At 39.3% G+C, this 72,089-nt stretch overlaps 2 protein-coding genes across 7 annotated transcripts; one reads left to right on the top strand and one right to left on the bottom strand.

Annotated features, from left to right (window-relative positions):
* Nucleotides 1-31,047: 31,047 nt before the first annotated feature.
* Nucleotides 31,048-32,297, bottom strand: LOC121994493 (VQ motif-containing protein 4-like). Its single transcript, XM_042548504.1, has one exon. The coding sequence runs from the start codon at nucleotides 31,801-31,803 to the stop codon at nucleotides 31,126-31,128; it is 678 nt and encodes a 225-aa protein (XP_042404438.1). The 5' UTR covers nucleotides 31,804-32,297; the 3' UTR covers nucleotides 31,048-31,125.
* Nucleotides 32,298-68,410: 36,113 nt separating this feature from the next.
* Nucleotides 68,411-70,027, top strand: LOC121998335 (high mobility group B protein 6-like). Of its 6 annotated transcripts, none has more exons than XM_042553225.1 (6): nucleotides 68,411-68,855; nucleotides 69,038-69,142; nucleotides 69,224-69,299; nucleotides 69,378-69,443; nucleotides 69,517-69,621; nucleotides 69,815-70,027. In XM_042553225.1, exons 1-4 carry the CDS (start codon nucleotides 68,679-68,681, stop codon nucleotides 69,383-69,385), a joined length of 366 nt encoding a protein of 121 aa, XP_042409159.1. In that variant the 5' UTR covers nucleotides 68,411-68,678; the 3' UTR covers nucleotides 69,386-69,443; nucleotides 69,517-69,621; nucleotides 69,815-70,027. The 6 variants fall into 6 exon arrangements, 5 of the variants coding, with proteins under 5 accessions (XP_042409159.1, XP_042409158.1, XP_042409156.1 ...); XM_042553224.1 differs by having other exon boundaries at nucleotides 68,412-68,855; nucleotides 69,224-69,309; XM_042553226.1 differs by adding an exon at nucleotides 68,941-68,969 and having other exon boundaries at nucleotides 68,422-68,855; nucleotides 69,224-69,443.
* The last annotated feature ends 2,062 nt before the right edge of the window (nucleotides 70,028-72,089 follow it).

Genomic DNA, 72,089 nt, shown 5'->3' with positions numbered 1-72,089 from the left:
TTCCTTATTTGTAGATTGGTGAGATATTTTATTTTCTCTTTAAAATTATCCACATGTTGATAAAATTAAAATTATAGAAATTTCCTTTTATCAACCATGAAGAGATTTTTAAAGAGAAATTTTATTTTTAAAATTTCCGGAAACAAATTAGGAAGTTTTAATTTGTTGATTAAAACTTGTCTAATTTATTTCCTCTTGATGTGGCCGGCCATTAGAGATTAATTGGGGAAATATTATTTTATTTTTCTCAATTAAATCATGTCAAGGGAATTAAGAAAATTTTATTGTAATTAAATTTCCTAATTTGCCTAGGCCAAGGAATATAAAAGAAGGGGTGAGGGTGCCTTCACAAGATACAACCTCTATTATTCTCCCTCTCCTATTCTTTGGTGTGGTCGGCCAACATCTTCTCCCTTTCTTCCTCTTTGTGGTGGCCGAAATTCTCTATTGCTTGGAGCTCTTGTGGAGGCCGGATACTACTTGGAGAAGAAGAAGAAGAAGAAGAAGGAGAGAAAGCTTGCATCTCTTGGAGCTTGGTTGGTGTTTTTCTTCTTCCTTGGTGAAGCTTTATTTTTTTGTGGCCGAACCTAGCTAGGAGGAGAAGAAGGTGGTTGGTGGTTTCTCATCTCGGAAGATCGTTGCCCACACAACGTCCGAGGTTAGAAGAGGAATACGGTAGAAGATCAAGAGGTTTTTCTACAAGGTATAACTAGTAATTTTTCTTTCCGCATCATACTAGTTATTTATGGAAATAATACCAAATACAAGAGGCTTACGTTCTAGTATTTCGAATATGTTTTTCGAAGTTGTGTCCTTTTGTTTTTTTTTTCTTTTCCTTGTGATTTGATTGTTCTTTTCGGTTAACCTAAAGTTATTTTAGGAAATTAAATATTAGATTTCTATAAAAGGTTTTGTCTAGTCGGTGGTGGTTGCTCCCATATCCAAGAAGGTCGTGTGCCTCTTCACGTCAGTACTGGGAACCAATTATGGAAATTAATATTTAATGGAATTAATAACTTAAGGTGATTTGGGTCGAACGTGTTAAGTTCCGCAGGAGATCCAAGTCAAAACCTAAAAGAACAAATAGATTAAGTTTTGGATCAAACGTGTTAAGTTCCGCAGGCGATCCAAAATTTAATTTAAAAGAACACATGGTAGCTAGGAAAAGGTTCAGACCTTTGTACAAAATTTTTGTACAGTGGAACCTTTAGGTTTTTCCGAGTAGCAACCAACAATTGGTATCAGAGTTAGGGTTTTACCTCTGTGTATTTGGTATTAGGTTAATTATGCACATGTCATACATAATTTAGGCATGTTAATAGTAGGATATGCTAACTTTGTGGATGCAGGATCCAACTATTATGGCTTTTAGTTATTATGTGTGTGATTGGACCCTTGGACATGTCAAGGGCATTTATATGTGAGTGCATGATTGTATTAAAATACAGCAGGAGCTGTATTTAGTTTTATTAGGATTTTCTTTTTGATTTAGATACATGTACATTCCTTTTATGGAATATAGGATCAAAAATGTAAAATTCTATTTATGTCGCGGATCGAATCTTGCAAAGCGTGGAACCTTCTAAGGACCAGAGGCGCAGCTGAACTAGGAGCAAGATGGATGCGACAACTAGATCCAGTGGCGGTAGCCAAATATGGCAGCAGCTTGGGATGACAACACACGGAGAACAACTAGATATAAAAGCCATAATAGTTGAAAATTAGATTTTCTATTTATTGCTTTTATATTGTGCTGTGTGTACATGTTAGTTTACAAGTTTAGTAGGCTAGCATAGTTAAAATTCCTCATTTATAAATAACTAAGTGGGAGAGGGATTTTTAAATAAATCCCATGGTCTCCATTACTGGTTTGTAAGTGATGCAAACAAGCTTGCGCGTTGGCTCTGAGTGCCTTCCTCCATAACGGATGAGCTTGTTTGCGGATCACTAGAACAAACTTCTATTTTTGGATGACTATAGGAAGTTAATTAAGAGCGTGTGATCTTCCCCAACGGAAGGGGCATAATCTTATTAATGGACTTAGTGTCAAGTAATGGTATACACTTAGACACATCTAATAGTATCCTCCCCATCGGAGTCACTGCTATTATTTGTGTGACCAAATGATACCAACTATTAATTTTATTTGTCAAAAGTTAGGTTGACAAGATAATAAAATTAATGGGTTAAAACCCTTCTTTTACAAATGTTGAATTTGTATACGTCCACACTAACGTGGCATACAAAATTCACGGTGTTATGAGGTGTTGGTTAATTTAAAATAGTATTGTTTGAGGAATCAATATTATTCTAAATTTAGAGTTCTGACCAAAAGTTATTTGTGATTCTTAGGATGACTTTCAACCCACTGTCCATCATACTTCAACAGAATAGACTTACTGGACCTAATTACATAGATTGGAAAAGGAACCTGGACATTGTCCTTACTGCTGAAAGCTATAAATTTGTATTGACTGAACCTTGTCCTGATGCACCCACTGGTGAATCTACCCAAGAGGAGATTGAATATCATAAGAGATGGGTAAAGGCAGATGAGATGGCGCGGTGTTACATTTGCTTCAATGGCAAATGTATTGCAACATCAGCATCAAGATTTACCAACAGCTTATGATATTATGAACAATCTCAAGGAACTCTTTGGTCATCAGGATAGGGCTTCTAGACAAGAAGCTATGAGAAAGATAATGACAGCCACCATGCAAGAAGGTACTCCTGTAAGGGATCATATCCTAAAGATGATGGCTTATCTGAACGAGATACAGATCCTTGGAGGAGAAATTGATGGGGAAACCCAGATCGATATGATCCTCCAAACGCTACCTAGAAGTTTTGAGCAGTTCCCGAACTATAATATGAATAAGAGGATTTATTCATTGACAGAACTTCAAGCAGCAGAAGGATTATTTCGTCATAATTCTCAAATTCACTTTGCTGAAAATGGTTCTACTTCTAAACCGAGAGGAAAGAAGAAGAAGAAACAAGCTGGCTCAGCAAAGAAAGTGAATAAATCTCAGAGTACGGGATTTAAAGCTGGAGTGAAGAAGCCGAAGGGCAAGTGCTTCATCTGCAAGCAGGCAGGACATTGGAAGGCGGACTGTCCTCGTAGGAACCAAAACAAAGGTATATCTCATGCTCTAGTTGTTGAAACATGTTTAGCGGTGTTATCTACCAGCACCTGGTGTGTAGATACGGGAGCCACTGATCATGTCTGCAATTCCCTGCAGGGGTTCCAGGAAGCCCGACGACTATCTGAAGGAGAGATTACCGTCTACATGGGCAATGCTACTAAAGTGGCAGCTGTTGCAGTGGGAGACGTCTACTTATCTTTTAGTAGAAATAGAAATTTGATTTTAAGAAATTGTCTTTATGTACCCAGTTTTAGAAAGAATTTAATTTCAGTTTCTAAACTGTTTTTAGATGGATATTCAGTTTCCTTTAGTAACGATGTAGTTATTAAAAGAAATAAAGTGATTATCTGTTCTGGTGCTTTGTGTATTCGGGGCGAACACGGGATGCTTAATTTTATCGGGAGACCAAAACCAATTCATCCTCTCGGTCCCTATCGTAGCCTCTTATTTATAGAGTTCTATACTCACCTATACCCACCTTTTATACCCACCAATAAGGGGCCGACCAAGCTAGCTTGGGAACCAAGCTAGGGCCGGCCTAGGTATAAAATTGGGTGGTCGGCCCTAGCTTGAACCCAAGCTAGTGGGGGCCAGCCAAATTAAATTAAAAAGGGATTTTAATTTTAATTTTTATTATGTGGAAGAAATAATTTATTAATGAGAATTAAAATTAAAATATCTCTCTTGTAAAAGATCTACAAAAGATTAAAGAAAGAGATTAAATCTCTTTCCTTATTTGTAGATTGGTGAGATATTTTATTTTCTCTTTAAAATTATCCACATGTTGATAAAATTAAAATTATAGAAATTTCCTTTTATCAACCATGAAGAGATTTTTAAAGAGAAATTTTATTTTTAAAATTTCCGGAAACAAATTAGGAAGTTTTAATTTGTTGATTAAAACTTGTCTAATTTATTTCCTCTTGATGTGGCCGGCCATTAGAGATTAATTGGGGAAATATTATTTTATTTTTCTCAATTAAATCATGTCAAGGGAATTAAGAAAATTTTATTGTAATTAAATTTCCTAATTTGCCTAGGCCAAGGAATATAAAAGAAGGGGTGAGGGTGCCTTCACAAGATACAACCTCTATTATTCTCCCTCTCCTATTCTTTGGTGTGGTCGGCCAACATCTTCTCCCTTTCTTCCTCTTTGTGGTGGCCGAAATTCTCTATTGCTTGGAGCTCTTGTGGAGGCCGGATACTACTTGGAGAAGAAGAAGAAGAAGAAGAAGAAGAAGGAGAGAAAGCTTACATCTCTTGGAGCTTGGTTGGTGTTTTTCTTCTTCCTTGGTGAAGCTTTATTTTTTTGTGGCCGAACCTAGCTAGGAGGAGAAGAAGGTGGTTGGTGGTTTCTCATCTCGGAAGATCGTTGCCTACACAACGTCCGAGGTTAGAAGAGGAATACGATAGAAGATCAAGAGGTTTTTCTACAAGGTATAACTAGTAATTTTTCTTTCCGCATCATACTAGTTATTTATGGAAATAATACCAAATACAAGAGGCTTACGTTCTAGTATTTCGAATATGTTTTTCGAAGTTGTGTTCTTTTGTTTTTTTTTCTTTTCCTTATGATTTGATTGTTCTTTTCGGTTAACCTAAAGTTATTTTAGGAAATTAAATATTAGATTTCTATAAAAGGTTTTGTCTAGTCGGTGGTGGTTGCTCCCATATCCAAGAAGGCCGTGTGCCTCGCCACGTCAGTACTGGGAACCAATTATAGAAATTAATATTTAATGGAATTAATAACTTAAGGTGATTTGGGTCGAACGTGTTAAGTTCCGCAGGAGATCCAAGTCAAAACCTAAAAGAACAAATAGATTAAGTTTTGGATCAAACGTGTTAAGTTCCGCAGGCGATCCAAAATTTAATTTAAAAGAACACATGGTAGCTAAGAAAAGGTTCAGACCTTTGTACAAAATTTTTGTACAGTGGAACCTCTAGGTTTTTCCGAGTAGCAACCAACAGGAGCCACCTACTAGACGCTAATGAATAGGGTGTTTCGATGACAAATCAACCGAAATATTGAGGTATATGTTGATGACATACTGATTAAATCCCTCCGAGCTGCTGACCTATGCACATATATTGACGAGACTTACCGGATGCTAAGGACATACAAAATAAAGCTGAACCCAAGCAAGTGTCTGCTCGGCGTGAAGAGCGGGCGCTTCCTGGGCTACATCATAATCGAGTGGGGCATCGAAGCCAATCCGAGCAAGGTCCAAGCTTTGCAGAACATGCCTCCACCTCAGAATTTGAAGGAAGCTGAGAGGCTGACCGGTCGGAGCACGGCGCTATCCAGGTTCATATCCAAGTCATTCGATTGAAGCCTACCATTCTTCAAGATATTGTGCCGGACTACAAAATTCCAATGGGACGCTGAGTGCGACCAAGCACTGGAGGAGCTGAAGGAGTATTTGAACTCACTACCTATGTTAGCCAAGCCAGTTGTGGGTGAGCCACTTGGATTTACTTGTCATCTAATGAGCATGCGGTCAGGTCAGCTCTAGTTAGGCAGAACGATAGAGCAGCAACCTGTGTATTTTTTGAGCCACATATTAAAATATACTAAGTCTTGATACACTGGTCTCGAAAAGTTTACTTATACATTAGTACTCACGCGCGGAGGCTTCGCCCGTACTTCCTAGCGCACTCAATAATAGTGATGACTAATAGTGCTTTGGGAAGAGTCCTCCTCAATCCGGAGGCGTCCGGACAGCTGATTAAGTGGACGACAGAGTTCAGTGAGTTTGATATTCAGTATCAACCCCCATCGACGATCAAGACTCAGGCCTTGGCGGATTTTATCACAGAAGTCCAGAGTGACGAGCCGGCAGCAACATGGAAGATATATATGAATTGCTCGTCCACTTGGCAGGGCATCGGAATCAGCATATTGCTTATCTCACCATGGGAGGACCGGATGCAGCTATCCGTTCGATTGGACTGTCGAGCCACTAACAATGAAGCAGAATATAAGGCGCTGATAGCCGACCTACAAACAGCTCGGCATGTGGGAGCAGTTAAAGTCCTCATCCACTCAGACTCCCAGCTCGCCGCCCAACAGCTATCCAGAACCTTCAAGATAAGCAACATATGGTTGAGGCTCTATGTAGAGGCTTTCCAAAAGTTGAAGGCTAACTTCCAGGAGTCGTTATACAAAAGATCCCTCGATCGGATAACCAAGCGGTGGATGAGTTGGCAAAGCTAGCCAGTTTGTTAACGCCGATCATCATAGGTCAGTCAATCGAGCAAGTCTCACTTGTGGCGCACATCGACCAAATGGAGGGAATAACCTGTTGGAGGATCTTGTGGCCGGCTTGAAGGGGGGTTGGATAGACGGCGCCCCCAAATCCTTGCTTCCGCTAACACGTTCGTTTACGTGGTTCGGAGATAACTTGCTCCTACTCCATGGCGTGTCCGTAAGGTGGACGATCCATCAATCCGTCGGTGGATTAGTCCCCGGCAAACTCCGGCTAGCTCAATCTCCTTGTGGGTGGAGAAACCTCACCACAACACTCACCAAAAACACTTGGACACAAGAGAACCTTTGAGCACTTAGTGACTACTAATTAGACTTTAACCAAGTCTAATTTCGTCAGCTTGGTCCGCCATCCCAAGCTCCTTCTTATAGAGCTTGGATCAAATCAGTAAGCTGATTTGCCCGTTACCAGTCGACTGGTCCTTGCACCAGTCGACTGGTGCTAGCCCAACGGCTCTCTCAATGGCTATCTACCAATCGACTGGTCACAGGACCAGTCGACTGATCCCAGCCATTTCGGGCACAGAGAGCTTCTGTGCTCACCACCAGTCGACTGATCCCAGTACCAGTCGACTGGTACAACCCTATACCTAGGGTTCCCATCCCGAGTACATTTCTCTCAGCACTCGGACCCTCATGACTCACTTGACTCTTCTTTGCAGCTTTGACCTCTTACCTTCAAGCTTACTTCCTTTGGCTCTCGTCCCTCGGATGCATCCAAGCCCGTGGCTCGTCCCCAATGTCATCCTTCGCGTATGCCTCGAAGTTGCTTCCCTCGGCCCTTGTCCTCGCTGCCTTGTCCACGGTCCCTCGGATGCTCCATCCTTCACCGGACCCGAAGCCGTCAACCTGAGTCACATGTGTCACATGCAGTCCTGCACAACTCAAGTACACATATCAAATAACGAGGGTAAACCTAACTTAAACCCTTTGCCCAAACACCAAAACACATGGTCCCGCGGATCATTGGGATTGCTCCAACAATCTCCCCCTTTTTGGTATTTGGCAATACGTTTAAATTAGGGAAAACATATAGCAAATAAACATGCTAATAACAAATGGACTTACGTCGCCAAGGCAACACACTTGGACTTACACCGCCGAATGGACTTACGTTGCCAAGGCTACACACTTTGACTTACACCGCCGAATGGACTTACGTTGCCAAGGCTACACACTTGGCAACCGCCGAATGAATACATCATGCATTTGAACCTATCCCAAGGCTCCCCCTACACCTAAGCTCCCCAATGAGCTAGGATTTTCCCATAGGGATTTTTAAGAACCTATCACAAGACTCCCCCTACGCAAAGACACTTAAGGTTTTCTCAACTAAACCTTACTTCTCCCCCTTTGCCTAACATCCAAAAAGTTCTCCAACAATATCCCAATTGTTGAAAACTTATCATCCAAACTGACCATAAACTCATGTATTTATCCCCCATGGATCTCATACATCTAAACGAGTTGACATGGTCAAGATCAGCGCTGAAAAACACTTTCAGGCTGGTATCAGTCGACTGCCGCAAGTGCTAGTCGATTGCCTCCTTCGACACAACCTTACAGAAGCATTCTATGGTCGAAATCTACTGTTACCAGTAGATTGACACCCTATTTCTGCAAAAATCAACCTTTTCAGACCAACTTCAGAAATGCACCAGAAATTCGCTAGACCTCCAAAAATCCCCAAATTTTGTGGAGAGGTATATTGTACCCTTGTCAACTTGGGAAAAATACATTACAAAATGTATCTATCACCAATCCCAAGATTGACACAAAATCTAAAACTAGCTAAATAGTTCAATTGAACCTTGACCTAAAGTCCTAGTTTTGACTTCCTCTTGATATATTTGCCCATACCAACCCACAATGCATCCCTAGCATTGGTTTATATGGCATCTATACATCCAAAACCAATTATCATGCTATATGACCCCAATGTCATATTTCCAAGCATGAAACACAACCCATGTATGTCAATTCCCTAAGTTTGAGACTCAAGTCCGTCTCCAAATCAATTGGCACATTTCATGACCTAACCTAGACTCCCAAGTAAAACTCACTTGAGATCCATTGGCCATGGGTCCCAACTTGACTCTTAGAGTTCCCCCTAGAGCTCTTAACCTTAGCCACCTCCCTAGGTGGCTCATCCACAATGACTAGGCCACATCGGTGCACCTCCGGTGACACTTGGCCTACAAATCTAACCTTCTTAACATTGGACACTTTGTCCTTGGTTAATTTTTTTTTACCTTTAAATGACTTTCCCTTGTCATTTATTGGTTTCTCCTTGCTATAATCATATGCGACCCTAGCATATGACTTTCCCTTAGCCTTAGAGACATTAGATCGGTATCCCAACCCCGATCTATTGTTGTTGGGTCTTTGGCTACCCAACACCATATTTAATCCCTTAGATCCAATAGTGAATCTCTTAAGGAATTGTTCTAACTTATCAAGCTTTCCCTTCAAGGCTTGATTTTCCCTTTCTATGTTCCTAAACCTAGAATCAACATGTCCACCATGGACATTCCTAGACCTACCCATTTTTCTAGGCATGTGTCTCCCCTTCTTGGGATTAATGCCTAAGTTCTCCTTAGGTCTACCATTACTAGATTTATCATGAATGTGTCTCCTAGAGTTATGATCTACATTTACCCTATTTCTATCATGATATTTAAAACCAAAATTTTGCATGGGTAAATAATGAAAATTATTTCTATCATGCATGGGAGTATAAGAACTTAAATTTGAATTGCACTTCAAACTAGGGTATACCTCCCTTACCCTTGAAGCTCCCCCTTGATTTGAGCTCCTTTTCTTCTCCCATTTCTTTAGATGCACAAGCTTCTTGATTTCCCCCTTCTTGGGGCATTTGGTGTGGTAATGACCCCGCTCACCACACGTGAAGTACATTATGTGCTTTTTCTCCTTCTTCTTCCTACAACTCAAATTAGATTCAAAATAAATTGAATTGAGTTTAGGAGATACCTTCTTCTTACCCATAGGACATCTACTTTTGTAGTGTCCCTTTTCATTGCACCCGAAGCAAATTATGTGGTCCTTTGACTTCACTTCGGTGGAGGTGCTTGCTAGATTGACCACTTCCAAGATCTCTTCTTCTTCTTCACTTGCCTTGGAATTTTCTTCAATTCTTAAGGATGTAGATAATGCCTCATCTTCATTTTCCTCCTCGGATGTTGAGCATGGCTCAACTTCCATTTGCTCCTCCTCAACTTGAGCAATTAAACCCATCTCCTTGGGTTCTTCTTCTTTTGATGTTGAATTGGTCTCCACATCCGATTGGTCCTTCTTCTCCTCTTGGACCACTTCATCTTTTTCTTCGGATTTTTCTTCTTCATGTGTAGGCATGGGTTCTTCCCATGGGACCTTATTTATCTTGCTCCACAAATTGTGGGCGTTCTCATAGTCACCTACATGACTCATCAAGTTATTAGGCAAAATATCAATTAAAATCGATATTACCTTTGAATTTACCTTTGACCGTGAGGTCTGCTCTTCTTTCCAATATTGCGGTCGGAGTTTCTTCCCTTTCTTATCCTTCGGGACTTCGAACGGTTCATTTACCACCATCATGGTGTCCCAATCCGTGTTGAAGAAGATCTCCATCTTCATCATCCAATAGGTGATGCCCCCAAGGCTTCCTCCTTCAAACTTTGGATGTTTAATCAAGCCAGTCATCTTCTTGTATTTGCTCTTCTCGGCGATTAGTCCGGTGAAGTATGACCTTCGCTCTGATACCACTTGTTGGAGGATCTTACGGCCAGCTTGAAGGGGGGTTGGATAGACGGCGCCCCCAAATCCTTACTTCCGCTAACACGTTCGTTTACGTGGTTCGGAGATAACTTGCTCCTACTCCACGGCATGTCCGTAAGGTAGACGATCGCTCAATCCGTCGGTGGATTAGTCCCCGGCAAACTTTGGCTAGCTCAATCTCTTTGTGGGTGGAGAAACCTCACCACAACACTTACCAAAAACACTTGGACACAAGGGAACCTTTGAGCACTTAGTGACTACTAATTAGGCTTTAACCAAGTCTAATTTCGTCAGCTTGGCCGACCATCCCAAGCTCCTTCTTATAGAGCTTGGAGCAAATCAGTAAGTTGATTTGCCCGTTACCAGTCGACTGGTCCTTGCACTAGTCGACTGGTGCCAGCCCAACGGCTCTCTTAACGGCTATCTACCAGTCGACTGGTCACAGGACCAGTCGACTGATCCCAGCCATTTCGGGCAAGAGAGCTTCTGTGCTCACCACCAGTCGACTGATCCCAGTACCAGTCGACTGGTACAACCCTATACCTAGGGTTCCCATCCCGAGTACATTTCTCTCAGCACTCGGACCCTCATGACTCATTTGACTCTTCTTTGCAGCTTTGACCTCTTACCTTCAAGCTTACTTCCTTTGGCTCTCGTCTCTCGGATGCATCCAAGCCCGCGGCTCATCCCCATTGACATCCTTCACGTATGCCTCGAAGTTGCTTCCCTCAGCCCTTGTCCTCGCTGCCTTGTCCATGGTCCCTCGGATGCTCCATCCTTCACCGGACCCGAAGTCGTCAACCTGAGTCACATGTGTCACATGCAGTCCTGCACAACTCAAGTACACATATCAAATAACGAGGGTAAACCTAACTTAAACTCTTTGCCTAAATACCAAAACACATGGTCCCGCGGATCATTGGGATTGCTCCAACATAACCTTCCCGGACGACTAGAGGACGACCCTGACAGAGTTCATGTCATCGGGAGCTACACCTGCTGATATGGAAGAAGCTCGCTTGCTGAAGAAGAGTGTCGGACGGTTCACCTTGATCGGGGATCGACTCTACAAGAAAGTCTTCTCCATACCCCTCTTCAAGTGCGTTGGATCGGAAGACGTCATGTACATCCTGAAGGAGGTGCACCAAGGCTCTTGCGAAGGTCACCCGGGCGGCCAAGCGCTAGCCTGTAAGATACTCCTGGTCGGATATTTCTGGCCAACCCTCTAGGACGATGCCACTCGGGCGGTGGTCACCTGCTTGTCCTGCCAAAAGTATCACAACATGCCGCACCGGCCGACCGAGGAAATGAAAGCGTCCACTGTATCATGCCCGTTCAACCAATGGGACATGGACATCGTCGAGCTTTTTCCCATGGCGATCGGTCAGCGGAAGTTTCTACTCGTTGCGGTGGACTACTTCTCGAAGTGGGTAGAAGACGAGCTTCTTGCAAGAATCACCGAGTAGATGGTCACCAAATTTATTTGGCGGAACATTATTTGTCGGTTAGGAATCCCACGCCAACTCGTGTCTGATAATGGAAGGCAATTCACCGGTCGAGAGCTTATAGAATGGTGTGAAGGTTATGACATTCAGCAAGCCTTCATCTCGGTGGCCTACCGTCAGGGTAACGGGCAAGCTGAAATCGCCAATCAGGAGATCCTCAGAGTCTTGCGCGCTCAGCTCGACTACATGAGAGGCAGCTGGGTCAACGAGCTCCTCAGTGTGTTGTGGGCTCTCCGCACGACTCCGAAGGAGGCGACCGGCGTAACCCCATTCCAGTTTGTGTACGACAGTGAAATAGTTGTCCTCATGGAGGTCGGAGTGGAATTCGATCGGGTACAACTCTACGATGAAGGGAACGCCGAATGGAAGCTGATGGAGCTCAACTTGGTGGACGAAGCGCGGGCAAAATCCACCATTCGAATAACGGCATACCGACAATAAATGAAACAGAACTACAACCGATGAGTGATCCCAAGATCCTTCCAGGTTGGCAATTTCGTCTGGAAGAAAGTAAAGTCGGTCGGCGACGTTGCCAAGCTCGAAGCACCATGGGCAGGGTCATTCAAGGTGGTCCAAAAGTTCTATTCGGACGCCTACTATTTAGAGGACGAAGAAGGAAGGCAACTCGAGAGGCCATGGAGCGTGAACCATCTTCAACCTTACAGGGCTGGATGAGAGGTGCACGAGTGAATACTATATTCTTTGTATTCTTTGCATGCCTTCCGAATGCAGGGCAACCCATGAATAAAAAGCGAAGACTTCCTACAAGTACATCTCCGTAAACGGTCGAGTGACGACCTTAAACCCAAGTTCATGATGATAGTCGAGTGACAACCTTAAACCCGGGATTACATCAGATCGTTGAGCGGCGACGTCAAACTCTTGTCCCCACCAATGGTCGATCGACGACCTTAAACCCTCATCTCCACCAGCGATCGAGCGGCGACCTTAAACCCTAGTCTCCACCAACCGTCGAGCGACGACGTTAAACCCTCGTCTACATCAAACCATTGAGCGATGATGTTAAACGCGAGTCTGCAATAAATAGTTGAGTAGTGACGTTAAACGCGTATCTCCATCAGCGGTCGAGAGGTGACCTAAAACCCGGGTCTCCATCAACAGTCGAGTGACGACTATAAACTCTTGAGTCAGAGACTCCCATACCATTCAACCGGGTTTGAATTGCATTTAAGACATAGGTGTTGGTTGCTACTCGAAAAACCTAATGGTTCCATTGTACAAAAATTTTGTACAAAGGTCTGAATCTTTTCCTAACTACCATGTGTTCTTTTAAATTAAACTTGGATCGCCTGCGGAACTTAACATGTTTGATCCAAAGTTTAATCTATTTGTTCTTTTAGGTTTAGACTTGGATCTCCTGCGGAACTTAACACTTTCGATCCAAATCACCTAGGTTATTAATTCTATTAAATATTAATTTCCAAAATTGGCTTCCAGTTCTAACGTGGCGAGGCACATGGCCTTCTTGGATATGGGAGCAACCACCACCGACTAGACAAAGCCTTTTAAGGAAAACTAATATTTAATTTCCTTAAATAACTTTAGGTCAACCGAAAAGAACAATCAAATCACAAGGAAAAAAGAAAAACAAAAGAACACAACATCGAAAATAAATTCGAAATACTAGAATCGCATGCCTCTTGTATTTAGTATTATTTCCTAAAATAACTAGTATGATACGGAAAGGAAAAATACTAGTTATACCTTTTAGAAAGACCTCTTGATCTTCTACCGTATTCCTCTTCTAACCTCGGACGTTGTGTGGGCAACGATCTTCAAAGATGAGGACCACCTAGCACCTTCTTCTTCTTCCTTCAAGTTTCGGCCAAGCACCAAAATCCAAGGATGAAGAACTTTTTCCACCAACCAAGCTCCAAGGGATGCAAGCTTTCTCTCCTTCTTCTTCTTCTTCTCCAAGTAGTATCCGGTCACCACAAGAGCTCCAAGCAAAGAAGGGTTTCGGCCACCACAAAGAGGAAGAGAGGGAGAGAGGATGGCCGGCCACAACACCAAGGAAAAGAGGGAGAGAATAATAGAGGTTGTGTCTCATGAAGGCACCCCAACCCCCTCTTTTATATTCCTTAGCTTTGGTAAATAAGGAAATTTAATTACAATAAAATTTCCTTAACTTTCCTTGATATGAATTAATTAAGAAAAATAAAACAAAATTTCCTAAATCATCATGTCATGGCCGACCACCTCAATAAGAGCAAACAAGGCAATTTCAATCAACAATTAAAATTCCTTATTTGTCTTCGGAGATTTTAAAAAATAAAATTTCCCTTTAAAATCCCTTCATGGTTGATAAAAAGAAAATTCTATAATTTTAATTCTTCTACATGTGAATAATTTATAAAGAAGAAAAATAAAATATCTTTCCAATCTACAAATAAGGAAAGAGATCTAATCTCTTTCTTTAATCTTTTGTAGATCCTTTTAAAAGAGATATTTTAATTTTTAATCTTTCCAATAAATTATATCTTTCACATAAGAAAATTTTAAAATTAAAATTCTTTTTAATTTAATGGAGGCCGGCCACCTAAGCTTGGGTTCAAGCTAGGGTCGGCCACCCATGAACCAAGGCTTGGGCGGCCCTAGCTTGAACCACAAGCTAGCTTGGTCGGCCCCTACATCATGGGTACAAAGGTGGGTATAGGTGAGTATAGTATTCTATAAATAAGAGGCTACGATAGGGACCGAGAGGAGGAATTGGTTTTGGTCTCCTGATAAAATTAAGCATCCCGTGTTCGCCCCGAACACACAACTTAATTTTATCAATAATAATTCATTCCACTAGAGAACTATTATTGAACTACCGCACCAATCCCAAATTACATTTTTTGGGCTCCTTCTTATTATGAGTGTGTTAGTCTCCCTGTGTTTAAGATGTCGAATGTCCACTAATTAAGTGAGTTACTGACAACTCATTTAATTAATATCTTAATCCAAGAATAGTACCACTCGACCTTATCATCATGTCGGACTGAGTCCACCTGCAGGGTTTAACATGACAATCCTTATGAGCTCATCTTGGGGACATTATCAACCTAGATTTCTATGACACAGTTTCCTTCTATAATCAACAACATACACTATAAGTGACATCATTTCTCAACTTATCGGGCTTATTGATTTATCGAACTAAATCTCACCCATTGATAAATTAAAGAAATAAATATCAAATATATGTGCTTGTTATTATATTAGGATTAAGAGCACACACTTCCATAATAACAGAGGTCTTTGCTCCTTTATAAAGTCAGTATAAAAGAAACGACCTCTAATGGTCCTACTCAATACACTCTAAGTGTACTAGTGTAATTATATAGTCAAGATAAACTAATTCCTAATTACACTATGACCTTCCAATGGTTTGTTCTTTTTCATTTTGGTCGTGAGCTACTATTTATAATTTATAAGGTACTGATAACATCATCTTCTGTATGTGGCACCACATACTATGTTTTCTACAATATAAATTAATTGAACAACTACAACTAAATGTAGACAATTTGACCAAATGTGATTCAAAATAAATGTTTACAAAAGCTTAGGCTTTTAGTATACACTCTAACAATAGGCTCAGCGGGCGGAACTCATACTTCCCTCGTTCGGGGTGGAGCAATCTTCAAGGAACAGCCGACCGTAAACTCGGGCTACAAAGTCTTTAGAATATAGTGGTCGTTTGGCGCTTTTCTTTAACATATTCCCCGAGTCGAGCGGGAGACCGCAGAATTATGATCAACGAATACTAAAGGGGTATGTCGGCTGATAGAAAAATTATGAGCGAAGCTAGGAGCTTTGGCAAATAATCTGAAGTAAAAAAACATGCAAGGAGGAAAAGCTCTTCCGAACGGACGAGCATGGATTAATACTTCAAAATTTACAAAATAGAGATTACAAAGATAGAGCCCTCAGCCTCACTCAAGGTAATCCAAGGCGTCGTCGGACAGCGCGGGTGTAATCTTGTCCTGTCATATAACTTTGTTGGTTAGATCGGCCCACAGGTGGCCTCCCTCGCGAAGCTGATCAATCGTCCCGTCGATCGCTAAATCGAATGGTCGAAGGGCCCGGTCGGCGACTTTATCGTAGAATGCATCCGAGCGCATGTAGGCCTGCTTCATGGCTTCGAACCTACTCCCCTCAGCATCCTGATAAATCCTCAATGCCGCTCAAGAGCCCTCCAACTCATCCTTGGCGGCAGCTAGCGCAGCATCCTTGGAGGCAATTTGGTCGCAAAGGGGCGTTTCTTCGGTCGAGCGATTGCCCCGCTCGACTATCAGGAAGTCTTCAGCCTCCTTCAACTTCTGGGCGAGAGTCCGGGCATCCTTATTCTTCTCATCCAGGTCGGCGATAGCTCGGTTCTTCCATGCAGTTGCCGACTCGATCTTATTATCGAAAGTGGCGACCTGCTTATTCAGCCACTCCAGCATGGTGGCTTGCCCGACGCTCTTAGTCCGTTCGGCGTCGAGTAGCTTATCGCTCTTCTCTAGAGTTGCTTGGAGTCTGGCCACCTCGGCATCTGTATTTTCTTATGCAGCGGAGGATTGGCCGCTCGACGCCTTCAGTTGTTTCACTTCCTCCTCCAAAAACATGAGCCTGTGGCATATGGTCAAGCTCTCCACCCAATACTACAGACAAGAAAAAAGGAGTTTGTGAGTATCGATCAGAGGTAAATTATGAATTTACATTAAATTACATACTCCAGTGGAGATTTGGGTATGACTGTTCACGAGGGCACCCGGAGGCATCTTCGCCACACGGGCTTGTGCGTCCTCCTAGATCTTGGCGAGCGGGCCTTGGATAATGATCTGATGTTCAGGGCCTCGATACCTGACACTCGGCTCGCTGTACTCTTCGATGGGCAAATGGAGGATCGCAGTGATATGGTGTTGGCCGCTCGGGGTTGACTGCGCTGAGGTTGCCCGACCTGAGGGGCGAGACACCATCGCCGGGCGGATGCGGGACTTATGAACCTTGGAGGGCTTTGAGGTCGGTGGCATGAAGGCCACCAGCAGCTCAGCTAGAGTCCCTTGTGGTAGCTCGGCAAGAGACGACATCCGATCTGATGACGCGAAAGCCATCGTTTGTTGAACCGGAGTGGGGGTCGAAGTTTCAACCTGCTCAGCCGACTACGCCCCCGAAATGGTGGAACGCGAGGAGGGTTCAGCTCGACGCCTGTTTAGTGGCACATCGAAGGAGACCGAGCTCAACAGCTCCTCAATGGGAAGGATGGGGTGTCGCTCAACTGGAGGCTGTAAGCCTGGGGCGGCTCCTCCGCTCAGCGCATGGCTGGCCTCACCTTCGCCGACTGCAACGGGCGTATCCTCGGTCATGCCGAGCAGATTGTCATGTGAGTCGACCAGTTGCAGGCCTCAACTCGCCAATTCTTCATTGGCCACCGCATCATTCGTGGCATCCTTAAGCTTTGCCTTGCCGGCTACATGCGCTCGCATCATAACTTTGGGTTCAAGAGGAAAAGAGAAATGAGTTAGCATTAAAGGAAGACCTAAATGAGCTTCATACCTATGTTGGTTGGCAGCCGGGTGCAGATCAGACTCAGGTCGAAGATGTACAAGACACCCTCTAGCAGTAGCCTATGGATGTTATATTTCTGATCGGCCGGCGTGCAAGTAGTCCGATTGGCTTTTGTAGCTCTTCAAAGGAGGCTGAGGCACCACTTCGAGCTGCCAACTGGTCGGAAAGTCTGGCCGCTCGGGAAGACACATAAAGAAAAAAATACTCTTTTCAATGCTTGTTGGAGGTCGGCATCTTATCGAAGAATACCAAACTGACTCGAGACTAGAAGAGGAAGGTCCCCGAATCAGACAGTTTAGGGTAATAAAAATAATAAAAGATCCGGGGGATGAGAGGAATATCGTGCAGACGAAATAGGATGATGACTCCGCACAGCAGCTGAAAGGAGTTCGGCACCAGTTGAGAAAGGGAAATGAAAAAATATTTACAAACCATTGGCATAAAAGGATGGAGGGGAAACCGCAGACTGACGATGAATTGGTCTTGGAAGAAACATATGCAGCCGGTCGGCGGGGAATTAGGCTGATCGAACGAGGAAGGCAAAATTATCTGATGATCGAAAGGAATTTCAAAAGCATCGCGCATGCTCTTAGCGTCGCTCCCATCAAACCTAGACTCCATGGATGTATACCAGAATCCAGGGATAGGAGCAAGCTACTAAGAGGAGCGGGTCATCGCAAAAATAGACGAAAAGGGGAAGAAACACGATCAAAAAGGGAAGAAAAGGTCATTGGAATGTCGCCAGAACAAAAAGAAATACCGAAAAAGGATCGAGGGCAAATGCGATGGGGAGAAGGCTTACAGGAGAAGGGTCACCGGGAAAGATGAGATCGCTGGAGAAGAAGCACGAAAGATCGCCAGAGAACAAAGGAAGCAGGGACTCAGACACCAGGGAACTCGCACGCGAAATGTGCGAAGGAAGCGGCGCAGTGGGCTTATAAGGCCCGGGCTCAGCCGTCCGGAGCCGTCCGATCTAGGTCACGGAAACCTAGGCCAAGATCTCACCGTTGAATTCAAACCACCAAACATCACATCACGCCTATCACGTCAGGCATGCCGCGGTAGTGGGCATGACATGTGGCACACCATCACAGGTCGGCAATTAAGAAAGGCTTGGGAACATGTTTAGCCTTAATGAGTGGGGATTTGCATGATTCCCAAGAAATCTAGATGACGTCAGCCTAACTCGCGCTCGCCCGAGAGAGCCCAAGAAAAAATTTCTACAAGTGCAAACCGTTGCCACGGTGGGGGTCAAAGGAGGTCAAAGTCAAGATAGTCCAGGAATGAATGGTATTAGGCGGAACATTCCTCAATCGGTGCAAGGGCCCCGATCCGTCATCAACTTCGACACAGGATTCAAACCCTGACGCTCAAGGGAGAACGACGTACAGAAGCCGAGTCGAGAGGCTACCCCGATCGACCGAGCAGCATACTCAACATCAGTCGTGCACGCGAACAGTGAGCTTCCGGCCGAGTGGATATCCTGCTCGGCCCAGCGACAGATCACGACAGAGGACTTCCGTCTGAGCGGCTATGCCGCTGGGTCTGACAGCAGACAGTACACGAGCATTGGACTTCCGGCCGAGCGGCTATTCCACTCAGCCAAGCAACGGACACAGCAATATCTTTCGACATCCTTCTGGGAGTTAGTGTCGTTGACAGGCAGTATGGTCAGACAGAGGATCGTACGGCAAAAGCTTCCACTATCACTTCAGAGATATGCTCGACCCGTTAAGGTACTGTGTCAGGGATACTTTACTGACACGTCTTTTTAGGGAAAACTTTAAGATGAGTACTCACTTTGGGAAGCATGCACGCGCGCTCCTGAAGCTCTATATAAAGGGAGTCCAAGCATCGACAGAGATATGTTTTACACGCGATATCTATTGTTGCGCTACAATTCTCGTTTCTTCTTCTTCTTGCTTCGCCGGAGACTGACTTGAGTGTCGGAGGGTGGTGTGGTCACGACTGTCACTCACTCACATCAAATTTATTAATTGCACGTCAACCGAACCCCTTAACCTACACTAAGTAGTATAGTAGAGGACCGGGTTGTCTATCATGTGGAACAAATGATAGGACGTTTATTTTCAGACGGAATCGAACAAAGGGGTTTGTTTGGGGGTTTTGTTCTCTAAACCTAATGTAATAATTGAAATCCTAACTAACCAGCAAAGATGAACCTATAGCGCAATGTCACTCTACTCTACAAGCTACACCTTCTAAGGCATAACAAACAAGTATAACAGATAGTAAAATAAACATAACTGAAACTAACCTACAATTCTATCTAACCATTGAAGAACATACTTACATCGCATTGTCACACTACAACACAAGTATAATCATCAACAGAATTAACATAAAAACATACCAAAGAACATAAACATGCATAAACGAAGCTACAAGACAGTAATTAAGTAAATTCAACAAAAATAACCAAATAAGTAAATCCTAATTAACCAATCCAATCCTCCACGATCATACACCAATTCAACTACCTCCGCCATCACATGGAGGCCCAGATCTGGAACGCCATCACTGGTGAATAACAAACCCAACGACTGATCTCTGATCGCGAACAGTGAAGTCTCAACACAGAAGTAAACTGATTGGAATTTGTCGAACAGATGTTGAGGTTGAAGATGATGAGCTTCTGCCGGAGAAGAATGGTCACTGCTCTGAGATGGATCTTCATTGCTTCCAGAACGCCGTCCACAGGTGAAGAATGGCTCCACAGCAACTTCCACCAGAGAAGATGAAGACAAAGTCGGATTCCTCAGCTGGACTCCTCTGCTTTCGGAACGTCATCCATAGGAAGATGTCCGCTGAGGGAGGGATGAAGAGGGAATACCTTGCCGGAGGAGAACACTCCGCCATCAAGAGAACCCTAGACCCAAGCCGATGTCCGCTCAAAGAGACCGTCGAAGCTGTTGTCGTCGCCGAGTTGAGCAGATCAGAGAAGAGGAGTAATGGATGTGGAGGTCTGGCCGGCGGCAGTGAAGGTAAGGGAAGAAGTCGTCGACCGAAGAGAAGAAAAGAGAAGAGGGAGGCGGCGTTGTGCCCTAGCCACTAGGAAGAGAAGTTGCGAGAAGAAAGGGGATCGCACCACTGTGCTGTGCTTGGAGAGAATAAGGGGTTTCTTAACGGGTTTTGGATCTTGGATTTTGGGTTGAGAGGTTTGAGTGAGATCCAGATCCGGATCCAATAAGAGAAGGAAAATTGGGTTTTTGAAATTGGGCTTGAAGAGTGAGCTTTTGAATTGTGTTTGAATTGGAGCTCCACTTCTTGGATGAACCCTTGATCTCTATGAACGATCCAGATCGCTTTAAATCAAGATAAAGGGTTGGATCACTTGATCTGAATGAAAGGGCAGGATCTCACTAGATCTTGATCAATAGTTCATATTAATTCAGCTTGATCTCCTCCATTTAACCTCCAAATCAAGCCAAATTCGATCCGGTTCGACTCTAATCCATGGCTCTTTTGATTTCCTACAAAACCACATAAAAACATGAAATTAAATTCTACAATTTATAGGAAATTTATAATTAAGTCCAAAATGAGTCCCTATTCGCAAATCATGATATAAACACAACATTAAGTATGCGAGAAGATAGAAAATGTTAAGTATAAGAGCCAAAATAATATGCAAAAATACTCATTATCAACCCCCCCCCCCCCCTCCCCCCACACTTATTCTTGCTCGTCTTGAGCAAACAAACAAAATAAGAAAACTAACTAAAATGAATTCCCCTAGCAATTCTTACTCAAACTTAGAAAATAGTGAAAGAGAGTTACCTAGGATTGTCCAATTCAAATGACCAAAGCATTCATGGATTCAATTCATACACTAATTAACAAGCATGATAACTTCAATCCATAATAGATAAAATGAGAATGACAACAAAATAACCTCATAAGGAAAGTGATTGTGGCTCTCCTCTCATATATATGCAATAATGGAGCTCACTCAAGCTACTCATGGATTCATGCACTACCATATGCTTGCTTTGCTTCTAATTTCCACCACTATATACATAAGAGTGCACAATAAAATATTGAAGGCATTATTTGAAATATAATGTAAATATGAATCAAAGCAAACGATAGGATAAGAAAAGACAATAAGAAAGATTAAGTAAGGTAATGGTGGAAGACAGGGACATAATGGAACGTTACATAAATGAGTGCAAAAAAATAATGCCCCAAAAGTATCTCATCCAACTTCCAAGCTAGCTCTTAAAACTCAATAAAAATGTGAACAATCTCTACGATAGCTTTCCAATAAACATTCACTCATGATCTACAATAAAATCTAAATTTTGCTACCATAAAGATTGTTACTCACAAAAAATTCTATCACCTTTCATCAATATAATAAAAATGTGAACAACTCCTACTCTAGCATTTCACACTAAAATCTACACATGGTATACAATACTATCTCAATATCGCTAAAGTAAAATTTGTCACTCACAAAAATTCTACCACAAATGAATATGAAATATCACATGTCAAAGTTTTTCACAAATCTAATAAACATGTAGACAACCTCTACTATAGCTTTTCAATGAAAATACAGTAATGATATGCAACAACGCCAAAATTTGGTGTGGTCATGATTGTCACTCGCTCACATCAAATTTATTAATTTCACTTCAACCGAACCTCTTAACCTACACTAAGTAGTATAGTAGAAGACCGGGTCGTCTCTCACGTGGAACAAGTGATAGGACGTTTGTTTTCAGACGGAATCGAACAGGGATTTTGATTTGGAATTTCTACACCTAATATAAATAAGGAAATCCTAACTAATCAGCAAATATGAACTCGCAACGCGATGTCACTCTACGTTGTGAGGATCCTTTCTACAGAAGAAACATGCATAAAGAAAGCAACGGTTAAACAAAGACAAATAACTAAACAACTTAACAACAATTAAACAAAACCTAATTATGCATAAAGGCTAAACTTGTACCACATTGTCACCCTATGATACAAGATCAACAATCATACATAAATCAAACTAAACAAAATATGAAACTAAACAAAGTGCAATCTGTCAATTTAAGAAGTAATAACAAACATAACAACCTAATTTAGCAAGAAAGTAAACTACATTAACCTTAAACAATTAACATGAAGGTAAACTAACAACTAAGCAGCATGAATCAAAACATTAAAACAATATCCAAAATGCATAAGAACAAAGACTAAACAAATCAAATATGGAAACAAACTAAGTTAATCAACCACACCCATTCCTCCACAATCATGCACCAATCCAACTACCAATCGACTACCCTACATCGTCACACAAAGGGCCTAGATCTGGAATGCCATCACTGGTGAACAACAAACCCAACAACTGATCTCTGATCGCAAACAATGAAGTCTCAACACAGAAGTAAACTGATTGGAATTTGTCGAACAGATGTTGAGGTTGAAGATGATGAGCTTCCACCGGAGAAGATGAAGACAAAGTCAAATTCCTCAGCTGGACTCCTCTGCTTTCGAAACGCCGTCCATAGGAAGATCCACTGAGATAGGGATGAAGAAGGAATACCTTGCCAGAGGAGAACGCTCCGTCGTCAAGAGAACCCTAGACCACCGTCGCTGTCCGCTCAAAGGAATCCGCCGGAGCTGCTGTCGTCGCCGAGAAGAGAAGTCACGAGAAGAAAGGGAATTGGGGTCATTGTGCCGTTGTGTGGGTTATGAAGGGAAGTTTCTTAACGGGTCAGGTAAAGGTTTTGGGTAAAGGAAAATACCCGTTAGAGCTTAGACCCGGTTCATTAAGAGTAGAGTTCAAATTGGGCTTCATATTGGAAGAGTTGGGCTTTGGATAAGGCTTAGAAGTGGATTGTTGTGATTGGATTCTTCTTTCTTGATTCAAATTGAAATGAAATGAACTAAGCTCTTCAAATTAGCTCATGCTTAACCCTAGCATTGCATCCAATTGATTTGACTCAACTCATGTCTATGTCTCCTCTTTAATTCCCTAAAAAATCACGAAATAATGTCAAAATTAAAGAAAGATTATAATAAGCTCACAAATATATCCTAATTCATAAATTATGATATAAAGCAAGATTTAAGTAAATGAGAGGATACAAATGCTAAGTATGAGAGCTAAAATATCACATAAAAATACCATTTATCAACTCCCCCACACTTGTTCTTGCGTGTCTCGAGCAAGTAAACAAAACAAGAAAGATAACTAACGATGCATTCCATAGCAATTCTCAATTATACATAGAAAATAGTGAAAGAAAATTACCTAGGATTGTCCAATTCAAATGACCAAAGTATTCATGGATTCAATTTATACATTAATTAACAAACATGATAACTTCAATCCATAATAGATAACTGAGGATGATAACAAAATAACCTCACAAGGTAAATAATGGTGGCTCTCCTCTCATATACATGTAATAGTGGAGCTCACTCAAGCTACTCATGATTAATACACTACCATAAGCTTGTTTTTCTTCTACTCTCTACCACTATATACATAAGAGTGCACAATAAAATAATGAAGGCAATATTTGAAATGTAAGGAAAACATGAATCAAGCAAATGATAGTATAAGAGAAGAAATGAGGAAAATTAAGCAAGATAAAGGTGGAAGACATGGACCTAGTAGAATGTTACATAGATAAGTACAAGAAAACTAATGCCCAAAAAGATATTCCATCAAAACTTCTAAGCTAGCTCTCCACAACTCAATAAAAATGTGAACAAACTCTATTATAGCTTTTACAATAAACATCTACTCATGATCTACAATAATATCTCAATGTCGCTACAATAAAAATCGTCACTCATAAATTCTACCATAAATGAATACAAAATATCACATGTCAAAGTTTTTTACAAATCTAATAAACATGTAGACAACTTCTACTATAGCTTTTCAATAAAAATACTGTCATGATAGATAATAAAATCTAAATGTTGCTACAGTAAACATTGTCTCTTCTAAAAATTCTATCACAAAGGAATATAAAATAGCACAATATGTCAAAACTTTTTTTTCTCTATTTTTTTCTTTTTTTTTTTACTTTTTTTCCGTTTTTTCTTTTTTTTTCAACATGTTGTGCATCACTATTCTTTTTTTCACTTTTTTTGTTCAACATGTTGTGCATCACTATACAACATCATCAATAGCTCAAATAAAAAAATAAATAGCATGGTTTACCTATGATGATCAAGCATGGTTCACCTATGCTTCCCCTAAATTCCACTAAGCTATTTCTCTCCCTCCACACTTAAATTTTTGTCCGTCTCGGGCAAAACACTCATCATGTACATCCAAGATATCCACATCCAAAAGAATAGTAAAGTGGAAATGAATGGAAGAGAGAAAAGAATGAAATGTCCAAAAATAGGGGGATTATTCAAGAAAAGTGTGATAACAAAAGGAATGAATAAAAGAAAGTGAGATAGTCTTCATAAAAATCATGCAAACCTAGGATAATGTGGTCTCGAAAGAATTAAGAAAGTTCTAGAGTAGCATTAACCACAAGTGCATCACACATCAATAGGAATAATAGGCTTAAAAATATCCTCACTATGTATATAAAAAATTATCATCTCAATCTACCAACATGAAATCCATCACCAAGTTGTAATTATATGCAATCCAAGAATCCAATCATGTCAATAAATCATCAAATTTGACAATCAAATTTAACTGACTTTCACAATTTCTAAGATGATAAAAAGAATGCATAAGGAATTTATTATAAAAATCAACAAGACAAACTAAAAATGAACTACCAAGCAGAAGCAAACAAAGCAAAGACATATATACAAGCAGAAAGAAAAAAATAAATGTGAGATGGAATAGACTCCCCTGAAATTCTGGTGGTCAGAGTTGATTTAGTTCCAGAAGCCAATCTGGAAGTGGGATGAATGTAGGTAAAGTGAGGAATGCTCCCTCCACCTTCGACTCCTCAAAAATTTTCTCCGCTAGCCGAAGACGGTTTAGTTGGAGTGTCCACTCCAGAAGCTTCATTATTGCATATAGAGTTAGGGCTTTCTTCAAATGATAGAATGCATCCTTGCATGATCGACTGCCAATGAAATATCTATAGAAATCCTGCACACTACAAAGAGAAGGATGCATTCCCTATACGCATGCTGTGTGAGAAGGACTAGAAACAATATCAAAATCAACAGAGCATGAATCAAAAGATGTGTCACATTCAATACAATCAAACTTAATTATCTCCATGAAATTTTCTAAGAATTCAGAAGAAATATCAACCTTACCATCCTGAAAGGTACCTGAAGGTTCTAAAACAGTGAATGTGACATTATCTTGATCAGGTGAAGGATCTAGTTCTAGATCAGGTACAATCAACAGAAATGATTCTTGAGTTGCCCCTACACTTCCATCGTCACTAAGTACAAAAGCAGGCTCCACTGACTCAACTGAAATCATCAAAGGAAGTGATTCTTTGGTCTCCCCTACACTTCCATTGTTGGAGTGTATACTAAAAGTCTAGCTTTTGTAAACATTTATTTTTGAAATAAAAGAATCACATTGGTCAAAATTTGTATTTATTTGTTAAATGTAATTGTTCAATTAATTTATATAGTAGATAACATGGAGTGTGGTGTCACACTCAGAAGATCATGTTGTCGATTCTCTATAAATTATAAACAGTTGCTCACGACTAAGATGGAAAGGAATAAATCATCAGAATAGTCGTAGTGTAATTAAGTATTAGTTTATCTTGACTAATAAATTACACTGATACACTTTAAGTGTATTGAGTAGGACTATTTAGGTAAGTTCTTTTTGTACTGACTTAGTAAAAGAACTAGACCTTAGTTATTATGGAAGTGTGTGCTCTTAGTCCTAATATAATAACAAGCACATATATTTAATGTTTATTTCTTTGACTTATCAAAGGGTGAGGTTTAGCTCGATAAATCAATATGCCCGATAAGTTGGGAAATGATATTACTTATAGTGTGTATTGTTGATTATAGAAGGAATCTGTGTCCTAGTTATCTAGGTTGAGAATGTCCCTAAGAGGAGCTCATAAGGATTGTCATGTTAAACCCTGCAGGTGGACTTAGTCCGACATGACAATGAAGTTGAGTGGTACTACTCTTGGTGCTAGATATTAATGAAGTGAGTTGTCAGTAACTTACTTAATTAGTGGATATTCGTAATCTTAAACACAGGGAGACTAACACACTCATGATAAGAAGGAGCCCATAATGTAATTTGGGATTGGTGCGGTAGTGCGGTAATAACTCTCTAGTGGAATGAGTTATTATCGATGAACTTGAGTTGTGTGTTTGGGGTGAGCACAGGATACTCAAGCTCATCGGAAGGCCAAAACCAATTTCTCCTCTAGGTCCCCGTCGTAGCCTCATTATAGTCTCAAGTCCATCCAAATGTAAGGCTCTTCTTGGTGTCCAAGAAAGGGGTCGTCCATTGCTTGGTGACCAAGCAATGGCCGGCCACATCTCCTCTTAAAGGGCCGGCCCTAGTGCTTGGTGACCAAGCTAGTAGGGGCCGGCCACAATATTCAAACAAGGAGGGTTGTTTTTGAATTTTTAAAATCTTCTCTTTGTAGAAAACTATAAGTTTTAAAAGAGAGATTTTAATTTTAAAAACTTTCCTTATTTGAATTTGGCCACATGTTTTAATAGAGAGTTTTAAAAGTTTTAAACTTTCCTTTTTTAACCATCCTCATGGTTTAAGAAAAAAAGGAGGAAGATAAGTTTTAAAATTAAAATTTTCTATCATCGTGTTAAAAAAGAAAATTTTATAAGAGATGTTTTAAATTTTAAAACATGGTTTTAATTTTTAAAACTATCCTTTTTTAACTCTAGGAAAGAGAGCTTGTAAAATTTTATAAGAGATTTTTCTTCTTATAAAATTTTATAAAAAAAATTTATTTTTTCTTTCCTAAATATGGTGGTCGACCACCTTGCTTGGTGCCCAAGCAAGGGGCCGGCCAAAGCTCAATCCTAAACCAAATAGGATTGATCACAACCATTGATTTGGTGATTAATTCAATCAAGAGGAAAGAAAAGGAAAAATAAAAAGGAAAAAGGAAAAACTTTTGGATGATTTTATTTTGTAAAAAGTTTTTCCTTATTTGCCTTGGGCAAGTAATATAAAAGAAGGGGTGAGGGGGCTTCATGAGACACAACTCTTATTCTTTGGCTTGGAGACTCTCTTGGTGGCCGGCCCCTCTCTCCCTCTCTTCTCCCTTTGCTATCTTTTCTATTGTGGTGGTGGTGGCCGAATATTGCAAGGAGGAGAAGCTCTTTTGGGTGGTGTTCATCTTGGAGGATCGTCGCCCACACGACATCCAAGGCGAGGCGAGGAATACGACAGAAGATCTCGAGGTCATTAGCTTACAAAGAGAAGGTATAACTAGTAATTTTCTTCCGCATCATGCTAGTTATTTTCTTTGTAAGAATTCTAAATACAAGAGGCAATTAGATCTAGTTTTTCGAATTTATTTTTCGAGTTTGTGTTTTCTTCTTTTTCAAATTTGTGATTCGATTGTTCTTTTTGGTTAACCTAGAGTTATTTAAGGAAATAAATATTAGCTTTACTTAAAAGGTTTTGCCTAGGCGGTGGTGGTTGCTCCCATATCCAAGAAGGTCATGTGCCTCGCCATGCAGTCCTGAAAGCCAATTTTGAAAATTAATATTTATGGAATTAATAACTTAGATAGATTTGAATCAATAGTGTTAAGTTCCGCTTGCGATTCAAATCTAAACCATTAAGAACAAATAAGTTAAATTTGGAATCAATGATGTTAAGTTCCGTCTGCGATTCCTAATTTAACTTCTAAAGAACACAATAGGTTATTTAAGGAAAGGTTCGACACTTGTACAAAAAATTTTGTACAGTGGAATCGGTATATTTTCCTAGGACTAACCAACATCCATCATTATCTCCTATACCTGCAACCTCAAGAATATCTTGAACAACAATATCATCAACCAAAATATTATCAAGATCAACTACTACATCATGATACAAAAAACTAGAAGAGTCATATAAAGTAGCAAAATTAAAGTCAGGAATATCACAAACTCTACAATCCATCTCCTCAGGAATTGATGCAGTATGTTGATCTGATAGCAACTGTAATTGTGTCTATGAATGTGTTCTTGGAAGGAACTGTGTTTCTTGTTGTTGCAAAAATTGTTGTGGCTGCTCCCTAAAATGTTGCTCAGGCTGATGGTGCTGAAAGTTAGGCTGATAATGGTGGGGTCACTCAAAAATCCCTTGTTATGTATTCTCATACCCGAATCCTGCAATAAAATTATACCTGTCCTGTTGATGGATCTGATAAGACTAAGGATCAGGCTGAAAATACTAGATCCTGGTAGGGAATACACTGGCAAAGGAATTAACATCCTCGGTAATCGTCGGTCTAATCCCATATTGCTAATAATTTGTAGCCATAATCTCGATATGTTTCTTAGCTTGAGCAGATGTCTTGTTAATTAGAGCCCCTCCATTAGCTGCATCAACCATACTCCTGTCCATGGGAAGCAATCCCTCATAGAAGTATATAATCAGTAGTTGATCGCTTATCTGATACTAAGGGCAACTAGAAACAAGTCTATTAAATCTCTCCCAATAATCTTGAAACGATTCTCCTGTGAATTGTTAGATTCCACAAATACTCCTTTGAATAGCTGCAATCCTAGAAGCAGGAAAGAACCTCGCCAGAAAAATTCTCTTCATTTCAAACCAGCTGGTGATAGAATCAGGTGGAAGACAGTACAACCAATCCTTTGCTGAATCCGCTAGTGAGAATGGAAATGCTCTAAGTCTGACATCTTCATTTGACACGCCATGTGGTTCCATGAAGAGCACACCATATCCAATTCTTGCAGATATCTATTGGGATCTTCACCAGAAAGTCTATGAAACTTTGGTATTAGATGAATAATTTTCCATAACTCGAAGCTGGCCTCCAAATCAGAATATCTGATGCAAAAGGAATCATCTGCCAAGTCTGGTGCCGAAAGCTCTTTGAGAGTATTTTCAGTGTTGTTCTCTATGTTGCTTGACATATTTGAGATCCTGAACTGAACACACTGAAACTCTGAAACTGCTGCCACAAAAGAGATTTCCTGGTCTAACTTGAAACACTCATGCAAATAAAATCCAAAGACACAAGAAATATACAAGATAACATACGTGCATACAAGCAATGAATAATGAAACCCTAACAACATTTTTGAATTTTTGCAACCACCAAAGAAACAGAAATAAGAGAAAATAAAATAAAAAAAATAAAATGCAAAATATAGAAAAACTGAAACGGTGGTCTAAATGATGAAATTGACCAAAATAGGTCTCTATTCATGACATACTATAGTATTACTCCTCTCACTCCTTTCCTTCAACATGCAAAGTTCTAGAGCAAAAAGAATATACTAACAGTTAAGTCTAAAGAAAAATAAAATAACAAAGTAGAAAAGCAAAAACAAGATAAAGATAAAACTATATACAGTCTAAAAGCAAATGAACATCACTAGGTTCCCTAGCAACGTCGCCAAAATTTAGTGTGGTCACGACTGTCACTCGCTCACATCAAATTTATTAATTTCACTTCAACCGAACCCCTTAACATACACTAAGTAGTATAATAGAGGACCGGGTCGTCTCTCACATGGAATAAGTGATAGGACGTTTGTTTTCAGACGGAATCGAACAGGGGTAGAAAATGTAGTATCAGAGGGTCCCTATTCGCAACTCATGATATAAACACAACATTAAGTATGTGAGAAGGTAGAAAATGCTAAGTATAGGAGCCAAAATAATATACAAAAATACTCATTATCAGAGGGTCATCGTCGGGGACCCCTTCCCTGGCTTAACACTGACGCTGCTTATATTGTAGGCGGGAGTGAAGTTCATAGGAGGTTAATAGGAGCACCACATCCTCAATATCCATCTCTTCAATTTTTGGATAGGATCATTAACATTTGCTTATCTTATAAGAACTTGTATGAATGTTAGTTGATGGTATTAAATTGTCTTGCAACGATGTCATATGGATTATATACAAAATTGAATTCTAAAATTAAATTTCACAATTCGTAGGAAATTTATAATTAAGTCCAAAATGAGTCTCTATTCACAACTCATGATATAAACACAGCATTAAGTATGCGAGAAGGTAGAAAATGTTAAGTATAAGAGTCAAAATAATATACAAAAATACTCATTATCAGAGGGTCATCGTCGGGGACCCCTTCCCTGATTCGGCACTGACGCTGCTTATGTTCTAGGCGGGAGTGAAGTCTACAGGAGATTAACAGGAGCGTCACATCCTCAACATCCATTTCTTCAACTTTTGTACAGGATCATTAGCATTTGCTCATCTTATAAGAAGTTATATGATGGTATTAAATTGTCTTGCAACGATGTCATATGGATTATATGCAAAATTGAATTGTATTAAGGCATCTGATTACCATGAAATAATGAAAAATAGTAAAAGCATAGGTCAAGTAGAACGGTAGAAGTACGAAGATCAAATTATATTTTTAAAAAAATCATCAAAAAAAAGTATAAAGAAAATATTTATTAATTTTTTCTGAATTGGTAAAAGTCTCAGGAGTTGTTTAGAAAGAGAGTGAAAATTATAGCCAAAAAAATTAAGGGTTCGAAAATTTCCACTGTATATTATCTAAAAGATAAAGGTTATTTTTATTTGCTTTTACATGTGACCTGACAAATTTTCTCCCTACGTCTTTGTCTTTCAAAGGATGAAGAACCGGATTTTACAGCGAAAGTCAAATGAAGATTTTAATCGGATCAAAAAAAGAGAAGATTTTTTAATTTGCACGGTGTTACAGCTTAAACATCGCCGGCAAAAGATTGAGGCACCGGAAGGGATAAATCAGAGGAGAATTTAGGAGACGTGACCGGAAACAGGGGCAGCAACTGGGGAGGCTCCGTCGCCGTCGAAGCCCTCGGCGACGGGTGCAGGTAGAACCCCTTCTCGGCGATCGCCCTGTCCTCCGCCCACTTAGCCGCCTCCGAGTTGGGGTGCAGCGGCCGGTTGAAGGGGTCGGGGCTCAAGGGCGTCACCGGGCTGAGCGCCAGCGAGGGGAAATCCAGCATGCTCGGCGACAGGATCTCCGGCTGCCTGCGGGGCGAGAAGCCGGCGGCGGGGGAATTGGGGCTCGAGTGGGAGAGCGTCGTCAGCGCGAGGGGGCTGAGGTGGTTGAGGTTCCTCAGGCTGTTCCGCCGCTCATAGAGCTTAAAAGCGGGCCTCTTTGGCCCGGGGGCCTTGAACGCCGGAGCAACCGGCGCTTTCAGCGACGCCGCGGCCGCCGTCTCCGCTGTGCCCGTGAGCATCTGGACCACTTGCTTGAAGGAGGCGGCGTCCGCCAGGACGAAGGTCGTCGGACATAGATTGGGCTCGCAAGACTTCGATATGGGCTTGGGAGGCAGAGGTGGCGCCGGCGCCGGCGAAGCTGCTCCACTGCTGCTGCTGATTTCTCGAGCTGGAACTATTTGATGGCCGTCCATTCCTCGCAAAGATAAAAACGTTCAAACAAAAAAAAAAAAAGAATATAGACAAGAGAGGAGGAGGTTAGAACTTGAAACAGAGTAGAATAGATGGTGTGGTTCTCAGATCAGGTTCTCATTCTCAAGTATAATTTGTCTCTTCCATTGATAATTCATTGGCTAATGCATTTGAGAGAAGAGAAAGAAAAAAAAAAACAAAGTAATTCACGAATGACACATTTAAAGTTATGAGATTCTGAAAAGACTAATCTAATTTTCAGACTTTCTTAAAGATTATATATATTTTATATTTTACCCCCTTCCACAGTTCCACTAATCATTATATATTACACAACAACATTACTAAAACAACAATTTGGATCCATTTCTGATGATTAATTTTTAAAATATAGTACGTCAATATGTTATTCTTTGAAGTAGAAAAGAAAAAGATTATCTTTCGTTGACTCAGCTGAGAACCTACCTCTCATGTTCGTCTGCTAGAGGAGGATGGAGCTTTGGGAACGGTCTCAGCCAGCCCAGTGACGTAGAAATTAAAGGAGATGGGAGGAGCATCCAATTCTGAGTTAATGGTCGTCATGTGAGTCGTCGTCCGCCGGGACCAGCCACGCATCGTCAGTAGTGGCACTACTGTAGATGCGGGCGAAAGATTCTTGGCTCAGATTGTTGCTTGATCACGAGCTTAATACAGCGGCGCGCGTCGACCAACTTGACGTCGCGTGCGTTTGAATGCGTAGTGTGATTTGATGGGTGGCTGAGATCTGTTGCCGTCGGCCTATCGCGCGTATATGTAGAGTCTGGAGGCATGGAAAGAATCTATGCGTCGATCGCCGGAGGGATCCTATGCAATATTCTAGCTAAGCAGGAAGTTGTGCGACAGGATAATATAATAATATATGAAAAATAAATAAACAATTTTGATTTTGGGATTTATGAAAGCAGTTACGTTCTTGATGTATGTAACTATGTATAGTTTCTCCCGGAACAAATTCATTGTCTACGAGTTCTTTGCTACGCGTGCGAGTTTGTAAATAGATCAGTCAACATCGAAAATCATAAGAAAAACTTGAAGTCTAAAGGTTTGAAGTTTTTTTTTTTTTATAAGTTAAGCTTAATGTCATGATAGCCTGATAGGATGATAAAGATAAGCCCCTAAAAGCGACTCAATGCAGTGAAGATCGGTTGACGTAGAAGTCAAAGTCAAATGGTCAAAATCATAGGGTTGGATGGACTACGAGACCGCGGACTACGGACCGGACAAGCTAAGGTTGGCCAAGCGAGCCTTGAGAGCAGGTCGGATGTGAAAAGCCGACCAGACCATTCGAGCAATCGTCCTTCACAACTTGCAATCAAGGTTAAGAGTCAATACTAAGTTATTTTCTCCACTGCCCTTGTCGATCGGACCTTATGTCTGATCGGGCGCAATGCGCCTCGCCGAGAACAATAAAGTCGAGTAAAGAACAGGTTGGTAGGTTCACTCTGTACGACCGAGCTGGTAACATATTGACTGAGTGGCCCCCAATCGGCCTGCAACGGGACCCACATACATGTCTTACCTTACTCGTTTGGAAGTTTATGCCACCAGCAACAGAGAATGTCATGCAGACAAATCGTACTTTAGAAGCATCTAGTCTGTCACATCACAGAGATTTGCGTGTTTGCTTCAAGAAAGGTGTCAGAGACACTTTTCGACTTATATTTTCTTAGGAAACTTTGAAAAACATGTATATACTTTGGGATGTGTGCATAAATGTTATAGTGACACTATAAAAGGGAGTCTTTATCTATAGGCAGATGCATGAGATGCTTTATTATTCTACGTGTTCTCTGTTACTATTCACTTCTACTATTCTCTCCTCTTGAACCGAGTGCTAACTTGAGCGTCGGAGGGTCAACGCCAGAGATCCCTTCCCGGGCCCAATACTAACGATCCTTGTGTTACAGGTGTTAGTGCAATCGACCTCCAAGGTTTTAATGTCAGACAAATATGTTTAAGTATGCTTAAGTATGTTCATGAAAAATCCTAGTTGTAGGCTAGGCAAGGGGAGAAATCTCGGTATAGCGGAAGCCAGGTGGATAGGTCTGGAGGACTTAATCCCTGGGTAGCCGAGTACTGAGTCGGGAAAAATCTCGGTATAGCGGAAGCCAGGTGGATAGGTCTGGAGGACTTGATCCCTGGGTAGCCGAGTACTGAGTCTGGTGAGTGAAGCCAGGTTGAGAAAATCCTAGTGGGTGGTAACCTTAGGTAACGGGAAGTCTTGGAGGAGTGAACTCCAAGCAAGGTTGATCGGATGGTTTCCGGTCGACCGCGCGCGGTCGACCATACGGGCGGATATCGGTAAATCTAGGTTTATGTTTACTATTGTTTTCTGTATTATTATTATTGCTGTTGGCTAATATAATATTGCAGGAAAAGTCTTTGTGGATCAGGCGATCAGATACTGAGCAGGTAAAAGTCCAAACAGGTCTGGAGAACCATGTTTGGCAGGTAAGTTGAGGTAAGGAACTGGAGGAGCGACAATGAGGTCGGGTTCCCGAAGGGAACAACCTTAGGTCGATGATCCAACTGAAGAAACCGGGAAGGTTTCCAAGTTGAGATCAAGACAGTCCTAACTGTCATACTCATGCATTATATTACTGTGCTATATTACTGTTCTAACCTTTGTTTTGCAGGAATACTATTGTTATATCGAACTAACTTTGTGGTGCAGAATTATATGACCCCTTGAGTTTCAAAGGGTCATAACTTTTGACTCAGAACTCAGAATCAGGCTCTGTCAGCGGCCACGCGTCCAACACTTAGAAAGCTTCAATTCATCAAGGGTCCAATCGACTGAACAGGAGGTTCAGTCGACCGAAAAAGGCATTTTATCAGTCGACCGAACAAGCAACTTTGGCAAATCTGATCAGGCTCAGAAATATGGTATCCCAGCATGATCGGTCGACTGAAAATGAGGTTCGGTCGACCGAACAATGAAGACATTTAATGGCGCATTAATTCAAGATCTCGACGAACAGGGAAGGAAGCTGTTCGGTCGACTGAAAAAGAGGTTCGGTCGACCGAACCCGTAATGACCAGTTAATGCAGAAGATCGAGCCAGCGCCAGACTCCAGCCAGGAAGGAAGGGAGCGGGTTCGGTCGACTGAACCCAAGGATCGGTCGACCGAACATTGACGATTCTTATAAAAGTGAAGCTCCAGGTCTGTGGATGTGTAACGGGTTCTGATATCATCTCTATGATAAAGTTGTTCGAGAAACTACTCTTCTACACATCCATCAAGCAAGTTGTTGTACCATCCAAGAAGTGTCAATCGAGCTATATCTTCTATCTAAGTAATCGGTATATTTGTTTAACTTGCATTGTACTTAATTCAAGTAAGATAGTAGGCTGTTACTATCTTACTCTGCTCATTTGTACGATCTGCTTCTTTCCGAGGATCTCGGAAAGAAGAGTTATAGTGGATTGCCCATCGGTGCGGTCAAGGACCGCGGGCCTTCGAGTAGGAGTCGAGCTAGGCTCCGAACGAAGTAAAACGATTGTGTCTCCTTTCTTATTTTCCGCTGCACGATTCTGACTTAAAAAGAAAAGAATAGTTTTAAAAAAGACGCGATATTCACCCCCCCCCCCCTCTATCGCGCTACTCGATCCTATCAATTAGTATCAGAGCATATAGCTCTGAAATTTCTTAATTGATTTTCAAAGCAACTTTTTAAAACTTTTTCTTTTCATCAAGTTTTTCCTTATAATAAATTTTTTTTTTCCAGCACTACTAATCCCAAGACAAAAGTCTTGGAAATATTTTCTCTTAATTTTTTCTTGCAAGAATTATGAACTCATATCAAGAAGGGCGAAGTATCTATGACCCTCCACAGTACGATCAAGTCTACTTCAATTCTTGGAGGAATATGATGGAATGTTTCATTGGAAGCAGCAATTTCGACAACTGGATCGCATTGAGACAACCGTCTCAAAACTCACAATCAAACACAGAGGTAATAAATATGTTCATAAATATTTTGCCTAATGAAGTCTTGTGTCAATTAGAAGGTTACAAGAATGCATTCGAGATGTGGACCAAATTGATCGAGCTTCACGAGACCCCGTCGAGGCTAGAAGATCAAGGCAAAAGTGAGTTCGAATCCGAATCCGAAGAGCTATCCTCAGAACCAGATCTAGAAGAACAAGACCAAATCAGCTTCATCGCTCTAGTGGCTGAGGAGGAGGCTAATGGATCTGAACCCGAGTCTGACCGAACACTTGAGCTTGAATCCGAAATGGCAATGGTCAAGGGGGAGAATCCTAATGAGGATTCAAAAGGTAATATTTTAAATACAAAATTTAAAGAACACATAACATGTTTTAATTGCAGTGAAAAGGGGCACTACAAAAATAAATGCCCAATGAGTCGATCTGCACAACCGGAGGCAAAGGAGGAGTCGAAGCCTAGAGTCCAGAAAAGGAAGGACCACATCGAATGTTTCAAGTGCAAAAAGATGGGACACTACAAATCTCAATGCCCGGAAAGAAGATCCAAGGATTTAGGGGGAGCTAGTATGGTAAATAATTTTAAATTATATGAACATTTGCATGCTTTAGATCCTTCTTGTTTGAATGGTAATTTGAAATTAAAAATGCATGAAAATTCAACATTAAAATTACTTAACAAAAATAATCTAACTAATAAAAATTTAATTAATTCAAATATAACTAAAATTGACCAAATCAACCAAAAACTTAATCAAGACCCAGTTAATCAAAGTCTATTTATTCAAGATAATTTGAATTTAAATCAAAATAATAATTATCTAGAGTTAAATAACAATAAACATAATTTAACAAAAAATTTAAATAAAGATAAGAAACTAAACTATAAATCAAAGTTTAGAAAATTAGAAAAACAAAATAATGTTTTGAAAAACAAAATTAATATATTATAAAACATTATTAATAATTTTATCAACATACAAAATCTAGATTTAAGTTATAAATCAAAACCAAAACAAAACCTTCATTATAATCATGTACCCTTTAATTATAAAACTAATCAATAATAATAATAATAATAATAATAATAATAATAATAACAACAACAATACTAATATTAACAAAACAATTCTAAACAAAGCAACAACCATCATTAATGGACAAAAACAATAATATAAAACAATAATATTAAATATACAACAACAACAACATCAACAACACAAACAATTTGTATTATGCATGACTTGTTTGAATTGTTTGAGTTGCCATGATCATTCATACTTATCTATTCATGCATCTTTTCTTTATGCTCTTAATTTAGAACGATTAGTTAAAAAGGTTTACCAAACTCTAACAACAGAGCACCGGAAAGGATTGGGATGATAGTACATCAAGGAAACTTTGTCAAAGGCATGTCTAGGCTGAATATGGAATTCTACCTGGTGCACTAGACTTAGTGGATCTGGCCGAAGCTACCCCAGTCAAACATGGGATAGTTAGACCAAAATTTAGTATTAAGTTTTTTGGGCAGGAACAATTTGGAAAGTCTTCAGCAAGTGGTCTAATGATATTCAAGTAGGTCATATGCCTCGCCACTGAACTGAAACTTATCCTTAGGACGCCTGCTTGATTAACCCAAAGCTAAGTTTGAATCTAACATAGGTTTAATAACCTTTTTCAATAAAATTAATTCTAATTCAAACTAATTCAATTTCAAACCTAACTTAATTCAAACTCAAACTAAAATTAATTCTAATTCAAACTAATTCAATTTCAAACCTAACTTAATTCAAACCCAAACTAAAATTAATTCTAATTCAAATCTAATTCAAACTTAATTAAAATTATTTAAAAACTTATTAAAATTATTTTAAACTTTAATAAAATTATTTTAAAACTTATTAAAATTATTTTAAAACTTAATTAAAATTATTTTAAAACTTATTAAAATTCATTTTAAACTTTATTAAATTTATTTTAAAACTTATTAAATTTATTTTAAAACTTAATTAAAATTATTCTTAAAACTTAATTATTTTGAAAACTTAATTATTTTTAAAACTTATTAAAATTTATTTTAAACTTTATTAAAATTATTTTAAAAACTTATTTAAAATTATTTTAAAACTTAATTAAAATTATTTTAAAAAAACTTAATTAAAATTATTAATTATTTTAAAAACTTAATTAAAATTATTTAAAAACTTAATTAAAATTATTTTAAAAACTTAATTAAAATTATTTAAAAACTTAATTAAAATTATTTTAAAAACTTAATTAAAATTATTTAAAAACTTAATTAAAATTATTTTAAAAACTTAATTAAACTTATTTAAAAACTTATTTAAAATTATTGTAAAACTTAATTAAAATTATTTTAAAACTTAACTATTTTAAAACTTAATTTAAAATTATTTTAAAAATTATTTTAAAACTTGATTACATAAACTAAATTAATTAACCCTAATCATTAACTAGTTTAACTTAATACACTTAATTAATTCTTATTAAATTTCAACTTGAAATCTTATATTTAATCAACAAATAAAATACTTTAACAAAATTAAATATAACTAATTCTAAAATCTTTACCTAATTAATTACTAAGAACTTAATAATAATTCAAAATCAATTAATTCGTAATTATTAATTATGAAACCTTAATCAACAATTAAAATTAATTTTTAGCCTAATTAATAATAATACTAAATTCAATTGAAACTAATCTTTAAATTATGTTTAAATCAATCAATAATCTAGCAACTATTCTAACTTTATAATTTCTAAACTAAACATTAATTCAATTAATTCACAAATTAAATGTTTCCATCTATTTAACTTACAATAATCAAAGTTTAACTAAAATTTAATCAATAAAGTCATCTCACACAATTATAGGATTACCATACTTGCAAATTTAGAATGGGTGAGATGCTAAGAAAATTAAAATTTAAACTAATTTCTTAAAAATGATTTTTGAAAACTTATAAATCTATTTTCTTAAGAAAATATTTACTTATAATTCTTTGAAACATTATTTGAAATCAACTTTAAAATACTTTCAAAAGTATCTTTAATTTTACTATTTTTTCCTTTAAAATTTTTGGATCAATATTTGATGCATGCTCACTACATCTTATTATTGTCCTTCAAAAGGGTGAGAGAATACCGTAGAAAATATCTTGAAAATGTTTAAAGGTATTCCATCATTATTGGTGCAAAACTTAAGGGTCCTTAGCAATTAAATCCATTTATGAAGGGTTCTTTTTGTTGTATGACAAAAGGGGGAGAAGAAAGGGTTTAAGTTAGAAATCTAAATCTTTATGAATTGACCTAACTTAAACATATTTGTCAAACATCAAAAAGGGGGAGATTGTTGGTGCAATCGACCTCCAAGGTTTTAATGTCAGACAAATATGTTTAAGTATGCTTAAGTATGTTCATGAAAAATCCTAGTTGTAGGCTAGGCAAGGGGAGAAATCTCGGTATAGCGGAAGCCAGGTGGATAGGTCTGGAGGACTTAATCCCTGGGTAGCCGAGTACTGAGTCGGGAAAAATCTCGGTATAGCGGAAGCCAGGTGGATAGGTCTGGAGGACTTGATCCTTGGGTAGCCGAGTACTGAGTCTGGTGAGTGAAGCCAGGTTGAGAAAATCCTAGTGGATGGTAACCTTAGGTAACGGGAAGTCTTGGAGGAGTGAACTCCAAGCAAGGTTGATCGGATGGTTTCCGGTCGACCGCACGCGGTCGACCGTACCAGCGGATATCGGTAAATCTAGGTTTATGTTTACTATTATTTTCTGTATTATTATTATTGTTGTTGACTAATATAATATTGCAGGAAAAGTCTTTGTGGATCAGGCGATCAGATACTGAGCAGGTAAAAGTCCAAACAGGTCTGGAGAACCATGTTTGGCAGGTAAGTTGAGGTAAGGAACTGGAGGAGCGACAGTGAGGTCGGGTTCCCGAAGGGAACAACCTTAGGTCGCTGATCCAACTGAAGAAACCGGGAAGGTTTCCAAGTTGAGATCAAGACAGTCCTAACTGTCATACTTATGCATTATATTACTGTGCTATATTACTGTTCTAACCTTTGTTTTGCAGGAATACTATTATTATATCGAACTAACTTTGTGGTGTAAAATTATATGACCCCTTGAGTTTCAAAGGGTCATAACTTTTGACTCAGAACTCAGAATCAGGCTCTGTCAGCGGCCACGCATCCAACACTCAGAAAGCTTCAATTCATCAAGGGTCCAGTCGACTGAAAAGGAGGTTCAGTCGACCAAAAAAGGCATTTTATCAGTCGACCGAACCTTGGTTCGGTCGACCGAACAAGCAACTTTGGCAAATCTGATCAGGCTCAGAAATATGGTATCCCAGCATGATCGGTCGACCGAAAATGAGGTTCGGTCGACCGAACAATGAAGACATTTAATGGCGCATTAATTCAAGATCTTGACGAACAGGGAAGGAAGCTGTTCGGTCGACCGAAAAAGAGGTTCGGTCGACCGAACCCTTAATGACCAGTTAATGCAGAAGATCGAGCCAGCGCCAGACACCAGCCAGGAAGGAAGGGAGCGGGTTCGGTCGACTGAACCCAAGGATCGGTCGACCGAACGTTGACAATTCTTATAAAAGTGAAGCTCCAGGTCTGTGGCTGTGTAACGGATTCTTATATCATCTCTATGATAAAGTTGTTCGAGATACTACTCTTCTACACATCCATCAAGCAAGTTGTTGTACCATCCAAGAAGTGCCGATCGAGCTATATCTTCTATCTAAGTAATCGGTATATTTGTTTAACTTGCATTGTACTTAATTCAAGTAAGATAGTAGGTTGTTACTATCTTACTCTGCTCATTTGTACGATCTGCTTCTTTCCGAGGATCTCGGAAAGAAGAGTTATAGTGGATTGCCCATCGGTGCGGTCAAGGACCGCGGGCCTTCGAGTAGGAGTCGAGCTAGGCTCCGAACGAAGTAAAACGATTGTGTCTCCTTTCTTATTTTCCGCTGCACGATTCTGACTTAAAAAGAAAAGAATAGTTTTAAAAAAGACGCGATATTCACCCCCCTCTATCGCGCTACTCGATCCTATCAACAGGACAGCATGGAGTCTTCATTCAGTCAACAGTCGAGCCACGTTCCCAGCTAACCATCTTCTCAGCTCCCAGACAATTTCATATTTGGTGTCATTTATGGAAACTTCACCTACATCCGAGACGTGAAGATGGAGGACACTGGATGAATTACCACTGTGACGTTAACCCAAGAAGAGCTAGCGATACTAATAAATGCCTGAGCTGCAAAGATGGTGCAACAACAACAGGAGATAGCAGCCGATTGTCGAGCATCGAACAACCCAATTGTATCGGCAACAGGTTAACGAACTGAGACCCTGCTGGCCGCAAGCCAAACCACCAGCTGATAGGCGCCTTCCAGCAAGCACTGAACACGCCAATCTTGTACCACAAGGCGTTATTACCCACACCCTCGAAAGAGCATGGCCAAGCCAAAAGGACACAAGGATCATTTTTCGAGAATGTGCCCGTCTGGGATGTACGGAAAGGAAAAGCACCCCAATTCGACAACTCTCTAGAGTGGATTAACAGGCAGTTCTCCCAAGAAATCCTCGACGATCAATTTCCACCTCATTTCATACCTCTGACGATCAAAGAGTATACGGGGTCAACTGATCCTGAGAACCATATACTCAAATTCAATAACATAGTCATGCTCTACCAATACACCAATGGAGTTAAGTGTCGTATGTTCCTCACCATGCTATCTGGTTTGGCGCATAGGTGATTCAAACGCTTGTCGATCGGGTCCATCTGCAGATTCAAGGATTTCCAAGTGACTTTTCTCTAGCACTTTGATAGTAATTGTCGCTACCAAAAGATGAACGTGAACCTGTTCTCGCTTATAGACAAGGGCCCAAGGAGGTATTATGGGACTACATTAAGAAATTCAATCAAGTTGCCATGGACGCCCCATCAGCCACCCCAAGAAATTTTGGTAAGTGCCTTTTCACAGGGACTTACAGATAACGATTTCTTTTGCTTACTTATCAAGAAGCCTCCAAGAGACTTCGATTATCTGCTCAAACGGGCTACGAAGTACATCAATATCGAAGAGATTCAGTCAGCCCAGAAAATAGAAGTGATTCTCGAGCCTGCAGTTGTCTCAGAACGCCGAGTGGCTCACACCCATCTACCGCTAAAAGGACCCTAAGCGGACGCATCACAGCAACACCAAAAACTCCAAACCCATGCAGTCCGGCATGTAGATTCTGAGCGAGCAAGATTTCTTGAGCCCCAATAGTGTGCCCTACTATTTTTCTCCTACCATCGTTCGACAACCCATAATACGAAAAATTGTTACCATTTCAACCCAAGACCGTGCGGACCAGCCTAGTAGGGATTCCGCCATTGATCTCCATCTCCCGAGTGCCACCATCATCGTCGGTCGGATGGGCAACCCGATAAAGGCAATGCGCATGCCGAGCAGCATCAACCACAACCTCAGTGATGTGGTAAGTAGAGAGGGGAGGGGTACTTTGGTAATTTTTCTATAGCACCCCTTTTTAGGAAATTCACGTGAAGGAAAGGGGTTGCTTCGTAGGTTTCCTTATGCACCGCCACCACGAATAGGGGGGAGAGTCTTTGTCTCTCTCCGCCACCAGCTAGCGACGCCAGCCAGCGGCGATCGTCACTGAGTCGCCTGCTTCCTTCCTCCAGCCTTCTTGACGCGGACACCGCCAAGCGACACCGCTGCCATCGTTTCCCTCTCCACGCCGGCAACCTCATGCAGGCATCTTGGTTTTCCTTCTCCACTTCCATCTCCTCCCTTCTCCCTGCCAATGCAATTGCCTGAGGCTCTCTTCCTTGCGGGCATCGCTCATGTCGCACCTCCTTCCTCTCCCCGGTGAAATGTCGTCGCCACAAGGACCCACATCGCCTCCCTTGCTGTGACACCGCTACCTCCGCCAGCCAACACCCTCTGGAGCTGCTGCACAACCCTTGATGCCGCCTTCATCGCATCGACAGCGTACGACGCTTCGTCGGACATCACTGCCCCGCTGTGCTCCCTCTTTCTAGTGTTGGTATAATATCCCACAGGTCAAGGTTGACCTGGTTGACCAAGCTTGAGTCTTGGTTTGAGTTTCGATGTTTGACAATACAAGACTTCAATAATATAGACAAGTGTAGGTGCAGTTGTTCATTTGGGAAGATTGTTTGGTGTAATTCCCCTCTGATCAGGGTCTGATCAGGTTGGTTGAAGAAGAGTCAAGTATGTCAAGGTTGACTAGATACTTGACTGGGAAGTCCTAACTAGGATGTTAGGTAAAAGAAAAATCCTGGTAAGTGAATCCAGGTGAAAGACCTAGTGAGTGAAGCTAGGTAGAGAGAAAATCCTGGTGAGTGGAGCCAGGTGAAAGTCCTAGTGAGTGAAGCTAGGCAGTATGAAAATCTTGGTGAGTGAAGCCAGGTAGAAAGAAAGACCTAGTCAGTGAAACTAGGCAGAGAGAAAATCCTGGTGAGTGAAGTCAGGTGAAAGTCCTAGTGAGTGAAGCTAGGCAGTATGAAAATCCTGGTGAGTGAAGCCAGGTGAAAGACCTAGTGAGTGAAGCTAGGCAGTATGAAAATCCTGGTGAGTGAAGCCAGGTGAAAGACCTAGTGAGTGAAGTTAGGCAGTATGAAAATCTTGGTGAGTGAAGCCAAGTGAAAGCCCTGGTAAGTGAAGCCAGGCAGATGGAAAGTCCTAGTGAGTGAAGCTAGGCAGAAGGAAATCCTGGTGAGTGAAGCCAGGTGAAAGTCCTAGTGAGTGAAGCTAGGCAATTGGAAATCTTGGTGAGTGAAGCCAAGTGAAAGTCCTGGTGAGTGAATCCAGGTGGAAGTCCTAGTGAGTGAAGCTAGGCAGTTGGAAATCTTGGTGAGTGAAGCCAAGTGAAAGTCCTGGTGAGTGAAGCCAGGCACGGGGAAAATCCAGATGGGTCAAGGTTGACCAGACATCTGGTGAAAGTCCAAGTAGGTTAAGGGATTGACCGGATACTTGGCACGAGGAGAAAAATCCAAGTAGGTCAAATAGATTGACCAGACACTTGGTGAGGGAGTCCTAACAGGTCAAGGGTGACCAGATGCTAGGCATGATGTACCAACAGGTCAAGGTTGACCGGATGTTGGTTTGAGGGGCTTGGGACTTGGTTTTGGGCAAAAACCAGCAGCTGGATCGATCAACCGATCGATTGGCTGGAGCCTAATCGATCGGCCGATCAATTGGGGAGTCCCCGCGAGAAGCCTTCGTCTCAATCGATCAGTGGATTGATTGGGAGGCAGTCGCGAGCACACATAAGCCTGCTGGATCGATCGGTTGATCGATCCAGAGGCCCCAATCGATCAGTGGATCGATTGTGAAGCTGCGATTTGTCGCGATAAGCCCTAGATCGATCCGTTGATCGATCTAGGCATTTTTCAAGAGCACAGAGGCGCTCTGGATCGATCAATGGATCGATCCAAAGCTTTCCCGATCGATTGGGAGCAATTCAATCGATCGGGATCCGACCGTTGGCGCAGATAAAGGCCATTGGCGTGCGTCTTCTTCGAAAGAACTCGCACTTTTCATCTCTGATCCTCTCCAGCGAGCACAGCAGCTCTCCACACTTCTTCTCCACCCTACTGCCAGTTCTTAAAGGGTTCTTGGAGCAAGGTTTGCTAGTGATCCAAGATCAAGAGGCGGGCTACAACAAGAAGTTAGGGTTAGGGTTTTCACTGCATAACTTGTAAGCTTTTGCTTGTATTTTATTTCCCTTTCCTTATTCTTGTATTGAGAGTGTTGTAGGGCTTCTCCGCCTATGGTATTTACCATAAAGGAGTGTTATTCATAGTGGAGGGTGTGTGTGTGCGTGGATCCTTGGATTAGTCACCTTTTGTGAGGTGGATACCAAGTAAAATCCATTTGTTAGCGTTGTATGCATTTGTTTCTTTGTTTTTCCACTGCACATCTTTGAAGAAACAAGCAACGAAGCACACGAGGAACGCGACGAGCTATTCACCCCCTAGTTACATTTCAGTCCCAATAAGTGGTATCAGAGTAAGGTCGCTCTTCACCGGAATCATCGCCGGAAGGGGCAAACAAAACAAGCAAAGCTAGAGGGTGAAGAAGTTGGGGCAAATTCATCAAAGTCAAAGAATTCAAGAAGCTCAACTTCAAGATGCAATTCCAAAATGGACTTGGATTTGACACAAGGGTGGCTCCACCATACGTTTCAACAAGCTTCGATCTTTGGAAATCAAGGATCAAGAATTTCTTAATGGTGAAGATAGAGCAATGGTTTGCTCTCATGGAAAGATTCGAAGCTCCAAAGAACTCCAAGGGAAAAGTCCTCAAGAAAAGTAAATGGAGCAAAGAGCAGATTCAAAGGAGCGAGACAAATGATAAAGTGACCAAGCTTTTGGTCAACTTATTGCCTAGCCACATTTTGGCTCAAATTTGATAGTTCAAGGATGCCAAGGAGCTTTGGAGCAAGTTGGCAACTATTCATGAGATCCCCTCCACTGTACCAATCCAAGAAAAATCCAAAGAGGGTGACTCATTGGAGCAAGACCAAGAGGAGGAGAATTCCGAAGTTGAGAGATGCTCAACTTCCGTAGAAGAGGTCCAAGAATCCTCATCCTCAAAGGAGTGCAATCAAAAGAGCAAGGAAGGAACATATTCCTTGTTTCATGCATAAGAGGATGAAGAAGAAGGTGAATCCTCCACCTCTAGGATTGAGGGGGGCCGACCTTCGGTGGCACCGGATCAAGAATAAGGAGAAGCTTCTACATCCAGGTCAAATGGAGAAGAAGCTTCCACCTCCACAAGTCAAGCAAAATCAAATTGAGGAGTATCATCTTCGGATCAAGAGGAAGCCTCTACTTCCAAGTCAAATGGAGGAGCAAGTGTCACACCTACACAAGAAGGTATAAATAGTTCATTTAAAAATAAAAATCATATTATATGTTTTGAGTGTAGGGAGAATGGGCACTACAAGATCAAGTGTCCCAACTTGGCCAAGAAGAAGGGTCAAGTGGCACCCAAGGGCAAGGAGAAGCCCAAGGAGGCCATCCCCACAACAAAGAAGAGCAAGGAACACATTGTGTGCTTCTTGTGCCAACAAAGATGGCATTACCGAAGTCAATGCCCTAAGGGGAAGAAGTTGGTTAAGGCTCAAGGAGGAAGCTCAATTCAAGGGGGAGCCTCCAAGGTAAAAAGAAAGGTATCATTCATTGAGACTATCCCCTTAAATAATGGTAAAAAGCATGATAATTCTAATTTATATCATTTCAATGCTATTTACCATGAAAATAGGAGGCATGATAAAGTTAAGGAAAATCATGTAGCTTTTCATGCTAAAACCTCTCAACCTAGGTTTAGAAGGGTAGATAGGAATTTAGGCAAGAACCCTAAGGATTCTAGGTATTTGCTTAAGAAAAAGAAAAGTCATGATTTTAGTGAAAATCTATGGTTGAGGGATTATGGAAGGAAAATCAAGTCTTGAGGTCAAGACTTGATAAATTAGAGAAGACCCTTAGAAAAATCACAAATGGAACACAAGGGTCTAAGGGTAAAAACCTAGGTTTAGGACAACAAAAGTCATCCAATGGCCATAGAGGTTTGGGATACAAACCTAAGGCTAAGAAGGATGAAATTTCTTACCATAGGGTTCCATATAGTTATGGAACCAACCCTAGGTCTAAGGATTAAGTCAAAAGTACAAGGGAAGTTATCCCTAGGAGTATTTTTGCAACTAAAGTGACTAAGACTTCTAAGAAGTCTAACAAAGTCACTAAAAAGGTCACAAGGGAAGAAATCCCTAGGGTTGACCTAGAAAATCTAACCAAAGCTTCTAAGAAGCCAAACAAGGTCACTAGGAAGGTATCTAGGGAAGTTATCCATAGTGAGTACCTAGAGCATCCAAGGAGCACCAATAGGTTTTGGGTTCCTAGGAGCATTTTCTCTACCCTATAGATGGGTTAGAGAGTGTCAACTCTAAGAAGAAGGGTAGTTAACCCAACTTTGAAGAAATTAACACTCAAGGAGCATTTTCAAGGTTATTATTAACCTTTGAAAAATGAAATGGATTTATGATTTACTCTTTGAAAGAGTAAAATGTGCCAAATTTGAGAAGTATTGATTTTATTTTAAAATGGCACATATTGGGAAAACATAAGGAAATACCAAGTTGGGATTTTGGTTTTTTCTTAGTGATACTCTTGTGGAAGAATGAAATATGCCAACATTTGAGAAATAAGTTTAATTTTAATTGACATAAGTTAATCAAGATAACTAGAAATACTAATTTAGGTTTTGACATTTTCTTGGAACACTTAGATGGGCAATCTAGGTTTAATTTTTAATTTAGCTAAGATTTAAGGACACTTAGATAGGTAATCTAGGTATTTTATTTATGCTAAATCTTGCCATAATTGTTTGCCCATTATATGTCATGACATCATGATTATTTTTGTATTCATATCATATGATGAAAAACACAAAAATATCATGTCATGACATACATACATCATGTAGTTATAAGAAATTTTCTTTTGAAAATTATTTCTTTTTGATGTATGCCATAACATTATCATGCATTATGTTTATTTCCTTAAAATTAAGGACAAGTGGCATTTATCAACAGGTGGTGTCAACAAGTGACATCCTAGGTGGATGTTCAATATCCACAAAATGCCTAGATAGATATGCATGATCCCTAGATTAGGGCAAAACTAAATTTTACATCTCACAAAGACCTATAAGATAACTTGTATGTGTTTTGTGCACAGTAGATATAAGTGAGATGTTAGGATGATGAACAAAACTCAACATGCTGTTTTAGTGCATTTCCTTGAGTTTTAAGTTCATCAAAACACATAGTTATGTGTTTTCCCATCATTGGGAAAGCTAATGTACAAGTCATGTGCATTAAGCCCAAGGAACATGGTGGGATATTGGTTTTGAAAATGTTTTTAAAATGATTTTGGAAAACTTTGGTGAAGGCTATCTTTTGATAGTAATCACCATTGAATAGTTAGACACAAACTTGAAGAAAACACTAAAGTTTTTATAAGTTTTCAAGTTTGTGTCCATCTTTAAAAATATGATGTATTTTCTTAGAAAACTATTTTTCCATGATAAAGTATACCCTAAATAATGTCTACACAAATTTTCACGATTTTTAGAATTTTGTAGAATTTTCTAGGGGTTTCTGAAATTGGCTGAAATTGAATTTCAGCAATTTCAGGTCTCCAATCGATTGGGTGATCGATTGGAGTGCCTCAATCGATCAGTCGATCGATTGAGAAGGTCATTCTCGCGAGCAGAAGCTCGCTGGATCGATCAATCGATCGATCCAGACTGGCTGAATCAATAAGTGGATCGATTCAAGACAGTGAAATCGATTGGGACCCAACTCCAATCGATTGGGGAACCTGATTTCAGCTGGGAAAACTGATTTTCAGTGGTTTGACCCTTGTTTAGTCTAGGAAATCATTCCTAACCCCTCAAAATACATTTGTATACATGAAAAGGGTATTTTCAGGTTGAAAACGAGAGTGAATTGGTAAAGGGAGACTAAGTAGAAGTTTACGTTTGAGGTTGATTCAAATTTTGAACTTTTGAACCTCAAAACTTCTAAATTTGGGTTTCCTAAAGGTTTAGGGATTCCAAGTCATTGTTGGTGTAATGACAGAAGGTACGACCATGTCTTTAGGGGGAGTTACTCTTTAAAGACATGAAAACTATTTCTTTCATGAACCTTGGAAGGTGGTTAACCTTCTTTTAAGAACATGCTCAAGGTTGAGCATTTGAACTTTAATGGGGAGTGGATATCCTCATTGTTCAAGTGGTTCAAGTTGGTATATGCTCATGGATGAGCATTCGATACAAATGAAGGGTATGAGACCTTCATTTGGGTTATTGGACCTTGTTAATGCTCAAGGGCAAGCATTGATGATAATGAAGGGTATGGGACCTTCATTATCGTGTTGATCACAACGAGTGAAGTTGTGAACAATGATGAGAAACTCTTCAGGGGGAGAGTCTCAAAGGGGAGAGTTTTCAACAAGTAAATTTGTTGATGTGTGCCAATAGGGGAAGAATATAGGGTTTAAGTTAGGTCATCATTATCTAAGAGGGAGTTTTCCTTCTTAGTGGGAGAATGTAGGGTTTAACTTACGCTTTCATTACCTAGTGGCATGAAGGAAGATGAGGCTATGGGAATTAGCCTAACTTAAATGAGGTATTGTCAAATATCAAAAAGGGGGAGATTGTTGGTGCAATATCCCACAAGTCAAGGTTGACCTGGTTGACCAAGCTTGAGTCTTGGTTTGGGTTTCGATATTTGACAATACAAGACTTCGATGATATGGACAAGTGCAGGTGCAGTTGTTCATTTGGGGAGATTGTTTGGTGCAATTCCCCTCTGATCAGGGTCTGATCAAGTTGGTTGAAGAAGAGTCAAGTAGGTCAAGGTTAACCAGATACTTGACTGGGAAGTCCTAACTGGGATGTTAGGCAGAAGGAAAATCCTGGTAAGTGAAGCCAGGTGAAAGACCTAGTGAGTGAAGCTAGGCAGAGAGAAAATCCTAGTGAGTGAAGCCAGGTGAAAGTCCTAGTGAGTGAAGCTAGGCAGTATGAAAATCTTGGTGAGTGAAGGCAAGTGAAAGCCCTGGTGAGTGAAGCCAGGCAAAAAGAAAGACCTAGTGAGTGAAGCTAGGCAGAGAGGAAATCCTGGTGAGTGAAGCCAGATGAAAGTCCTAGTGAGTGAAGCTAGGCAGTATGAAAATCCTGGTGAGTGAAGCCAGGTGAAAGACCTAGTGAGTGAAGCTAGGCAGTATGAAAATCCTCGTGAGTGAAGCCAGGTGAAAGACCTAGTGAGTGAAGCTAGGCAGTATGAAAATCTTGGTGAGTGAAGCCAAGTGAAAGCCTTGGTGAGTGAAGTCAGGCAGATGGAAAGTCCTAGTGAGTGAAGCTAGGCAGAAGGAAATCCTGGTGAGTGAAGCCAGGTGGAAGTCCTAGTGAGTGAAGCCAGGCAGTTGGAAATCTTAGTGAGTGAAGCCAAGTGAAAGTCCTGGTGAGTGAAGCCAGGCACGGGGAAAATCCAGATGGGTCAAGGTTGACCAGACATCTGGTGAAAGTCCAAGTAAGTCAAGGAATTGACCGGATACTTGGCACGAGGAGAAAAGTCCAAGTGGATCAAATGGGTTGACCAGACACTTGGTGAGGGAGTCCTAGCAGGTCAAGGGTGACCAGATGCTAGGCATGATGTACCAACAGGTCAAGGTTGACCGGATGTTGGTTTGAGGGGCTTGGAACTTGGTTTTGGGCAAAAACCAACAGCTATATCGATCAGCCGATCGATTGGGGAGTCCCCGCGAGAAGCTTTCGTCTCAATCGATCAGTGGATCTATTGGGAGGCAGTCGCGAGCGCACAGAAGCCTGCTGGATCGATCGGCTGATCGATCCAGAGGCCCCAATCGATCAGTGGATCGATTGGGAAGCTGCGATTTATTGCGATAAGCCCTGGATCGATCCGTTGATCGATCCAGGCATTTTCCGAGAGCACAGAGGTGCTTTGGATCGATCAGTGGATCGATCCAAAGCCTCCCCGATCGATTGGGAGCAATCCAATCGATCGGGATCTGACCGTTGGCGCAGATAAAGGCCGTTGGCGTGCGTCTTCTTCAAAAGAACTCGCACTGTTCATCTCCGATCCTCTCCAGCGAGCACAGCAGCTCTCCACACTTCTTCTCCACTCTACCGCCAATTCTTGAAGGGTTCTTGGAGAAAGGTTTGCTAGTAATCCAAGATCAAGAGGCGGGCTACAACAAGAAGTTAGGGTTAGAGTTTTCACTGCATAACTTGTAATCTTTTGCTTGTATTTTGTTTCCCTTTCCTTCTTCTTGTATTGAGAGTGTTGTAGGTCTTCTCCGCCTTTGGTAGTTACCATAAAGGAGTGTTATTCATAGTGGAGGGTGTGTGTATGTGGATCCTTGGATTAGTCACCTCTTGTGAGGTGGATACCAAGTAAAATCCATTTGTTAGCGTTGTATGCATTTGTTTCTTTGTATTTCCGCTGCACATCTTTTAAGAAACAAGCAACGAAGCACACGAGGAACGCGACGAGCTATTCACCCCCCCCCTCCTCTAGCTACATTTCGGTCCCAACATCTAGCACTGCCTCTCTTTCTCTCACACTCACCAGTAGCCCATACTCCTTCTCCCTCCTCGCAACATTGTCGGTCGATACTGCCACCAGCGGCTGACGCCACTCACTGTCAATAAGCTTGATAGAAACCTATGCCAAATCTATAATAACATCATCAGGGAACTCCTCGAAGATCTTCTGCCTTTTATGAAGGAGGAAGGAACCTCAGTGGAAATATAGTCACATTCCTTCAGCTGTTGGATGGTCCACCCTATAGGTTTCCATCGGTCGGGTTCTTCCTCCTTGTACTTAGCAAGTTCGACCTTCAGTGATCGCAACTCAACGTCTTTCTCATTGATTATTCTTTTGTGCTCGCTAAACTGAAGTTCATGTCTCGCCTGCTCGGTCGTATGGCCCACTTGCTTTGTGGCCAAGGTGGCCTCTGCCTCCTTCATCTTCTTCATCAAGTCTCGAGCCTCCTTCTTTTTGATATCAAGGTCTTCAATGATCTTGAGTTTCTGAGCGTTGGCCGAGTTGATCTTTGGCTCAAAATTGTGGGCTTGCTTCCTAAGATTTTCCAACTCGACGGCCTAATCATGATTTTTATCCTTTTCCATGGTTAGAGCCCGCTCGGATCCAAGAAGTTGCTCAAATTGCTTCTCCAAGTCATCCTTTAGTTGTGTCGCCTCTGCAGTTAGGTGTTCAATCAGGACTTGGGAAGCCCCTATGTCCTTGCCCATTGTTTGCGCCTACTTGATCTTGTGGTCCAACTGAGCTAACATTTGTCAGAGAGGCAGGCCATCCATCCAGAACTAGTGCATAAAGAAATTGGTTACATAAGGCTGAGTGGAAATAATAAATTTAAAAATAATTCATGAACTTACCAGTGGAATTTTGGCTAAATCTATCAGCCAACTTAGCTGGAGGGATGGTCGCCTCCCGGGCTCTAGCTTTTGCCCAAGTCTGGGCCAAGAGACCCTGAATCCTTATCTTATGTTTCGACGTGTGTGGATGCTCAAGATTGGAGTACTACCATGTTGAAGCAATTTAGGTGCCCTAGGTTTTGATGTTTGAGCAAAGGTTTAAGTTAGGTTTATTATTGTATTTGATATACATTGTAAGTGTGCAGGATATAGGTACAACAAGGAAAGTCCAAGTGTAATCTTGACAAAGGAGAAAAGTCTAAGAGGAGTCTTGGCGGTGTAAGTCCAAGTATGTAGTCTTAGCAACGTAAGTCCAAGTATGACTTGGCAATGGTTGAAGTCTCAGAGGTGAGGAGCCTTTTGGTAAAGGAAGACCCAACAATAAGGATAAGGCTGAAGGAAGCTCTAGAAGGCAAAGCGTGAAAGTTGGGGAGACATTCGAGGGATGTGAGATTGATGAAGGAGGCTAGAAGGCTAGGTCTAGGTTGGTCAGGCGAGGACGAGTGTTGAGTGAATGTACTCGAGGGGGGTCAAATTCTAGAGTTAAGATTTGACCAGTTGACTGGGGCAGGGTATAAAATGTTTTTGTGCCCGATGGTTGCGAAAATAGTCATTTGCTACTATAGCAGACAACTGTTATTGCAGCAATCGACTGGTACATTGTAGCAGTTAACTGATACACTGTAGCAGTTGACTGTTATCGAGCTGTTGACCTGTAATTATCAAATTCCACTTAGCCTAATTAAAGTCTCCAAATGCTCAAGTGATCTAGTGTGGTCTTGTGCGAGTTGTGGTGAGATTTCTTCGCCCGTAAGGAGCTATGTAAGCTAATCGAAGTTTACCGAAGATTGATCCACCAATGGATTGAGGTTTCGTCCATCTTACAGACACGCCGTGGAGTAGGATTCCTAATCTCTAAACCACGTTAAACGAACATGTATTGGTTTGCTTTCTTAGTTATTATTTTCTAGAGTTAGCTTTCCTTTTGTTTATTGGTATTTTTGTTTCCGCTATGACTAACAATTGTAGGAAGTTATTCACCCCCTTCTAACGGGCGTCAAGGTTCTAACACGCCATTCATTAGTGGACAATCTAAGGATGACTGTTACGTGCCCATGCGAATTGGAGCCGATCGGCTCTGAGCTGGCCTGACCCTTAGATTTGGAGATTGGAATGGAGCGAATGGTGGAAAGAGAGTTACAGGGCCGGTTGGTGCCTGCGACAGATAAGATAGAGATTGGACGATGAAGGCGCCAAACGGTAAGTCACAGAGGGAGGGTGTCTGGTCAAAGGAGGGAGGAGTTGGATCGCCGGTTGCTCTCTTGGGAGCAGCAAAAGTGGAGCTTTCACCCCGTTCCAAAAGGGTCGGTGTGTAGACATGGTGGTAGAGGATTGGGGAATGGAAGACATTGATTGAGTGGTAGCTTCCGTTTGGAGCCTCTTGCGACGTTGTCACTGAATCAATGGCTCCGCGGATGTCATCAATTCTTAAGGAACTGCTATGGGTTCTATGGAGGGCCTCTCGGGAGGCAGCTTGTAGTGTTGGCAGTAGCATCACTCCCAGCTGTTTGGCTCACTTCTCCTTCATCGATTTATGCCTCCAAGGTCCCGACTGGTAGTAATCTATGGCTCCCATCTCGGCAACTCCACGACCTTGCTTCTCTTCATCCACTAACTTAGTGGAGTCGCTAACTAAAGTCCTAAGCATCACTTTTAGTGTAAAAAAGAAGAAAAAATTAGTTAGACCAAAAAACAAGGGAAGGAAAAGTGGCTCACCAAAAGTGCAGGGCAGCCGGTCTCGAATGGGACTCAACCTAAACATATACAATACGTCCTCCAGCAGCAACTTATGTATGTTGAATTTCAAGTTGGTCGGCTAAGTGGCGGCTTGGAGGTAGGTCGGCTCCCATCAATATTTGCCCAGTTCAAGAGAGCTTGGTAACTGCATCTGCCATGCGGTCCGGAAAATGGGTTGGTCGAAGAGTTGGACATAAAAGTATGGGATTTCTAGCCCTTATTATATGAGGGCATCTTATCAAAATAAACAACGCCCACACGGGCCTGGAAGAGAAAGACGCCCGACTCGGACTGTTTGGAATAATAAAAATAATAGACTTTGGAACAGAAAGGAGGGATCATGTACAATCAGAAAAGCACCACAACCTCGGACAATAACCTAAATGAGTTTGGTACTAATTGTTGCAAAGGAATATGGAAATATCTACAGACTTCGGAAAAGAAAGGAGGTATTGGAAAGCGAAGACCAGTATACAATTAGTCCTTAAAGAAAGGGAGGAAGCCATCAAGAGGTGTGTGGGGACGATCATATGCAAAAGGGATAGCAATTTGGTGGTCATCAAGAATATAATAAGTCATTTTTATTTGATCTACCTTGTCGCCATTAAAATCCAACGAAGTGGAGATGTACCACAGACCCGAGACAACAAGAGGAGGAGAGTGCGCCATGTGAAGGAAGACGAAAATCAGAGATCTAAAGGAGAAAAAAGAGAGGACTTACTGAAAGAGAATCACCAGCAATGAACAGAAAGCAAAGAGCCAGGAGGCGAACGAGGGTGAAGAAGAAGGTGATACAGTGAAGGGAGAAAGAAGGGCTTTAAAAACCTTGCCAACGGTTATCTAGAGTTGTCCGATCAAGGGCATAGGAAAACGAGATTCGATCAAAACTGTCAAAATTTGAAAAGGTGGCTATCACATCGAATCCCAATAGTCGCCTATCACATCAAATTATCGGCGATAGAGGATCACGACATGTGTCATTCAATCACAGGTGACATTAATGAGGAATAGCAATAATCATTAGGTGTATGATCAAAAATCATGCTTAGCATGTTTTGCATTAATAGCAAAGGATTTGAGCGATTTTCAATAAATCGGGATGATGTCAACAGCAATTAAAAGACACTATGAGTATGGGTGGTTGCTCGAGAAAGAGATCAAAAAGGAGCTAATAAATGGCTAAGTGTCGTCCGTGCTTGATCTGAGCAGCATCAATCCCAGAGCTCCCAACCGGTAAGAAATTTTCTTCTTTAGGAGATGTTAAAGCAATAATTATGCAAACCGAGTGGCGACCCGGATAGCAAAATGCCCGGTCGGGAAGAAGAGTTGCAAAAAATACTAATTGTCCAGTCAGTCGGACTTGTAGCCTCCTTCGACTAGACTTAAGAGAAAGACTTGTGATACGGTGATAAAGATGGGCCCCCCAAAAGTGGGTTAAAGCAATGAAGACCGGCTGACATTGAGGTCAAAGTCAAATGGTCAAAGTTGCAAGGTCAGATGGACTACGAAATCGTGGACTGTGGATCAGACAAGGTTGGCTGAGCGGTCCCTGAGAGTCGGTCTAATGTGAAAGGCTGACCAGACCATTCGACCAGTCATCCTCCACAAACTTGCAACGGAGGTCAAGAGCCAAATATTAAGTTACCCGACCCACCGCCCTTACCGATAGGACCTTATGTCTGCTCGGACGCAATGTGCCTCTTCGACAATAGTAAAGTCAAGTGAAGAACAAGTCGATAGCTTCACTCTGTACGATCGAGCTGGTGACATCTCGGCTGAGTGGCCCTTAGTTGGCCTACAACATGAACCGCATACATGTCTTACCGTACTCTTTTGGAAGTTTGTGTCACCGGCAACAAAGAATGTCCTACAGGTAAATCGTACTTTAAAAGCTTCTAGTCTGTCACATCATAGAGATTTACATGTTCGTTTTAGGAAAAGTGTCAGAGACACTTTTCGACTTGTCTTTTCTTAGGAAGCTTTGAAAAACATATATATATTTTGGGATGCATGCACAAACATTATAGTGACACTATAAAAGGAGATCTCCATCTACATGTAAAGATATGTGATGTTTCATTATTCTACGGGCTCTCTATTACTGTTCACTTCTACTATTCTCTCCTCCCGAATTGAATATTGACTTGAGCGTCGGAGAGCAAACGTTGGGACCCCTTCCATGTCCTAGCACTAACGCTCCATGTGTTACAGCATAGTATGGAGTTTTCATTCGGTTAATAGCAGAGCCACGCTCCCAGATAACCATCTTCTCATCTCCCGGACATAATCATACCATAAACTAGTGAATTGGCCATAAACCAACTAAGAAAATAAACAATATGACTCATATTTCATCTAATTAGGGTAAGTTAACCAAGGCTGCTAATAAGTTAAACAATATTACTGTTCACTTCTATTATTCTCTCCTCTCGAACTGAGTACTGACTTGAGTGTTGGAGGGCTAACGCCGGTGACTCTTTCCATGTCTCAGCACTAACGCTGTCTGTATTGCAGGATAGTACGGAGTCTTCATCCGGTCAACAGTAGAGTCATGTTCTCAGCTAACCATCTTCTTATATTTTAGATAAAATCATACCATAAACTAGTGAATTGGCCATAAACCAACTAAGCAAATAAACAATATGACTCATATTTCATCTAATTAGGGTAAGTTAACCAAGGCTGCTAATAAGTTGTCAACCCATTAAACAACTTGAAAGAGCTAGGGTAAGCTAACCAAGGCTGCTAATAAGTTGTCAACCCATTAAACAACTTGAAAGAGCTCTCTCCACCTAGTTTGTCTTTGTGTAGTTTTACATTTAGCTCCATAAGTGTCATAATTTTATAATATGAAACTCTAATGCATATTTAAATTGAGAATGCTAATAATGGACTTAGAACATACCCAAGTTCTCCATATTGAATTTCTTGTATAAGTAATGCACGTACCGTATCAATAATCCCTTAAGAATCATGCCTAGTAGTGATTATGTCATCAAAATAAAGATGAAGTATAATCCCTTTTGATGAAGCATGTCAAAGCTTGCACGTGCGATTTGGTTCATGCATGTTACAGCCAAGTTGTGATACCATATAGACTTAGCTTTCTCAGAGAAATTTCCATGAAGAAAATCATTCCTTACGTCGAGTTGATATATTGGTCAATGTCTCAATGAAGCTACAATCAATAATAGTTGATGTCACTCGAGCAATTCGACCAAAAGTTTCTACATAGTGAATGCCATATATATATACTCTTACGTAAAACCCTTTGTCTCCATATATATAATATAACAGAATTGAGTGACACTTAACAAACTCACTTAGCTCATACGCAATGTAACGAATGCCACAAATTCTCCCAAAATTTGACAACCAACACATACATATATAATTATTAGACCGAAAAGATCAAATTTGGGCCTATTTTATAGACTTTTTTGCAAATGAAATTAAATGACCATTTTAAAATATTTTTAATTCTTCACAGGAAGGAACCAACACCCAACTCTCTTCATGCGTAGCCACAGGCGCCGTACTCACAGCGCTGATTGTCAGGGCACACCGCGCCGCACGCCCCGCAGTTGCCCACGTCATAAGCCACCGACGTGCACTGCCCTCCGCAGCAGAGCTGCCCGAACCCACACCGGCTGCCGCAGGCGCCGCAGTTGTAGCGGTCCGAGAACACGTCGCGGCAGCGGCTCTCGCAGCACGCGACGAGCCTCGGCGGGTGGCTCGGAGGCGGCGCGGGGCACAGCGCCCCTGTATTCCCGTCGCACCGACTGCCGCCCTGCTGCAGCAGCCGGCTCCCCGCCCGCGGGCTCAGCCCCATGAACTGCCGCCCCACCTCCTCGCTGTACCCGGCTGCGTCGGCCGGGCACAGCGACGCAGACAGCACGAGAAGGGAGAGGAGCACTTCCTTCGCGCGCCGAGTGGTATTGGTGACCATTTGCTCATCGCCCTTGGAACCCCCTAAAACTACATCGCATATGACTATGTATATATATGTGCATGAAGGAATGCATGGGAGCAGGAAGCACGTGAGAGGCCATATATTGATGGCCATCGGATCCCGGCCTTACAGCCTGTACGTGATTAATTCTATTCAATTTCATTTAAGGTTTCGAAGTTCGATCGATGGCCTCGTTACTTCACGCAGGGTGGCCATAGTGCATTAATTGATGATTCAAGCATTGACTAATTTACAGAATTTATTAATTAAAGCTGTGCCCTTTGAAACACTTACTGAAATGTATAATTAAGAACGATTAATCTGATGGTTCAGATCGAGGGGAAAGAAGGAGGAGGAGGAGAAGAAGAGTATATAAAAGTGGCGGGAGAGGGTTCGAGATTTATGTGATGGATCCACTTTTCCGGCGGGAATAGCGTAAGAGTCAAAGCAGAGGAGTAGAGGATCGAGGAAGACGGGGTTGACTTTAAAGCTAGATTCACCGTCCACGCAGCTCGATAGATTTTTGTTCGCCTATTAGTTTTGTATATATTAAAACTTGTGATCGAGTAGTTGGCGTTGATGAGAAGCAGCAGAGCTAGGGACGTGAAGCATGAAGGCGCAAGTGTGCCTGATGTCTGAAACCTCGAGATCCCTTCTTTCTCCATGTGTTAATATAATCAGAGTTTTATATATATATATATCTTGCTCAAGTCAGAAACTCCAGTTGGTGGCTTAATATCTTAGAGAGAAAATTCTTGGGATGCATTGGAGTTCGACCTCATTAATGGTGAATTATATTGGAGGAGAGCACCAGGATTCAGATTTAAGTTTCATCGAATGGTTAATCAGAGAGAAGATCTTGATGGCATACATGCATATAATGTCATTTGAAGATCGAGTATTGTTTTTTTTTTTGTTGAAATTATGCATATTGGAATTTTGACTATATTTTATGAATTTCTTGAACTTATTATCGAGTGAGATCGATTAAACTAGGTGATCAATTCTCCCATGTGAATAAAAAAACAATTGAAAATTTCAAGATTTAAACTGCATGCCTGGGATCATAATCCTCCTCTGCACATTCCACCTGTTTTCTGGTACTTTACTAGAAATTTAATTGAGTAAAAAAACAGATATAGTACTATTAAATTACAATTTTATTTTAAGAGTCACAGTGTGAAAAGTACAGATCTAAGTCGATATATAAAGCAGCGAATAATTATACACTTGGAAAATTTAATGGCAAGGACTGAAAATGATCGGATTTTATTAGTTTTTGAATATTTTTTAGAGTTCTCACTGCATCGACATTAGGGTGCATGTTAATTATGTTACAACTTAGCATAAGAAAAAGATGTTAGGATTGTGATACATGAATAATGAATAATAAACTAAAGGATTTATCTATAGGATATCATCAATCTTTAAAATAATATTGAAAATCGAATTAATAGCTAGCGAATAGCTAATTTAAATCCATCGCAAAGGACTATTATAGGGGTGTAAATGAGTCAAGCTATTTGCGAGCTATTCAGGTCTTGGTTCGAAAAAAGTTCATTCGAGTTCGTTCGAGTTAAGCTCTAGCTTGATTTCAAGTTCGAAAATATTATCGAGTCAAGCTCAAGTTTAACAACATTTGGTTCATGAGCTCGCGAACATGTTAATTAAGAGGCTCGTTTATTTTATTATTTATTTATTTATTTATATAATTATATATAATTATATAACATATAAATAATAAATATAATAATATATTATTAATTATTATAGCTAATTATCTTAAACAAGTTCGCTCGAAGTCGTTTAATTTTTAAAAGAGCTTTTTTTAGCCAAGCTCGAGCCAAATTCGAGCTATTTAATATTATTATGAGCCAAGCTCAAGCTTAAGAACTAAAGCTCAAATCGAACTTGAGCTAAACTTAAGCTCAGGGATAATGAACCGAGCTTGAGTCAGAGCCTCTTACTGTTTGGCTCAGCTCAGCTCGTTTACAGCCCTAGACTATTACTTCTTGCTTGTTATCGAAGATCCTTCAAACGCAATGAATGTCTGCCACAGAATTGAGTCAGCAACCGAAGATCCTTCTCAATATAATGAAAAAAAAGTAAGAAGAAGAGAGCACAATTAAGTATACCCTAGATGTATCATATCTCTTCTTTTATATACCCAGTCCAACCTATGAAAATTATCCATCGTAAAACTCATCTCTCATTAACAACCCATCAATATTAATGAACCGTGTTATTAGATTTATACATTGAATTCACATATATTTAATTTAAACCCTCTTTATATACAATCAAGCAATAGATCATCTAATTATAAGTTAATTTCTTTAATGATAATGAATTTTATATTATATATATATATATATATATATATAGAATAGATTAAGTTCACCTATACAAATTAATTAGATGAGTTAATCGTACAAAAGAAAGGTGCTAACTATATCTTATAATTTTGAAATTTAAATGTTTTATTTTATTTTTATTTTTTTACAATTTCACCTGTATAGTATAGTGTATCAATTCACTATTATTATAAATTAGTCTTCTTTCCATTATTTTTGGTTGATATTTTTGTCCTTCTAAATTTAAGGGCCTAGGGTAAATTTAACTAGATAAATTAGATTATTGTAAAATAAATAATGAACCTCATTTTTTTTTAATTCTCAATTTCACATTTATAGCACTATGTATTACAATTCCCTAAAATTAAATAGTTTAGTTAGTTTAATCTATATTTTTATCTGATCAATTATTGTTACCAACTGGACTTATCATAAAATATAATTGTTGCAAAATTATAAATTTAACTTTTGAAATTTTTCAACAGGAGCCTTAGTATAATAGTAAAATTATCATCCTATGATTTTAGGATCATACAGAAACATTATCTTATAAGATAAAATTGTATATAACAAATCCAATATGAATTGATCTTTCTCAGGGATCTTATGTTAGTAGAAATTTTGTGCATTGAATTGAATTTTAATTAAAAGTCAGCACTAAATTGATCATGTTATTTTGATGAAATCAGCACCAAGATGGTGATGATTTAACCAAAACAGTACCGAAGACATTTAGTTAATTATATTTATTTAATTTTTATTTTTTTAGTTTTGTTTGATTTTTTCTCTTGTAATTAGCTATTTAAACACAGTTTGTTTTTTTAAAAAAAAATTATAGTTCCTATAATTTTATAATTTTTATTGACATTTTTTTGTATTTTTAATTTTTTAAAAATTTTATTACAATTTTAAATTTTTAATTTAATTTTAAATAATTAAGTTTTTAATTTAATTTTAGTTGGTTCAATTCGATTTAAATAAATAAAATCAATTTTAATTTAAGTTTGAAAGATGGGAGGAGTATAATTCGAAAGTGAACGTACTCGATCTTTGAGAAAACTTGATTCGCCTTTCAAAATTATATAATTTTAAGTGCGGTAATTGATAACTATCAATACTCGATAGAATAGAATGTATTATAAATTTAAAATTTCTGCACTTAACTATATTACAAATTAATGCTTTAATTTATTTATTCACATGTTTACCTTGTATAATTTTTTAATCATCCTCCTCCGTGTTAATCCTAGGATAGATTGATGGGAATATTAGGACAAGCATAATCGTCTTTTACCAACTTAATCATCATTTTAAAATATATATCTTATTTGTCACATAGTAACATTAGGACAGGTGCAAAGTAGAGGATTGATAATTTCATTTCGATTGTATTTTCATCGTTTGAATGTCTAGCGGAAAACTTGAATCAAATTTGATGTCATGTGCATAACATCTTAATTTTACTAATTAGTTTTCACTTCCTAAGGTGACTAATCCAAATTATAATTCTAGCGATCTATCACTACTAAATTTTTTTTCTTCTTGGATATTATTGGAGGCAGGGAACCATTTTGCAAACTATTTCTTAAAAAATAAATACAATAATAAAGTAAATATACAAATACAAATGAAAGTAACAACATTACACATCTTTATTTTGAACACTTCTTTGTCGTTTTGGATTGTCTCTTGATGGTAGGAAATGTAACAACATTTCCTCTCCAAATCTTCAAGAACCTACCAGGGCCGGCCCTGGAGGAGGGTGGCACTGGGCGATGGCCCTGAGCCCATAATTTGAGAGGACCCAATTTTTTTTTTTTTTTAGTATTATGTATTATAGGCATGTAATTGGGGTTTTGAATAGTTGGGCTCAAATTCATATTTCAGAATCTTTTGATATTGTCTTTTACTTTTATCTTTTTAGGCATGTAATTGGGACCTTGAGTAGTTGGAGCCCAAATTTATTTTGGATTTTTTTTTCCTGCCCCGGGCCTCCTCTGTAGAAGGACTGGAGTTGGAACCTACGTCGAAAATCTCCTCGAATCCCTTCTTTTATAGCATTTAGGTCTAGGCTAATTTTTACTATTAGTTAACTAATCTTACCCATCAGTCGATTAATTTACTGTTGATTCGAACGTTATTCTGACCTGTCAGCTCAACAACTTCATCCATCTCAACATGTGTCAATTGATCATTATCATCAATAGACTGTTATTTAATCAGTCGAGATCTGTAGTCAAGTTTTGAACATTCTATATTCCTGAACAAGACATCAATGGACTAATATACTTCATCAGTCGCTTGATTATAATCAGTCGAGTTTTGAAACTTCTATATGTTTCTGCATTATCCATCAGTCAATTAATTAAACCCATCAGTTGATTACTACTATAGCCATACTGTAGTAAAATACTATTCACGATAATGTAGCAATACTGTAGCAACTATATTTTTTGAGGTTTTGGGAGTTTTGTATCCATTAGTTGATCGATATACTCTATCAATCAACTAATACTCTTATTTCAGCCTTACCAAAGTTGAATTCTCATTTTGTTCGATATCCAGTTGACCGCAACTTGCCAAGACTTCCTTTGTCCGATGTCTAGTCAACCATGATCTACTGAGACTTCTCGTTGTCTAGCATCTGACCAACCTTGACTTACCGAGACTTCCTCGTTTCCTACTTTCCAATTAACCTTGATATGTCGGGACTTTATTACCTCATGCTAACTCCCTATTGGATTTTTTATTGTAAGTGTCCAGTCAATTATGATCCAGTTGAACTTTCCTCTTGCCAACTACCTATTGGGCTTCTAATCATAAGTGTTCGGTCAACCGTGACTCGCTTAGACTTTCTGTCTCGTGTCAACTCTATGTTACGTTGAACTTTCAATTGCAAGTGTCCGACTAACCATGACCTACTTGGACTTTTTATATATTATCAAGTATTCAGTCAACTTTGATTCTCTTGATTTTTTGCTCAACCAACTTAATATATTGATTGACTATTAAGTATATGATTAATTTTAACCTACTTGAAATTTTACTTGACCAGATCGATTGTACCAACAATAAGACTATGGACATAATTGGATTGCATTAGACAACTTTAAAAAAACTTGCCAACTTGACTCAATTCGAGTTTGACGTTTTACTTTGATCAGCTCGAGTTGGATATAATTGGATTGCATTAAGCTTGAGTTGATTCAAGTTGGACGTTTTACTTCGACAGTGTATTGATTAAATATCGAAATTCTAACTCGAATCAACTCGAGCTTGCATATCAACTTGGTCAATTTGACCCGATCGATTGTACCAACAAATAAGACTTTGGACATAATTGAATTGCATTAGGGCACTACAAAAAATTTACAATTTGGGGACGAAAATTTGGGACGAATAATATTCGTTGCAAATTTGCGACTAATTTTGCAACGAAAACCTAATTCATCGCAAATTAGCAACAAAAATAGAAATGAAAGAAATTCGTCGCAAATTCGCAATAAATTTATTTTCGCCGCAAAATTCGTTGCCAATCAGCGTCGAAAAATAAATTTCGTTGGAAAATTTATAAAATTTGCAACGAAAAAAATTGTTCATCGCAGAAGCAGAGATAAACAGATAAATTTTTGCAACAAATCTTTGGTTTCATCGCAAATTGGCGATGAATATATATTCGTTGCCAATTTCGTCGCAAATTAGGGACGAAATCCCGAGTTCGTTGCAAAATTTATATTTATTAAGTGATAATTTAAAATTTTGGAAGATGGCCCTAGAGAGCTCGGAATGACACGAAATAAGTTTCTATGGGTTCGTACCATTGTCCTGATATTATTAGTGGGCTCAAACAAAATTTTTAACCAATATACAGATGTTTAAAATAAATTTATGCCGAACGAGTAATAAATATTAAAATCTTGTTCCAAAAATTTATTAACATTGGTGTATTGGTTAAAAATTATGTTTGACCCCATTAATGAGATCAGGAGAAAGATACGAACCCAAAGAAATTTGTTTTGTGTCATTCCGAGATCGCTAGGGCCATCTTCCAATTTTTAAAAGTTTAACCTAAGAAACAGATTTTAGGGACGAACTTGGAAATTCGTCCCAAAATAGGGACGAATTTATGAGTTCGTCCCTGATTTGGGACGAATTTCAAGTTTGTCGCAAAAATTAATTTTTTCAAAAATCAAAATAAATGCGTATAAAATACGGAAGATGGGCTTAGAGCGCTCGGAATCACATGAAACAAGTTTCTATGGGTTCGTATCGATCTCCTGATCACAATGATGACCTCAAATAACTAATAAAATTTTGTAATAATAATAATAATTAGATGGACTCTATAAACCTTAAGACTTGGTGAAAAAGAGTTAGAGTTTGAAAATGATTAGGTGATTTTGATATCCATAAATCACTCACCTAAATATATTGTGTGAAAAAAATATTTGAGGTCATCATTGTAATCAGGAGATCGATACGAACCCATAGAAACTTGTTTCACGTGATTCTGAGCTCTCTAGGTCTATCTTCCGTATTTTATACGTATTTATTTTGATTTTTAAAAAAATTAACTTTTGCGACAAACTTGAAATTCGTCCCAAATCAGGGACGAACTCAGAAGTTCGTCCCTAATTTGGGACGAATTTCAAGTTTGTCGCAAAAATCTATTTTTTTAGGTTAAACTTTAAAAAAATTGGAAGATGGCCCTAGAGAACTCGGAATGACACGAAATAAGTTTCTATGAGTTCGTATCGATCTCGTGATCTTTCTAATGTGCCCAAACATAATTTTTAATCAATACACTGATGTTAATAAAATTTTGCAACAAGAATCAAATATTTATTACTTGTTCGGGGTAAAAAATTTATAATCGTCAGTATATTTGTTAAAAATTATGTTTGACCCCATTAATGAGATCAGGAGAAAGATACGAACCCAAAGAAATTTATTTCGTGTCATTCCGAGATCGCTAGGGCTATCTTCCAATTTTTAAAAGTTTAACCTAAGAAATAGATTTTAGGGACGAACTTGGAAATTCGTCCCAAATTAGGGACGAATTTCGGAGTTCGTCCCTGATTTGGGACGAATTTCAAGTTTGTCGCAAAAATTAATTTTTTCAAAAATCAAAATAAATGCGTATAAAATACGGAAGATGGGCTTAGAGAGCTCGGAATCACATGAAACAAGTTTCTATGGATTCTTATCGATCTCCTGATCACAATGATGGCCTCAAATAACTAATAAATTTTTTTAATCATAATAATAATTAGATGGACTTTATAAACCTTAAGACTTGGTGAAAAAGAGTTAGAGTTTGAAAATGATTAGGTGGTTTTGATATCCATAAATCACTCACCTAAATATATTGTGTGAAAAAATATTTGAGGCCATCATTGTAATCAGGAGATCGATACGAACCCATAGAAACTTGTTTCACGTGATTCCGAGCTCTCTAGGTCCATCTTCCGTATTTTATACGTATTTATTTTGATTTTTGAAAAAATTAACTTTTGCGACAAACTTGAAATTCGTCCCAAATCAGGGACGAACTCAGAAGTTCGTCCCTAATTTGGGACGAATTTCAAGTTTGTCGCAAAAATCTATTTTTTTTTGTTAAACTTTAAAAAATTGGAAGATGGCCCTAGAGAACTCGGAATGACACGAAACAAGTTTCTATGAGTTCATATCGATCTCGTGATCTTTCTAATGTGCCCAAACATAATTGTTAATCAATACACTGATGTTAATAAAATTTTGCAACAAGAATCAAATATTTATTACTTGTTCGGGGTAAAAAATTTATAATCGTCGGTATATTTGTTAAAAATTATGTTTGACCCATTAATGAGATCAGGAGAAAGATACGAACCCAAAGAAATTTATTTCGTGTCATTCCGAGATCGCTAGGGCCATCTTCCAATTTTTAAAAGTTTAACCTAAGAAATAGATTTTAGGGACGAACTTGGAAATTCGTTCCAAATTAGGGACGAATTTCTGAGTTCGTCCCTGATTTGGGACGAATTTCAAGTTTGTCGCAAAAATTAATTTTTTCAAAAATCAAAATAAATGAGTATAAAATACGGAAGATGGGCTTAGAGAGCTCGGAATCACATGAAACAAGTTTCTATGGGTTCGTATCGATCTCCTGATCACAATGATGGGCTCAAATAACTAATAAAATTTTTTAATCGTAATAATAATTAGATGGACTCTATAAACCTTAAGACTTGGTGAAAAAGAGTTAGAGTTTGAAAATGATTAGGTGGTTTTGATATCCATAAATCACTCACCTAAATATATTGTGTGAAAAAAATATTTGAGGCCATCATTGTAATCAGGAAATCGATACGAACCCATAGAAACTTGTTTCACGTGATTCCGAGCTCTTTAGGTCCATCTTCCGTATTTTATACGCATTTATTTTGATTTTTGAAAAAATTAACTTTTGCGACAAACTTGAAATTCGTCCCAAATCAGGGACGAACTCAGAAGTTCGTCACTAATTTGGGACGAATTTCAAGTTTGTCGCAAAAATCTATTTTTTTAGGTTAAACTTTAAAAAATTGGAAGATGACCCTAGAGAACTCGGAATGACACGAAACAAGTTTCTATGAGTTCGTATCGATCTCGTGATCTTTCTAATTTGCTCAAACATAATTTTTAATCAATACACTGATGTTAATAAAATTTTGCAACAAGAATCAAATATTTATTACTTGTTCGGGGTAAAAAATTTATAATCATCAGTATATTTGTTAAAAATTATGTTTGACCCCATTAATGAGATCAGGAGAAAGATACGAACCCAAAGAAATTTATTTCGTGTCATTTCGAGATCGCTAGGGCCATCTTCCAATTTTTAAAAGTTTAACCTAAGAAATAGATTTTAGAGACGAACTTGGAAATTCGTCCCAAATTAGGGACGAATTTCTGAGTTCGTCCCTGATTTGGGACGAATTTCAAGTTTGTCGCAAAAATTAATTTTTTCAAAAATCAAAATAAATGCGTATAAAATACAGAAGATAGGCTTAGAGAGTTCGGAATCACATGAAACAAGTTTCTATGGGTTCGTATCGATCTCCTGATCACAATGATGGCCTCAAATAACTAATAATTTTTTTTAATCGTAATAATAATTAGATGGACTCTATAAACCTTAAGACTTGGTGAAAAAGAGTTAGAGTTTGAAAATGATTAGGTGATTTTGATATCCATAAATCACTCACCTAAATATATTGTGTGAAAAAAATATTTGAGGTCATCATTGTAATCAGGAGATCGATACGAACCCATAGAAACTTGTTTCACGTGATTTCGAGCTCTCTAGGTCCATCTTCTGTATTTTATACGCATTTATTTTGATTTTTGAAAAAATTAACTTTTGCGACAAACTTGAAATTTGTCCCAAATTAGGGACGAACTCAGAAGTTCGTCCCTAATTTGGGACGAATTTCAAGTTTGTCGCAAAAATCTGTTTTTTTAGGTTAAACTTTAAAAAATTGGATGATGACCCTAGAGAACTCGGAATGACATAAAACAAGTTTCTATGAGTTCGTATCGATCTCGTGATCTTTCTAATGTGCCCAAACATAATTTTTAATCAATACACTGATGTTAATAAAATTTTGCAACAAGAATCAAATATTTATTACTTGTTCGGGGTAAAAAATTTATAATCATCAGTATATTTGTTAAAAATTATGTTTAACCTCATTAATGAGATCAGGAGAAAGATACGAACCCAAAGAAATTTATTTCGTGTCATTCCGAGATCGCTAGGGCCATCTTCCAATTTTAAAAGTTTAACCTAAGAAATAGATTTTAGGGACGAACTTGGAAATTCGTCCCAAATTAGGGACGAATTTCTGAGTTCGTTCCTGATTTGGGACGAATTTCAAGTTTGTCGCAAAAATATGTTTTTTTAGGTTAATCTTTTAAAAATTGGAAGATGACCCTAAGAGCTCGGAATGACACGAAACAAATTTCTATGAGTTCGTATCGTTGTCCTGATATTACTAGTGGACTCAAATAAAATTTTTAACCAATACACAGATGTTTATAATTTTTATTCTTTGAACTAGTAATAAATATTAAAATCTTGTTCCAAAAATTTATAAACATCGGTGTATTAGTTAAAAATTTTGTTTGAGCCCTCTAGTAATATTAGGACAATGATACGTAGCCATAGAAACTTGTTTCCTATCATTCCGAGCTCTCTAGGATCATCTTTTAATTTTTTAAAGTATCACATAAAAAATAAAAAACTAAATTTGGGATGAATTTTAGAATTTGTTACTAATTTGGGACGAACCTGGAAGTTCGTCCCAAATTGGGGACGAATTGTTAAGTTCGTCACAAAATTTAAAATTCTCAAAAATCAAAATAAATGCGTCGCAATATGTCCCGATCGCTACTATTCTGCCCTAATTCTTTTTCTCCTCTTCTCCATCAACTTGTTGGCGGCGGTAGCGCAACCATCTGCATCCTTTTCCGGTCGCGATCTCCAGCAGGTAAAGTGCATTTCTTCCCCTCTCTTTTTTCCCAAACTTACTAGGGCGTAAGGCGGCGGCCGCTACTGGGTCGCGCCGGCTTTTCTTGCACGGCACGCGTGGGTTGTCGGAGTAATGCCTTGCTGGCCCTCTGCCGACCATTAAAGGCATCTTCTGGCCTCCTATATGCCGCTATCGGGCCTCGATGGCCGCTGGTGGCCTTGGCGACGAAAGAAGAAGGAGGCCTACCAGGAAGTCGTCAAGCAAGAGAATCGAGAGAAAGAAGCAATGAAGCTACTGGAAAAAGAGCATTTGCAGAAGACCGCCATGGAGTTGCTGGAACAATATTTGCAGTTTCAACAGGTGAATAAATTAGTTTAACATAACATCCAGTCTTTTTATCAACCAAACCCATACTGTTCTTATTGTGGTTCGATTATCTAAACAGGAAGTTGAAAAAGAGGGCAAGAAAGTAAGGTAATGTATATCATTTGCAAAAGATCAAATTTTGGTTTCCAAACTGATGCAGTATATCTTTGGTTTAGGAAAGAGAAGGATGCTTTGAAGCAAAACATCCGATGTCAGCTTTCTTCTTGTTCTCGAAAGAACGCCGTGAAGCTCTGCTACAAGAGAAGAAAACCATCCTTGAGGTATGTAGTTTAGAAAACCCAATATGTTGCTGGAATTCTTAGGTGGCTTATTGTTAATACTATGGCGCGTGCCTACCTCAGATCTCAAAGATAGCAGGAGAGGAGTGGAAGAACATGGCAGAAGAGCAGAAAGCTCCCTATGAGGAGGAGCAAAATGGAATATTTTCGTGTGCATCTTCAATTTGAATAATTTTTATGTTTCTCTCTGTTCTCAAGCATATGTCAAATTTCTCAGATTGCTAAGACTCTGAAGGAAAATTACAACCAAGAAATTAAACTTTATAAGCAAAAGAAGATTGAGGTATGAAACTGAGATTGAGCTTAAAAGTGAATTGATGTTTAAAAAAAATGCTAATTCAGTGTGTGTGAATCAGGAAGCTACTACTTGAGAGAAGGAAGAGGTGGAGCACATCAAAATCCGGAAGAAAGAAGCCCTTCAGCTGCTTAAGAAGAAGGAGAAAACAGATAACATGATCAAGGTTAGTTGGTTTCTGTCAATTGCATTATTTGCATTTTTTTTTGTTGTTGAATTTCACAATTCTATTGGGGAAGCGATCATATCAATATTTGAAATAGGATGCATGTAAATGTTAAATACAGATATCATTAATATGTTTGATACATTTTTTTAGTTATAAATGTTACTTATTATTTGTTTGTAATTTGATGCAGGAAAAGAAGCACGGAAGGCGATCGAAGCTCCTGAGACGTGACGATATGTATTTTATTTTCCTTTGGATGCCTTGTTACATTTGTTGTTTGGATTATGATAGAACTTTCATGTTTGGATATTATGATTTGTTGAACTTGTTGTTTGGATTTTGATTATTTGTATATATGAATATGATGTGCTAGTTTTGGGATGATTTATTTGGATATAAGATATATGGATGTGTTGGATATGATGTGTTTAGTTTTGGGATGATTTTTTTGGATGTTGGATATGGATGTATTGGATATAATTTGTTGAAGATGTTGTAAGTGTAATATGTAAACAGGATAACAGAAAAATCAAGAAAGATTTTGGATTTTTTTTTTGTTTTTGGGACAAATTTTGCGACAAATCAATTTTTGTCGCAAATTTATAATATGAATTCATCCCAAAATATGAATACGTTCGTTCCAAAATTCGTCGCAGATTTGGGACAAAATTTAGCTTTTTGTCGCAAATTAGGAACACCTTTTGGGACAAATCCAGATTCGTCGCAAATTTGTAAAGTCATGGTTATTTTTTTGGGACAAATCTAAATTTGTTGCAAATCTGCGACGAATTCAGATTCGTTGCAAATTTGCAACGAATCCAGATTCGTTGCAAATTTGCAACAAATCCATTTTTGTCGCAAATTTACGCAGAAAATAGGATTTTTTGGCCGGTATTTATTTGTAATTATGTAACATTTTTTGCCTCGAAAAATTTTCGTTGCAAATTTGGGACGAAAATATTTGTTTGTCGCAGATATAAAATTATGAAATTTGCAACGAATTAACGTTCGTTGCAGATTTGCAACGAATTCTGCGACGAAAATTGAAATTTGTCGCAAAATTTTCCAACGAAAATTATGTATTTGTCGCCAAAATTTCGCAACGCTATTTTTGGGACGAATATAAATTCGTCCCAAAATTCGTCGCAAAATATTTTGCAACGAATTTTTTTAAGAAATTCGTCCCAAAATTTGTCCCTAAAAAGCAATTTTTTTGTAGTGGGGTTACGTTTGGTAGGATGTAATCAATCTTGTAATGTAATCAAGATTACATTATAAAATTGATTACTTTGTTTGGTATAGTTTTAAAAAAGGTAAATTCGCTAATTTAAGTTGTAATGTAATGTAATCTGGATTACAAACGATAATGAAGTTTTGTAATCTGTATTACAAAGTAAACACCATATAATTTGATTATATTACGAAGTCATCGTTTAACTAAAATTTAAATATCAAATATACTCCTAGTTCATTTTCGACATCAACTGATCATCGACGGCCCCTTCCGCCATCGCCGCCACCGGTCACCGGCCGGCCACCGCCGCAGCCGGTCGTCGATCGACCGCCGTCACTAGTCGTCGGTCGGCCGCCGCCAACCACTTCTGGTATCACCGTCGCCCACGACTGTCGACCATTGCCTTCGGTAGAGGTACAACGGCGATCTCCGATAGAAATCGTAGGATACTTTTATCATTTTATAATAATACGAATTACATTCATTATAAAAAATATTGAATATTAAATAAAATAATATAATCATCCTTGTAATCAAAAGATTACATTACCAAACATAATAATATAATTAATATTATATTACATTAGAAAGTAGCCTAGACAACTCTGAAAAAACTTTTTATAATATATTAAAAAAATAATTGAACCAACAATCGACTACTTTAATTTCTATTAAGTTTATCAAAAAAAACTTTAAGCGTCTTCACTCAATATGTTGTTAGAGCATCCACATCAATTACCCTAAATTAAACTTTTACCTTAAATTTTACATTTTACATTAAAAAAACATCCACATCAGCTACCCTACCCATTCCCTAAATATACATTTTATGAACAGTAATTCTTTAAATTTAGGGAATGGATTCCATTCCCTAAACATTAAAATATTATTTCTCTCTCCTCCCACTAATAATAAAAAAATTCTCTTTCCTCCATCTCTCTCCTCATCTAATAATAAAAAATATGAAGGAAAGAGAAAAAATAATTAAAAAATAAATATATGATAAATTATAGGGAAGCTGATGTATTATGTAGTGAAAAATAGATATCTAAATTTAATAAAGTAGTTATTTTACCCTAAATTATAGATTTTGGATGAGGACTCTGATGTGGATGCTCTATGCAAATCTAGCATCATTGTTATCATCCGTGTCAATTGGTTGACTCTCTTGCATAACTTATTTTAAATCAAGTTGCTCGACATGTTAATAAATTCCGAATCCTCATGTCCA

The sequence above is a fragment of the Zingiber officinale genome, chromosome 6A, assembly GCF_018446385.1.
Source record: "Zingiber officinale cultivar Zhangliang chromosome 6A, Zo_v1.1, whole genome shotgun sequence".
Lineage (NCBI taxonomy): Eukaryota > Viridiplantae > Streptophyta > Magnoliopsida > Zingiberales > Zingiberaceae > Zingiber > Zingiber officinale.
This window is presented reverse-complemented; position numbering and strand designations above follow the sequence as displayed.

What these genes read in the sequence shown, in the direction of transcription:
- LOC121994493 (XM_042548504.1), bottom strand. Translation starts at nt 31,803, where the DNA reads ATGGACGGCCATCAAATAGTTCCAGCTCGAGAAATCAGCAGCAGCAGT.
- LOC121998335 (XM_042553221.1), top strand. Translation starts at nt 68,679, where the DNA reads ATGCCGCTATCGGGCCTCGATGGCCGCTGGTGGCCTTGGCGACGAAAG. An exon ending in AATATTTGCAGTTTCAACAG is followed by an intron (nt 68,856 to 69,037) that starts GTGAATAAATTA and finishes TCTTTGGTTTAG; the next exon opens with GAAAGAGAAGGATGCTTTGA. An exon ending in AGAAGAAAACCATCCTTGAG is followed by an intron (nt 69,143 to 69,223) that starts GTATGTAGTTTA and finishes TGCCTACCTCAG; the next exon opens with ATCTCAAAGATAGCAGGAGA.